Source organism: Lepisosteus oculatus, chromosome 1, assembly GCF_040954835.1.
Source record: "Lepisosteus oculatus isolate fLepOcu1 chromosome 1, fLepOcu1.hap2, whole genome shotgun sequence".
Classification (NCBI taxonomy): Eukaryota; Metazoa; Chordata; class Actinopteri; order Semionotiformes; family Lepisosteidae; genus Lepisosteus; species Lepisosteus oculatus.
This window is the reverse complement of record NC_090696.1, coordinates 72,583,844-72,654,289: the sequence shown is the minus strand read 5'-3', so window position 1 is coordinate 72,654,289 and position 70,446 is coordinate 72,583,844. Positions and strand designations below refer to the sequence as shown.

Genomic DNA, 70,446 nt, shown 5'->3' with positions numbered 1-70,446 from the left:
CAGGGTCGTGGGTTCGAGCCCCACGTTGGGCGTGCTTGTTTCCTTTTGATCCCCCCAGCCTGTTCACAGGACCGTGCAAGCAGGATGTGAGGTCGTACCGTGTGATCCCCACTACCTTACTGCCTTTGCGTAAAACAGCGTTTTTAACACTCTTGGTCTCGATTCAGATATTGCCACTTGCAGACAACTCTACGGAACGACTGAATAGAGCCTGAAGATACGGCAGCAGGAGCACTAGTGAGGAGTAGTACGTAGACACTTAAGCGTTTACTGTTTCTTTAGCTAATAAGCTGCTGCTTCTTTAGCTAAAACGTAGCGTTTTTGGAGCATGTATGGCATTGTAAATGCTGTGATTAAAAAAGCTTCAGTCACTTGACATGCTGGAGTTCACACAGTGCAAGATAGTCCTGCCTTTTAAAACTCTACGTGCCCGCTGAATACAGCTTAAAGCGAAGGCAGAAGGAGCAGTATTGATGGCAACAATGTGTTTGGTGCTCGGCATTTCTCATGTCTTATCAGAATAGCAGTGTCTGAATGCACCGCCCGGCATCAAAAGGATTTGCGGCTTCAAAACGTTTTTACCGAGTGCCCGTTGTTGAATTCATGCTGCTGCACTCTTTGGATTGCAGATTTTTTCGGCAAGATTTTATTCAGGCTTTTATTTTATTCGGACCTGCCTGCGTATTCGCAGTGGAATGCTTGTTGCAAATGACGCCTTTTTGGCATTGGGTTGTGAGGTTTGAGGGGTGCGTTGCAAATCGATGGGGCGAATATATCAAATGAAACCGGGAGTCTCTTTGTATGCGTACAAGAGATCCAAGAAGCATATAGCGATTTTAACAATGCAGTACACTGGCAAATTGCGTTGTGCTGCAGCTTTCTTCTGCTGCGTTTGTATTTCGGTCTTTGACATCTAAAAGCACATTTTAGCGCAAATCTGTCCTTGATTACAGGGAGCCCAAAGAGTTCTGAATGCAGAAAGCGAAGGCTGTCTAACTTTGTCTCTCTGCTAATCAACCTCCAGTGTTCACAAAGTGCCCTTCGAGTTGCTGCTGAGCGGTTTTTCCGTTCTCCTCCTATAGCCATTGGCAGCTTCAGAAAGGCAAAAAAGCACATCTGTCAGGAGCGGGATTTGAACCCACGCCTCCATTCGGAGACCAGAACACCCAAGCGGATTGGAAAGACACGAGTCCTTGAGTCTGGCGCCTTAGACCACTCGGCCATCCTGACGAGCTGTGAAGTAGGTCTTCCTGAAAGCCCCAGTAAGACACCAAACTGAGTGTAACCATTCAGAGCCACTCGGAACCATACAGAGTGTGCTTTACACAGTCTGGATTCCCTCCGAAGGAGTGACGTCAGTGTAAAACGGCTGTCCTTTTTGTGGAACAGTAGCTGTATTGCGTAATTTCCTATTCAATGATGAACGACGCAGGAGGCAAGAGTGGGAGTGTGATTGAGGAAACGCGCAGGGGGAAGTGACGCAGATGCCCGGCTAGCTCAGTCGGTAGAGCATGAGACTCTTAATCTCAGGGTCGTGGGTTCGAGCCCCACGTTGGGCGCATTACTTTTTATTCCTAGGATTTAATTGTAAGACCTTGTAAATCGGACGTGATATCATACCGTGTTCCCTCGTTCCCATTCTCTGCTTTACGCGAAAGAAGGGCCGGTTTTACCGCTTAGGGCGTCGATTCAGCTATTGTTGTGAAATCACGGACGAGCAACAGTTTTCCAAAATTTAAGGATGATCTATCACATCTTGAGCAAGTAATCATTTCAGCGTTTACAATTGAAAGACCGCATTTTGTTATAGTATTGTTCTTTCTTTTACGAATAAGTATCTTTTAAGGCATTCATCGTATTGAATATGCTGTTATTAAAAACATATTCAAATCCTGGATTTTATTCGGCGGAAAGATGTCCAGTGTACTCTAGTCCCTGTACGAGTTTATCCACATGGTAAGCACAAGTACTACTTATTTAGTATTGGCAACAACGTGGTTAGAGTTCAGCATTTCTCGTTTCTTATAGAGTCACTTTTTCGGAATGCACTGCCCGGAATAAACAAAGATTTGCAGCTTCAGAGCATTTTTACCAAGCGCTGTGTGTTTTTGTTAATGCTGGCTAAGCATTTTGAGTTGCAGACATTTTCTGCATGCGTTGTGTTTTCAGTTTTAATATTACTCACATCGGAGGCAGCACTAAAACGCTTACCTCGGGTTCTTGTATTGCATGGTGTTAACGATGTTTTTTAGTGGTATGCTCAAGAAGACATTCTGTATTTTTCTTGCGAAGTTTGAGGAATGTATCAGAAACATATGCAGAGGAACTTAGAAGTTTGTTAATAAGTGCGTGTTAACTGTTGGTTTTACGTTTGTTTTTCATAGGTGAATGCTTTTAATTTTGAATAAAAAACTGCGGAGAACGGGGTGGGGGTGTCATTAATTGGAAATGCCATCTAAATAAAAATATATATGTAGGAAAACTGTTGGAGGAAACAAAAGCAACTCTTGCTGCTATTTTGAACAGCGGTGGCAAAAAGCTCACCGACACGTGATTGGCTAAAGCCACAGCATTCCACTTGGCAGCATCGCGGGCTCCGATTGGACAAAACTAACAAGAATAAGAACAGAGACTGTGATTGGGCAATTGTTCGCAGTGACACGTGTTTGATTGGTTATCGTTGCCTTGAGTATATTTATGAGTTATGTGTTATAAACAGGGTGTAAGGCGAGTATAAAAATGAAACTAGAGTTAATACGAAAAATAATTAAATACATTTATTTAAACAATGCAGAGACATCACAGATTGTATTGCCTTGCATTCCTCTAAAGATGGTTTTATTTTTTTCCTTTTTATATTTGCTTACATTGCTACAATCCCGTTTCACTACAGCACAGGTCTTAACATACAGTTCTTAATCTTGATACCTATCTCTTTTACGTTTTTATTTACACTTCTGTGTTCAGGAAGCATTTTCTTGACCTTCCTGTTGTTGAGTCACAATTTCTTCGTTTTCCTCCGCCATTTCTTTGTCCGCTAACACAACAGGATGGTAACGGTTTAATCCCTGTGTAGATATCAAATAATAAAAATCAGATACCCCAAAACAGCTGATAACAGTGTCATTTATGCAGGTGAAGTGTGCTTCTTATATAGCAGAATTTATTTACTGGTTATCATGAGTTACGTCGTAAAAAACACGTTAAGTCTAGTAAAATACAGGAAAGATTTGTTAAATAGTGTATAATGCCGTTTTAAACATGTTGAGGCTTCTGTTTTTCACATAAGTTAACATTTGTCTTTAACTTTTAACATTTTTGGTTTACCTGTATAGTAGCATATTTTCCTACTTGTTTGGTCTGAATTGCCAAAATACTTTACATTGAAATGTATCACTTATTAGGACGACCAAATACATCCGTCAATTATAGAAAATGCAATATTTAAAAAGTAACATACGTGGTATTTTGGATGTTGTCCTGGAGGAAACACGTAGAGATATTTGTAAACATAGTGCCCGTCTTGGTACATCCGGCCTCTGTAGTACATCTGAAGAACAGTAAAAATGAAAAGGGACTGATTGATAAAAATAACAAAATGATAGAAAAGTGACATTGTTTTAAAAGTTGCAGGTCTCTTTCCTGTCTTTTCCTCATAGATAAACCATTTTTTAAAGAAAGTATAGAAATGTATTAACTTACAATTTCTATTACAAGTCCTTGATATTGAAGTGGAAACGTAAGATATTATAATATCTTCACAATACCATATATTTAAGTGGTAAAAAAGAATAATTACACTCAGTCCTTCAAAAACACTCAGTCTTCAAATAAGCATCCCACCGAAGCAATTTAATACATCTCTTTCAAATCAGTCTTAATTCTTTTAGATGTAAATTGTCTGATGTGGAGCTGGTGTCAAGCCTAGAACTACGTTGTTTTTACTTAGTAATGTTATTGAAAACATTATCACCGATACCGATGCCTAGCCATGACCAAAGAATGACTCAAATCTACTGAGAGGGTGCCTGTGCTCAAAATCCTCTGATTAATGAAACCCGGTCTTTTATGACATCTAAGCAGGTTATGAGCTACACCTGTTGCAGTGTAGGAGCAATCGCAGTCTGTCCTGGGTTATTGCTGAGTTGGTCAGTGTCAGTCACAATTGCTGTCTGTTTACACTGCTGGAATTCCAGTGATACAGTGAAGACTGCAGCGATGTATCTTTCTAATGTGGCTAAACCAGTGAACCTGTGTACAGTGTTTGTGCATTCAGACATCACCTTTGCACATGCAAATTCGCAGACAGGGTTTTTTTTAACAGTGGTGTTGTGAAATTGGCTTGAGCCCAGTAAGCACAATTAAATATCAAGAACTTTTTTTTACCCCTTGTTCTTCAAAGCATCTTGACCCAGGTCGGCGGAAGGGGTGGCGGAACATCTAATGAAATTTAAAAAGAAACAGGAAACAAATGGAATACATTTAGAGAGAGACAATTTTTACATTTAAACAGGTTTGGCCTTCCAAGCTTCTCTCTTATAGGAAACCTTCATCCTGTAGTAGGCATGACTTAAGTTGGTTATTGCCTAAGACGAAACAAATAGGTAATATCAAGTACTGAAAAGAAAACATTTGTCACAAACGTTATGGTCTATTCAATGTATTAATTTATGTACATCCCCTGTGATAAAACATTTTCTTGACTACATCTCCAATATCCTTTCAAACCTCTACTATAACATTTCAGTAGGATTTCGATCATCTGGATTCCACTTTTGGTTTGCAAATGTTTTCACTCTTATGTCAACGTGTAATACAGATGCTTGTAGATAGTTCAGTGAAAGAAGCAGAGCTATGGTTTCTTTTGAACTGAATAATAGATACAGTTGACTATGTCAAAAAATATCATTTTCCATAAGACAATTTTATTTCCCAAATACCCCTAAATACAGATAAAACCATTTAACAGGAAAACATTTATTTACCTAATATGTTTTTTCTTAAAGCTATAACATTTTATCTTAAGCTATAGAAAGAATGATAGCTTTTTCAAACCTAAATTAAATGTTATGAGGTCATATCTTGTATTTTATCATTATTTTAACAAAACACAGAGTATTTGTTTCTTTGATGGGAAAGCTTTGAATATATACTGTAGTAATTTAACATATTCCTTCTTAAATGTCTTAGAGACCATGGCTTAACACATTACTTTTTCCCTTAACAGCAATAGCAAAAACATTTAGGTGATTTTTAGAAGTATTCATACTAGAAGTAAATAGATTCTTTAACACATAGAAAAAGCTTTGGAAATCTTTTATTCTTCTTCAGTCTTTTGCAGTCACTGCGTTATCAGAAATGTGATAATGTGGTACTTCTCTTACTTTGTGGTTTAAAACATGCTATGCTGAGTGTCTTTTTTTAGGAAATATGACAGCATCCAGAAAGATAACTGTTGTGTATTTAAAATACAAATACCCATGTTTTAGTTCTAACATAAAGCTGAAAAGAGAAATTCTGAGTATTAAAAAATTCTGACTTCAGAATTTAATTGTTTTTGTATTTGTTTTTGTTTTTTGTTTTTGTAAAATGCATAAGTAATATTGCGTATTTAAATTGATTGTTCTTAAAGTCATGACTTTTGTGATTGTATAGGTTTTGATTATTATGAAATAAGTATTGCATGTCGCTGAAAATAATTTCTATAAATTGTGTCTTAAAGAAAACATCAGACTTACTATCATGGCAGAAGCTGCACTCACAAGGAAAAAGCAGATCAGTAAAGACTTCATGATGTTTGCCTAGGAAATAGATTATTGTTATAATGGGTTAAAAAAAAAACTTTTTAGTAAATTCATGAATGAATGCCAACATTTAGCATGCAAAAACAAAATCAAAAGTGTTTACTGAAATTGGCTTAAGACTACACCACTCAACAAATAATATGTATTCAATTTATTTTATTCAATAGAAAGGAAATATACTAATAATGTAATTGTCATTTAATACTTTTGAATAAAACTATCTCTAGATTGACAAAACGGATATTAATCACCAAGTGTTTAGTTAATTCATTTTAATCAGTTTTTGCAAAATCAAAGATTAAAGGCTCGAGCACAAGGCATATTAAGATCTTATCAGCATTACCAAACCTTTATTTGTGTTCTAATTACAGTAAGTAGACCATACTGTATGTCTTGTAATCAAAGTTGATATCAAATATAATATAATATATCAAATGTAATATTATAACAATATGACATTACCTTTCTGTAGCCTTGCAGAGAGAATGTATTGGCAACCCTTTGAGAATTCAGCTCAGATATTCTGACCCAGCCAGCACAGGAGCTCTTTTATAAGAGATCCAAGAAATATTCGATCTCAGAATTGCTATAATGTCAGTCATGTAATTTAACTCCCACATGTAATTTTCTGGGTGGGCAGCAGAGTTGTTGTTTGTTTCTGTAAGGGAATCAAGTGACTGACCAACTTTTGTTTCAAAATGAGCTAAAAAATGGAATGTTTCCTGATATAGCATTCCTTGCTGACATTAACAACTATTTATATCAAAATGTTTTTCAAGGAACATATTTTTATGACTTGTTATTGGCTGCTTTCTACCAATTTTCTTTCTATGGTGTTTATATTTAAAACTTAATTAATACCATAATGGTTTCAGTTTTTATTTTTCCAGGAAAAAATAACACAATTAGCTGTGCTTTTTAAATATTTAATGATCTTTATATAATAATCACATGGCATACTGGAAAAATAATATGTAGTTAAGAAAGTGAACATAAAACAGTTATACAGAAGCTGACCTTTTTTCTTAGATGTCAGTGTGTTAAAAATCTTTAAATATTTCTTCTGCATTCATTCTACCAACACATGCATCCTTTCTTAAGGACTGTTTGAATTTCTACCTGTATTGAGCTTTCTAGAGAAGTTCATAACTTGTAAGGCATGATTTATAACTTTATTTAGAAAGATCCTTCACCTCAGGGAGATATAGTTTTCGAGTATGATTTTTTCTTTCAAAACGCTTGAAAAACGTATAAAAGCTCTGAGGTCCAGTTTGTTTTGCCCTAACTGACATGAGCTGGAGCAAAGTGACGCAATAAAAACTATTTTGGGATACTATGTTAATTTAATCTACTTTTCTAGTCCTTTCATAACTATACTGTTTTTGTCCACTTGTGTTTTTAAATAACTTAACATGTTTTCCACTTAGAAAGACGTACTCTATATTAAGAATGTCAGATTTAATTTTTCAGATTTATTAGTGTATCTAAAACGTTATGAGGGTATAACCCTTTATTGATTGAACGAGTCACTCAGTTGTTAACTTCCAAAGGTTTTATGTACTCAAAAAGTACAGACTTCTAAAATGTAATAAAAGGACTCCCAACAAAATGAAGAGTTGAAAGCAAAGAGTTCAAGTTGACCATGAGATTAGTTCAGTTATTTTATTTTGATTAAGATAGGACTCTTAATTGACCTTAATATTTTAAATTAAGAATGTGATATTTCAATTAGGAGGTATATGAGAAGTCTTAACCTCCAGTGCTGAAGGGTTTCTGTCTCAAGATTGTCATAACAGCCAGGCATTCATAGACCCTGTTAAGATGGATATTGCCTTGACTGGAGCCTTAACAGCTTTCCCAGGTCTTCAGTCACTGCTGATTAAAAAAGGGACACGCAAAACATACTGAACTGCTTTGAAATAGAGCTGGGCAACTTGAAGTGGGGGATTAGTTATATAACTATTTCAAGTGGAGCTATATCCCGCAGATGGGTTCTGCCCTCAGAGAAAAAAGGAGAGAAATGTTTATCAAAAGCAATGCCAACTGTGTTTTGTGAACGAAATGACTGGGATGGTTTGAAGGAAGAGGGGGCCAAGTGCTTTGATATCAAAGGAAACCAAGGTGTAAAGCGATATAGAGGCATCTTGACCATGTCAGTGGGAAAATGTTCTAGTCAGGAAGGGTAATTCCACACTGAAAAGTAGAAAACAATATTTTAAAAAAAAGTTCACAAGGGTGACTTTGTCAAAGGCTTTTGGGAATTTAGATGTTTTAATTTGTTTTGTTTTTTTTTTTGCCTCAGATCTCATTCCAGTCTTCTCTGTTCAGGAGCAGGCAGATTCACTGTCCTAGACAGAGCACCTCTCTATGTTCCAGAGCAGCAGTATTTTATATGATGACCAATATTGTATACAATATTCCAAATAATGTTTTGATTAGTATATTGTACGATTTAATCTTAACATTTCTGTGTTTAAATCTTATGCTTTTAAACCTGTCTGTCAGGAGTGGGTTTTAAACCCACACCTCCAGAGAGACACCAGAGCACTCAGCTGATCTGGTAAGATAAGCATCCTGGACATTCCAACAATTCCAACACAGGATAAAACAACTTGGTAAGTCAAGAACATTGTAACTAATTTCTACTCAATATTTAGATCAGTTTGAAAATGTATATCTTGTTCGTCCTCTTCTTGTGCTCCATATTATTTTAACTTGCATCCTCTTACGTCTAGCCCCAATTCTGAGGCTCTTGTATGTATTGTTTTACAGACTGAACTTATACAGAAAATAAAGTAAACATGCTGGGACTTACAGTAGCAATGAATTGAATTGAGTCCCTTACTTACAATCTAGAACACAGGGAACCACCATAGCTCCTGGATAGTCGTAGCCCTGCAGGTCTTGTATATGAAACCTTAAATATGCTTTATTAACAGAGATCTGGGAAACCTGCAGCATTTACCCTAGCAAGCAACTGTTTTATTCAGAGCTGATCTGGAATGACAAGTTAAGAAATGTGGCTCTCCATTTACTGTGGCTGGTGTTGATCTAAAACATTTCTAAGGCATGTTTGGCAATTTCAGGCAAACCCCATCTCTCCTGAAGTGTATCTGCAGCGATATCCAAAATATGGTGTGTAACTTTGCATCACCTTGAATGCTTCAAGAAATATTTCGGTTTATTGCTTCTGAAAGAACAGCAGCGATAAATCACAAACACATTCTTTGTTGAATAAGAAGGAATGTTTTATTTTTTTTGAACATTCTGCAAAGGTCGCATAAATGGAAGTCCCATTTTACACTGAATCAATTGACGGCGTAACAAGAGGATGTATTATTTTCCACCTGAAGTTTTCAACTTGTCCAAACAGAACATGAGTCTAATGTTCACATCTCACTTTACACTTTATTTTTTCTTTTTTACAGTTAAACAAGAAAAAGAAAACCTTACGTATTTTCCTCATCAGTCCATAACTTACAGAAAGTAGCTGCTAGGCAATTGTTACCTGGAAGGTTTTGATTGTTTAGTTTTTTTTTTAATCTATCACTTTAATCGTCATGCACTATCGCAATGCCGCAGCTTTAGCGTCTATTGAAAGGAAGCTTTGATCATTTTTGCCCTTTTGTTTTTAGTTTTTGGCATCGCTCAGAACCTCATTTGGCTGCTTGCCGCCTTGACCCACTTCAGCCTTCTCAGCGATGTCAGCATCCCCGTTAGAATTCCCATCCTCTTCACTTTCGGGCTCTCGCTGGTCTTCATCACCCATGTAACGGCGCCCCTGTGTAAATGTTTAAGGCAAGGTCAGTCCATGCAGTCAGCTGTTCTGCCCGTTTTTCACGGTGTGAGGGCGAAGGAGAGTAACTCTTCCCCCGGGTGGTATGATTGGGCATGGCTGGGCTGAGCCCCAACAGTAGGGGGACCCCTCTCATGCATCCGGGTGCACTGGAGCGATCGGGTGAAAAGCGCTGGAGTCAACAGGGGGCGACTTGAACCCACAAATCTTTAGACAGTAGTCCAGTGTCAGAACACTGTGCTGCCCTTGTGTGAATATATAAACATATATGCTTTAATTGCCTTCTCAAATAAAATAGCAACAAACTGGAATGAAAACAATTGAATTCCTTCTAATGATATCAATATTACATGCATTCATTACAGGATTCTTAGGTATTTTGCTTATTGCTCCTCTGAAGATGGTTGTATGTTTTTTTTTTAATCGTGCAAGACAAGTGGCTTACTGGCCACAATTGGGCGACAGAGACAAACATACACACAAGAGAAAAATTACCCTCACATATCGCGGATGTCCTGGGGGGTAGACGTGGAAATACTTGAAAACATAGTATCCATTTTGTAACTTGTGAGTCCTGTAATACATCTGAAGAGAAAAAACAGAATCATCAGTGCATGTGCAAATCTTTCTTAACCCATGGGATTGTGTTCCTTTATAAATGTTATATCCTGGTATTGGGGGACTGTGGCAGCCCTATACATGTAAAACAATACAATGTGCAGTTTAAGGCATATGAATTGGCATCATGATCCAGGTCACATTGATCATATATCGTGTTGGTTATGACTAAAAAGTGGACACTGGGGAAGGCAGAGAGATGTGATGTGTGTGGTGCAAAATATCACGATCTATTCTATGACGAGGTTTGTCCCATTTTCCTGGCAAATTAGCATGTGGCAAATCAGTTGATGTCCCTTGTTGCTCTAACATATTTAATAAACTGCAATCACTCCTTGGTTTTAAAAAAGCACAGCTTTGGCCTGCGGATCTTTATAGACTGTGCCTTCAATTTATTCAGGAAAAAATAGTTCCCTTATTTCTGTCCATGCTTAAAAGCTGTTAATAGGTAATGAAGTTATGAAGAACAGGTTAGATTAGCTAAATCTGAGAAAACACACCGGAGCGAGAGAAATTCTGAAACACAGAAATTTGTACAGGGCTGCTAGCAGTTACAAATCCCAATCAGACTTGTATGAGATAAAAGCAAGTTTTGAAGTATGCCTTAGTTTTAAAAATTGAAATCAGCCAGCAATTAAGAATCCAGGACTTGACCAGTGGTTTAGAAATTAGTGCTTTAGAAAAAGCAGTGTTAGAGGTTTTGCAGATTTAGGTAACATAGAATAACAAGAGTAATGTCAACACTTTACCCCACGTTCATCGATGCAACCTGATGAAATTTGTCTTTTGTAGGGATAGTGAAATGCCTAAACAAAGAAACAAAACATTTTTAGCTTTTTGATCAAAACACACATTGCATTATTGTGTTGATTATAGCAAAATGCTACATGCTAAGAGAGTGGAGATGTATCTGTGATTTTCATAACCGTACTTACCTTCATAGCCAAAGCTACACTCACAAAGCAAAGTAGCAGAATCACTGACTTCATCTTCAGATCTTCAAAAGAACGAATACTTTAATCACAGCTTAACGTCCCGATTGTGTCTATAATGAAAGCACAGATAGCTTTGCCTTGAGAAACAGAAATAGCCAACTAGACCTATAAGAGTTCACTAGACTTACAATTCTGAATGTGAATGTTTCTGTTTAATATCTGTGTCTCTAACCATCTATGCCGAAACGCTTCGTGTTCATAAATATTGTTTTGCACAGAAAAGGTGTATTTGTAATGCATGTTTAGTTTTGTATTTAGCAAAACACTCGTCAAGAAAAATAACCATATCGGTAAGTGTTCAAAAACACCATATGTGGTTTAGACATTGAATAAAACCCGCCAATAGTTTCAAATGAAGAAAAACACTTTACCTCTCTCTTGGAAGGAATCGAGTCAATGGTTGTTGTTGTTGCCCCACACAGTAACTGAAACCTTAAAAAAGTTCACTTAATATACAAGATGTCCATTTATAAAATCTCAAAATACCTCCCCCTCCCACACATAATCACATAAGTGGACACAAAGAAAATGAAAAGCATTACGACAGTTGTCCTCTTTATTTAACGTATGACTGAATTCTGAGACAAAAATCTACTTATATTTATAGTGATTTAGGCAGGACACTAGTTTTATCTCAAAGAGAAATCACAGTGTTTTAAAATGTTTACAGCAGAAAATAGGCACAAAATGTGCTGTCACCTGCACTATTCTAAATAAACATGAGAGCAATTTATGCTACATAGAACATGTTTTTTTAACTTTAACATTTAACTTTTTTGTGCCTTAGCCATGGACTAGATGTTTAAAAGGTGTAACAGCAATTGCAGTAATAGTGTTATGCAAATAGAACTAGGGGAAAGAGGTGTTCCTACATTGACATTTGTTTTCAACTTCTAAAGGCAGGTACTGCGTCCAAAAAGGAACATTATAAAATTTCACAAATGCAATTTTATTATTTTTGAATTACGTTATTCTAATAGTGATGTCTTCATCCTCCCTCACAGTGAGAGGTCTTGTGAGGAAGAAATATCCCTCCAAAAGCATAATGGTTTGACAAAAACCAGCCCCTGCAAAAAGGTGCTGAAACACAGTAATGAAGAATTTACATGTTGTTACAGGCAGGGTGCTAAAAGATAACTACACATCACGTTAACACCCTTTAGCATCTATTTTCTGTCCTCTTCATCCAATACAGGCTCGTATAGGAGCTGCAACCTATTAAGTCATTGCTGAGTTCAGCATTTCAAGGTTATTTAAATATGTCTCAGTATGTACGCTGGGCTTATCCTTCCATTTGCATAAAATAATAGTATAAAAAGGTCTCCAGGAGGTGTGTTACATAGCAATTATTCAGTAAGTGCAGATAATATTGGTACTATATTTTTCAATGCTCTTGTCTAGGTTTTATCAAACATGGTCTCATCTTTGCATGGACTTTTGTGTGTGTAGGAAGAAATGATGTGAATGAGCAGGACGACCTAACATTATCATCAAATGAATTTGGAAAAATGACATGTATGAGGTAGTACAAAACTTTGGCTGTTCACTAAATTTCTGTGATTGTGAGTTTTGAAGATTGTAATTTCAGTATAACTTAGGCTAAATTATGGTTGCTCATAGTCTTAACATATATTAGAATTTTTAAAGTCATCTAAGTCATTTGCTGTTCACTTGGCAGCACGTCTTATTTCAACAGTCATGGCCTCACTCATTTCCTCATAATTGGTTGTAGGTGCCACCTGGTATGTGTTCTGCTGTTAAGGTTGCATAAACCTCTGCTATAGTTTCATTTGGTTCCCGAATTAAAATGAAGGCTGGATTGATATGAGATTACCTGATAAGACAAAATCACTTTGTGGGTAACATCAATAATTTATATAGCCCAATGATTTATTATTAAACTATTGGGGAATGTAGTCCCATGTACTGGAGGATAATCTGTAGCTTTATCTTTAAAATATGCCATTTAAGTGTAGTAAACAGTTTTTGAAATAAAAAACAATTACGTCGATCTGTTGTTTCCCTAACTGGTTTATAAGTTACAATTAAGTGAAGAGTTTCCTTTAAGTCATATGACTCTTCACACAAAAGTCATGGCTAAACTTTACCTAGCAACAGGCTGACCTGCATTGACTTTTTTTCTGCAAAAAGAACGCAATTTTCCTATTTTTTTTCATCAGCTACAGTACCTTGTTTCTGGGATCTACTTTGCATATATGTTCAGTCGGGAACAGCATAATTCCTTCAACATTTTTATAAAATAAGGAGCTCCACACTAGTAACAAAGTTTATACAGCATGGATTCATCTAATATATCAAATTCTGAAAATTGTGTAATTCTGGAAAATCAGTACATTCCAAAAAAGTAGAGCAAATTTATCATAATGGAAATATATCTTCACATACCCGGTAAAATTTCTCAGTTATTTCTTTCCACAATAAAGCACTTTGACATGCCTAAATGGGTGTATGTACTGTATTAAAATATATGTAACCTGTCTAATAATGTAAGTGAACTGTACATTTGGAGGATAACAGGATCACAGACCTAAATACACTTTTCTACGCTAAAAATGTTCACAGCTGCACAAACATTTTGGGTTTTTTATTGGCTATTTATCGGCTGATTCACACCTTCTAAAGACGCCTTCATATTTAAAAAAAATCTCCAAAAAATTAGAAAGCAAAAGGGTGATGTTTTAAAAAACGTTGCTTCAAAAATCTTTTTATGTGGTCCTGCAAAATGTTGCTACCTGCTCTTTGTATAATGAACGAGGTCAGGAGGGAACACTGGGTAAGCCTGTCCTTTTTCCAAGGGGCAAGAGGGTGTTGAAATTGGAATTGAGAGGAAAACTTCACATCTGCAGTAGAAACTTGCGCAATTAATTCCGTTCTGTGCTACTTTACAGTAGGTTTAACAGATCAAGTGGGAAAGTGAGATGCTGTGTTACTGATTAAATTAAAAGGGAAGAAAGGGAAGCTGAGGTACCTCGGACTGTGCAAGTTCTGAGTAGCATTTAGCTAGGACACTGAGAATGACACTCTCACTGTTTTGATTAGCCCAGGATCTCTGGTAGCTTAGACCTTCTTAACTAGAGTGAAGAGTGCCCCCTACCGGTTCTTCTGCACTACGTGTAGTAACAGCCTAGTTTGCTTTAGAGGTCTCTCATCCCTGTAGTCAAACGCTGAGATTTTTTTCAATATTTGAAACAAAAATAAACATCTATAATTCTCATATAATTTGCTTACAGTGTATAACTCTCTCTGAAGTACATTGAATTACATTCAAAAAGACCTGTAGCTTTCTCCCTTTACTGATGTTTCATTTCCTTGCTGCTAAAGCATCAGGTGACGAGTTTCTAAGCTGCGGGATAAAAAAGAGGTGGGGTGGGGTGGCTGGATTGAAAAGCTTTCTTGATCAGATCTTACTGAACTCGGTAAGGGAAACTCGGCTTCGTCAGGGTGGGGCGACAAAATGTTCTTGTGTATATAGATTTCATCAAAGATTTTCTCCATTTAACGGTTTTACAGGTTCATTAAGAAGAATAGTGCATTTCACTCCGTTCATTGAGTGGTTCATTTTAAGTTAGTGAAAAGGTTGAATGAAGGGGCAACTGAATGAAATGACAGACATACAATGTATGTCTCCTTTCTTATATTAGCATATTTGTGATTCTTAAGAATAATGCTATAGAAAGAAATGCTGGAAATTACATTAGTTATATTCTAACACTGTATTTTGAATATACACCTATCATACTTAGATATTTTTATAACTTTATGGTAACCTGAAGCAAAAGTACTGCAAAAAGGAATCATAAGCCAACAAACAGGTCGTATTCACGTTACACAAATGTTTGCTAATATCTGTTGTTCAATGCAAGTAAGCAGTGCTTTATTCATGTAAAACCCTGTGGATCTTTATTCAAATTACACATTGGGAAATTTGGTACAAACACAAACTGTATTAATAAAATAGGGCTTTCAATACAGAAAATGATAAACTTCATGTAAATTACATTGCAAGTAGAGTCAAAACTGATCGTTTTATGTATGTACAGTATTTATGCATTTTATACAAATGGTAAAAAATACCAATGTTTTGTCAGTCTTTACCCGAGATTCTGACCTCATGATTTTGTTCAGTCTTTAGTTACAGAAGTGACATAACTGTCCTGAAGCTGAGGTATTTATGGAAGAAAACAGTTTTGCAAAGAAATGTTGAAAATGTTTTTTTTTTTTGCTGAAGCAAAGCGTGTTTTGATTTATGTTGTGTTTGCTGTCACAATCGTACATATATTTTCCTTCCCGGGAAATCATGCAGGGATGCACAACTCCGTTTCGTCTCTCACCAACCTCCCATGTCAATGCTGTCGAAATCATATTGCTGGAATCTACATTTTTTCATCATTTTCTTCATGGATAAAAGTGCTGTTATTCATTCGTCATCTCCATTATTTTCGTGGCTTTTGTAATCCCCGTGTTCTTCAGATCCGTATTCCTCAGTTTGTTCGGAATTCTCTTTAATAGCATTTTCGTGCTGCCTCGTCTCGTAATATTCCTGCTCACTATCGCTGTTGTCTTCGCTGTCGTACTCTTCTTCAATGTCATTGTGATTGCTGTCATCTCCTGGGCCCTCTTCAGTATACATCGTGTGTTCTTCTCCCCCGTTATCAGACTCTTCCTCTGTGTCCCCATTCTCCTGTTCTTCGTTGTCTTCTTCATGATCAGAATCTCCACGTCCAGCATTGCCGGAGTCTTCACTGCCCTTTCCATCCCCGTTATCGCCAGTTTCTTCTCCCTCTTCTTCTTGCTCTTCTTCACCCTCTTCCTCATCGTCGCCTTCTCCTCCTTCCCCATTGCCTTCCTCGTTGTCCTCTCCCTCTCCTGCAGTGCCGGGGTCCGCGTCGCCTTCGTCTTCACCGTTTTCAGCGCCGTCATAGTCCACCGTTTCGGAGGTTTCGTCTTCATCGCCCTCGGCATCCTCCTCCTCCTCCTCCTCTCCCTCCTCCTCCTCCTCCTCTGCTTCTTCGTCCCCATCAGCTTCGGCTCCGTCTTCGCCGTTTTCAGCCCCTTCGCCATCCCCCTCTCCCTCTCCATTTCTGGTGATGCCATTTCCAGTCTCATCATAGCCATTGCAGCCACTGATCACATCTTCATCTTCCCCGTTGTCTTCATCTCCATTGTCGCCATCCTCATCTCCATTACCCTGTGAAGAAGTATAAAGAATGCAGAATTTTCATTCAGCAGAATATATTGTACAAGTATGTTTTGGAGCCTGTGAAACAGGACTTAATAAATATTAACTAGGAAGACCTCACACACAGCATCACCACCTCACTCTGCAAATACACTTTGTGGCAGCACCTTAGGGGTTGGATTTACAAATCCTTAGTAACCTGCAGTAGCTGAGTACATATTTAATGGAGCATTAATAACCCGATAGACACTAACTTCTGTTGATGGTAAAGTTATTAAACCAAAAACTCAGACTGTTTCATATCGAATTTCCTTTTTTAAAAATCTGATACTCAGGTGTTACTTTCTTCTGCATTTGGGACGTAGGATTTGCAGTTTCAGAACATGCTAAATTTGTTTTTTTTTCATAATTTTGAACATTTTATCATTCTAATTTCTATAGATTTACTACATATTGTGGAATTCAGTTATTCAGTTACTACTAGTTTGCAGTTCAATTCTGTCATTGTAGTGTTACATGCATCAAATATTATACTCTATAACTTGTAACACCTAATATATAGTCCAAGCATTCTGACACCATAAATGTAAATTATTGAGCAACTTTTTTTTTTTGTACTCACACAATTACTGTTGAAGTACTAATTGCTGTCTAAGAAACTGTCTAAGAAAAAATACCCAACAAAATGCTTTAGGTGTAACATGCTTTTCAGGTGTAACAGTTTTTCATGAATAAGTGTGTACTGTATGTCCATCATAATTTTATCTGTAAATAAAACAAAGGCCTTTCAATGTCCGTATTGCCTTTTCAGTGCCTGTAAAAAAAAGTGTGGTATTAGGACCAATCCAATTAGGCTAGCAAAATAGTGACCTTAAACTATAGTGAAAATTAATGTGGATTAATGGCACACTATGCAGCAGTGGAGTCAACATCCACATGATAACCAGTGTGGGTGGGAACAGTCACTATTAACATGAGAAAATGGTTGGAGAAAATTGACTTTAAATTATCATAGATTGTGATAATTTAAGACTACTAATTTATTTTTAATTTGAATATGATGAAATCCCACACAAAAAAAATTCCATTCAGTGGAGAGACACTCTCTTGCACAATATAAAGATGTATATACTGAAAGTTAATAAGCTGAAACATCAACAGAAGGCTCAGTTATTGTGTGGTAAACATATAAAATATGTTTTAAAATCATTTTCTCCATGCATACTGTTTTATCCTCTTAAAATCTTGTAATAGACTTCACATGCTTATCCTATTGTGTAAAATTCAGTGTTTTAAAATGTATGTAATCCAATAATGATAAATGCAATTTTCTGATTAAACTAATGTACTTACAGACAAACACAGAAAATTACACCCAAAAGTAAAACATATGTTAGACCAAATGTGCAAAACATTCAGCGTGTTTTTCTTTTCATGTAATGCATGTTGGTATAACTTTATAATAGCAATTGTGGTTAATAAAACACCTAGATTTGATCATAAAAATAAAGATAATTTGTTGAATCGGCACATTTCCAATTATTTTCATTTTAGCGGAGTGTAACGCGTACTGTAAATGTACACAGAAACATACATGTAAAATCCTAACCTGGGGTGTTGTTTGTGTGGAGTTATGTTCTCCCCATGTTCGTGTGGCTCTCTTCCAGGTTAACTGGCTTTTGGGAGAACTGGGCTAGTGCATGTCTGTGTCCATGTGTCTGCCCTGCGATGGACTAGTTTCCCACCCAGGGTGTACCCTGCCTTGCGCCTGCTGCTTGCCACGATAGGCTCCAGCTCCCCTGCCGCCCTGAACTTGGAAGGAGGCATGAGGAAATGGGTGGATGGCAGAATACAATGTAAAGGCCGAAACGGGCAGCAGAGCAGATAAATCCACATCCACTGAGATCACATTGTGGTCATTTGTATCTTAATGTTACCAATCATGGTTAATCCATCCGTGTCACTGGCGAGGTATTGTGCTAAACCATCATCCATTAGGTAGAGGCCCTACTGGAGACGGCACTAGCAGAAATTTTACCTTCACTCCACTCTTTTCAGAGACACCAGGCTCTTCTTCACCTTCCTCCCCATTGTTAGTTTCCGCACAGTCTTCTTCCCCATCTTCCTCTTCTTCGTCGTTGTCATCCTCTCCATCTTCTTCCTCCTCTTCCCCATTGTCGTCCTCCTCCTCCTCTTCTCCATTGTCCTCTCCTCGATCTTCCTCTTCCCCGTTGTCGTCCTCCCCCTCTTCCACTCCTCCATTGTCCTCGCCTCCATCTTCCTCTTCCCCATTGTCGTCCTCCTCCTCTTCCTCTCCTCCATTGTCCTCTCCTCCATCTTCCTCTTCCCCATTGTCGTCCTCCCCCTCTTCCTCTCCTCCATTGTCCTCTTCGTTTTCAGACTCCTCACTGGTGTCTCGGTCTTCATTGCTTGACTCGCTGGAGTCGCTCTGCAGAACAGGACACCAGAGCGAGAGAAGAAAATAACTTCTATCCTTGGGGAAACTGTACTTATTGTGTTGGTTTTTTTTAAGAGTTCAGGTTGCACTTATGAGCATAAGTTAAACTCAGTGGAATGGACATTTTAATTCCAGTAAAAGATTATTATCCTATTACGTTCAAGAGACTACACCAGTACTTTTAATCAACAAGTTATTAGTACTTTACACACCATGCAAAAAAGTAAAAGGTTAGGACTGTACATTTATAAAGTGGAAATTGGTTCCTTTTAATTAGAATAAAATACAGTAAAATAGCAATTTGAACTGTTGGTGACTCCCTGCATAAGCACATATTGTGATATATCTGTAACAAATGTATTTGTATCTGACATTGTAATTCTCATCACAATTATTGTTTCCTTTAATTAAAAAGTATAATTTTTTACCCCTCTTTCCTGTGAGCTGTCAGACCTGGCTACTCGTTTCCTTTGTACCTAAATAATAAAGAAGCAGATAAATATGCAGTTTATATTGGTGGACGATGTGTGTTTTAATATTAAAAACAGTTTCAAGTTACAGTATTAAAATATATATCTCAAGTTATTTAGTTTGCTATCAGTGCATAATATTGTCAAAGAATACAATATATTTTTTATCTCCAAAATATACTTACTGGTAAAGCAAGGGTTACTGCCAAGAAACATATGAACAACAGGGCAATCTTCATTTTACAAGACCTTTCTGGAAGGAAATTTAAAACAGATTTATTAAATTGTCTTACAGTGGTTGAAATACAGTTAAACTATAAGATTTTTTTAGAAATTAGAAGATTTGTTAAAAAGACAGCAAACTATAGAAACATATATATATAATGAAGTTTGAGAAGGGAGCTGCGTCAGCTGCAAAGGAACAGGTAAAGGTTTATTTCACGATGATAGGAAAAGAAGAGTGTTTCAGCTGTATAAGTGTGAAACGCTACTACTGCACAAAAAAAAACCCAACATTTCTTGTCACCACAAGAGGGCAGTAAAGTCCAGTCACATTGTAATTCAGGCATTGGTGTTCAGGAACCAGAGAAAAAAACGTTTGCATCATATCTGACCAAAAGGTTAAATAAGAAAACGAAATATACAGATGTATTATTAAAGAGCAAATCTAAGCATGCTAGCAAGATTGTTAACAAAAGATGCTTCTTATTTATATTACTATATAATAATGTTTTTGCCATTAACAGAACCACTTTGGCCAGTCCGAGTCTTTTTAAATCCTCTTTAAAGGGACTTAAACTTTACAGATTTTATCATATTTTATTTCTATAATAATTATGGAACAAAGGTACATAATCATTGTGGTGTGAAGGAGGCCTAAGAGTGCATTTAATATTAAGTGCATCCTTCCTATTATTCAAACATGAAATTTTCAGACACATTATTGAACAATAAATGTCATTTTTGTCTTTTGGAAAACACAGAAATCATTATTCTATGACTACTGCAATGAAAAATTACCCCACTTTTCCAGCCTTTTGAAAGAGCATACTATAACATATTTTATTTTTTATCTCTTACCTGAAAACAGTCTTCCTATAGATGACGATAAAAGAAAGTCAGAAAAATTCGGAAGCCTAAATGTCCTTCTGTCGTATTTGAGATTAATTTTGAAATTCCCCAAAAATTCCAATACTCAAAGGTGCAATTTAATTTAAATGGTGCCCAGGAGCTTTTCAACCAATCAGCACTCATCTTAAGAAGGCAAAGTGTCACCATAATTACGAGAGAATGGGACGCCTACACTATGGGAAACGCAAACAGAGGTATATTTAACACCAGATGGACGTTGTGGTTACAAGATGGCTAGACAACTGTTAGCTTAATTGACTGTCTTGAAAAAGGTTTGGGACTGCTTTCTAAATCTATTCTTTCCTTTTTCCTTCAAAATCTATTTTTACATTGTTTGTATACTGTATTTTTCTCGGCTCTAACACAAAAACCTGATAAGTCCCAGGAAAAGGGATACAATTTCCAGTATGTTTTTTTTTTCACTTCTATGATATCTAAGCATTATTTTAGAACTGTCTGAATACTTTTTCAGTCTTTGTGTTTATTTTTTAAAAGTAAAATGATGCTCCTCATATATCTGAAAGTCAATGATATAATAGTGATTTGCTGTATTAACTGAAGGTGCTTTACTGTAATTAGACTGTGTTCTTCCTTTCACATTTATGTGATATTGTAAACTCAAATACCCATGCAATCCACAAGAGCAATTTATACAGCCCAGTTATTCTTTTAAACTAAACTTTTTTCACCAGATATTTGGTTTTGGACAATGCAAGTTTCAGTCATACTGAAAGTCTGGGGAGACACTGGGAGAAGGACAAACTGCTGTTCCTGCAAATCATTACAGGCCTTTGAACCACGATTTCTCAGCATCCCCTCCACCACCCAAAGCTCCAGTATCAATCTAGGAGTCTTTTGATTTATCACAGGGGTGGGCTGACTTCCTTGTCCATATGGTTAGGCAGTCATCCCTCAGACTCAGTGGGTTGAAGTCAAACACATCAACAAATGCCCTTCGCAAACGCATTGTTGAGGTTGGTCTGAAAATGAAGTGTTTCTCAGGAATGTTTCACTTAATCTTGAGAATTGTGGCCACTCCTGCCCATTTGCAGTTCACCACCCAGTCAACCCCATTAACGGGGCATTTTCATGTTCATGACATATTGCAGTTTGCATTTTGCCTCTGGCGCCTCCCTTACTGTCACAATTGTATTTACTAACCAGATGAATGGTTCCACTTTTTCCGTCTTGCCAGGATGCAGACTTTCAAATCAAGAAAGCAGCAGGCCGAATGTGGGCCATGCTTTCCTACTCCGGACAGATCTTATTTTCTGCATCAGTTTTTACTGAGGGTTCCCCATTTCCTGGATAAAATATAGTGTTCCCTCATCTAACCTGCACAAAACTGATACTTTTTCAGGTTGAAAGACACCCACACATTGGTCACATTTATAGGGTTGACACCATTGCTGTTTCTCAGCCAAATGTATAAGCAATTGAATTCTATTTTATGTCCACACCAACTCTTCCTCCTCCACTGTATATTACAGACTATTGCACTGTGTTGGTTTTTTGTCTGGGTGCTGCTGGTATTTTGTATTATAAAAGGCAGGGCAGCTTGCAAATGTCATTAAGTCCTATAAAATGCAGTGACTTTTGTCAGTGACAAATATTAAGATAGTTCTGAGTGTGTTTTCCTTTTATTTATATTAATACATTTTGATATAGATTCCTGTTTTTAAGTCTTTAAAAGCCAACATTAACTAAAACCTGCATTGTAGACACAACTTTAAAGATTTCAAAATTAGTAATTTGAAATGATGGAAATGTGAAGCTTTTTGAATTGAAAAGTGGAACAGCTGTAAACTATATCAGTTGTACGTTTATCAGAGCCCAGAAAGTAAATTTGGATTGAATATGTCAATTTTTAAGTTAAAAACAGAGAAAGGCAGTTTTTTATTGTAATTTAATTTTGCTGCAGCTATCATATGTTTGTTGGTTAAGATAAATATGTATTTTGAAAATATTGTGTAAATTGCACAGTAGCAAATTGTGCTTTTATTAAGCACAGTGTTATTAGCACATCCTTTCAATAATAAAAACTTGATATTGCCAACAAAATAATATATTTTCAAGAATATTGTGCTCCCATATATTGCTACTTGGAATTTTTGCATCAATGAAGAGATCATCCTTTTATTAATATATACAAATATAAAACATGAAAAAGAACTTACATATTCTCTTGTTCTTCATTATAAAGGGACTACCAAACACTTTGTTAAGGGTTTCAGTCATTCAGCAAAAATCTATAAATAAAAAATGTCAGTGTTTAAGAGTCAAGCAGTGGATTCATTGTTTTGAGTCCTTCGATTAAAAAAGTAACAACATCAGCAGTCCTTACTGTTATGCCCAGTGGCCTGCTAACTCCTGTTTGTCCTAACAAACAGTTGTAGGTGAATCACATCAGACACTCTGTGTTTTGATGTTACACGTCTCATAATGGAAACACTAAAAGGACTGCACAGAGAAAAAAAGGTCCAGATTTCTTTTGTGTTGTTTTCAGTGTGAAAATGTAATCTTCCCATGTACGAGAGGCTTTTTACATAAACTGAACCTTAGCTCTTCTGCACGTAATATAAAATGCACTCTTTATGCCACTTCAAGTAAAATTAGACGCTACAAAAACATAGAATGTTCAATCAGTGTTGGCTGATAAGAAAAAGGCTTGAAACGCAAATATGAAGCCTTAGCCCCCTGCACTGCTGAATCTAGATTAAACGGACAAATTCTTGAATTGACGCTAACATCTTTTATCTAAAAGAAATGGCACAATACAATCCTTTCAGTGCTAGGACATGTCATAAAAACCTGTTAAATGCTTTATCCCCCAAGAACAACAACACCATGAACTTAAGCCTGAGACTGGTTAAGCTCCCCAATACATACTATTATTATTACTATTATTAAAAATACTTCTAATGCCTGTTGCCTTTTGCTAAGTCACCTGTCAAGGAGACAGGTGCGACTCCAAGAAACAGTCCTGAAACAATCTTCCCTTTGGACTTGAACTGCTCCAGGCAACCAGTTTTTTGGACCTGAATTCCACATTACATTGGTTCCGTGGTGTAGCATACTTTCCTGTTTGACTAAGCAGTCCATCAATTGACGCTCCGTCTCTCTTACTGGTCCCGTTCTGTAAATGTAAGCTGCAACATCCTGATTATCAAACACATAAAAGAAAGAAAAATGAGAGAACTGGCACCATGAAACGTTTTTCACAGAAGACACGCTGTTCTTCTAAAGGAGACACACCTATTTATAGCAGAGCTTTGAAGATGATTGAAGATGCAGCCATCGATGATGCCACTAATTATGGATTACTGGCGTGCCCCAGATAAAGAAGAGGTGAGGACCTTAGGGATTAACTCCTTCCTCTCCTCCTGCTCCAGAAATGTAATTGCAAGTGTTAAGACATTGTAAAATACAGTATTGTTGTCAATTTAAAAGAGGCGACCTGGATTTGTGTTTAATATTTCTAAGTATATTTTCATAGTAGTATAAGGACCAAAGGACATCCCATATAATAAACTGAGTAAAAATCACAAAGATACTTATGCATACATTTTAAAGCTAAACAGGGAAATAACAAGTAAGTAATAATTCTTTTCACCTGTTAATTTTTCTGGCTTCTTGTCTCTTGGCTTAACCTGTTAAGTTTTGTCCTGGTACTGACATTAAATAATTACATTTTTTTTATTGAATCCTTTGACACAGACCTCCAGAAGATGCTTAAGATATTGATTAAGATATAAACCAAAATGCATTACAGGAAACTCTCCACACGTTTATGTCTTTGTTTCATGCGTTACCTCAGCAGACAAACTGAAATTGTAATAATATGCAGGATTTACACTGGAATGTGTACTGGCAAATGACCTACATCACTGTCTCAAGAAATATATCCTATAAGTGACAGGTCAAGTGCAAGCACATTCACTATTTTACTGTTAGGACTATGTTGGATATATGGATTCTCAAAGATGATGCTTTAATGTTTAGTTGTTATGCTGTATTCATTTATCTGAGAAATTATATTTAGCCACCAACTTTTAATGAAAGTCTTGAAAATTGACAAATTAAACAGATTACAAAATGGTGTCGCTTATCCAACAAAATGCAGCTGGATTACTTGTAACATGAAGCCACGTGTGTTTATGTCTTACTAAAGGATTATGGTGGCAGCCAAGCAGACACAGCCTTGTTGAATCATGTCTTGAATCAAGATGCAAAGCAAAGCAAAATTACAGGACTGAACACATTTAAATAAGCACGAGTTCTGAATATTCTCTGAAACAAAAAAAAACGCTGCTGCTGTCTAACTCAAGTGTAAGTGTAATTCTAGAAAATAATTGCTCAAACTTAATGGAAGAATATTCTACAATAAAGGGAGTGTGCATAACTGTATATATATATCCATCCATTTTCTAACCGCTATATTCAATTCAGTGTTTTGGAGGAGGCAGAGCCTTTCCTGGCAAGCAACGGGCACAAGGCAGGATACACCCTGGATGCCAGTCCATTGCAGGACCCACATTCACATGCTGGATTTTCCCAGCAGCCATTTAACCTTCCCGCATGCCTTTGAACGATTGGAGGAAACCGGAGCACCCAGAGGAAACCCACACAAACGCTGGGGGACATGAAAACTCCATGCAGAGAGCACCCCAGGCCTGGAATTGAATTTAGGGCCTCACTGCTGCAAGACAGCATGGCTAACAACTGTGCCGCGTGCCACCCTTCATACATACATATGGTATAAAGTGACGGGAACATTATACTGTAAACAGGCGCCGTCCTTCGGATGAGATGTAAAACCGAGGTCCTGACTGTCTGTGATCATTCAAAATCCCAGGGCGTTTCTTGAAAAGAGTAGCGGTGTGACCCCGGCATCTTGGCCAAAAACTTCCCATTGGCCTGTCACGATTGCTAACCCCTCCTCTTAAGGGCGCTCCAGCTCTTCCTTGTTATGCCCCATTGTCTGCACCTGGTCCTTAATCCCGCTCCCCCTTAAAAGCCAGACGCGGACCTTACTCCTGGTTCCTCATTGATTTCCATATCGTGAGAGCCCGGGGGTCCTGCTGCGTCTGGCTCCGTTATGCTTTTAACTTTCGGTTCCTAGTTCCTGGTTCCCCTCGCCGGTTCCGACCCGGTTCCTGTTCCCCCCCCTCCGGATGGATCGCCTGGCTATGGACTTCAGCCCTTGTTTCTGATTTCCCGTTTGGATTTCCTACATGGATTGTTCGCCTGGACTCACTTCCCCTGGACACCTGCACTGCATGGACACGCCCCCCGTCTCCAGACCCTTCTCCTGCATGACCGTTTTTCCCCTTGTGTCTTCACTATTCTGGATTGTGTCGTCCGCATAGGGCCCGGAAAGAACTGTACGTGACATGGCCCTTACCAATCATGGCCTCCTAATAATCCCCCTCTATGAATTGGCTACATTACTCTGCTCTCCTCCCCACTGATAGCTGGTGTGTGGGGAGCCTACTGGCGCACTATGGCTGCCGTCGCATCATCCAGGTGGGGCTGCACATTGGTGGTGGTGGAGGGGATCCCCATTACCTGTAAAAGCGCTTTGAGTGGAGTATCCAGAAAAGCGCTATATAAGTGTAAGTAATTATAATTGTTATAATTAATTATAATAATAATATTATATATATACTGTATAATGGGTACTATGAAAAATTTAGTTTTTACATTTTTGAATTTCTAAAATTGTGTGTTTTCAACATTGTGATTTTCATAAAAAAGGAAAATTAAAATCTTTATCATTTTTAAGCTTGAGAGAACAATGACAACAAACACTGATTTCCCCCCTGTTTCTGAAAATATACACTAAGGACAGATTTGGGTTTGTTCCTGCGATCAAACTAGATTTCCTACTTTTTCAGAATCAAAGACATTTGTTTGAGGTGTCGAATCAATATTAACACTGCAACCGGGATAGGCAAAGCATGTTGTGAATTTATTCTTACTGTACCTGAAAGGGCCTAGTAATGAAAAAGACTTTATCAAAGATTGACCTAAAAATCAACTTTTAGTGTTGAATATATTGATCGATTAAGGACACTGAAAAGTAATTCTGGAATTCTTACCTCAGAGTTGTAGACAGAAGTGGATGATAGTGAGATGGTACTGTGATGCTACCCTTCATGCAGAAGAGACGTGTACTTTCATACAGGCTTGGAACCGAGAATTGTTTAACGTAATTGGGAGCGCATGCCTTTTAAAATATTAGCTGCTAGTTCCAAATCATTATATAAAACGTATCATTCACCAGAAAAAGAATTCAGCAAACACAATAATACTATCTAGACATATCAATATGTAATGTTATCAAGAACAGGAGACCCCTCTTTGCGTAACGCCTGTTGTTGAAGTTGATACCCTGGTTTCTTTCAGTCCTTGGATCAATAAATTGGTAAAGGCTAGATGGGCCAAATGACTCTGCTTGTTTGTAATCATATGTTCTAATGTAACCATTGGCTTTTTTTGTCTCATCTCTGCAGGCTCTTGTTTCATTGTCTTGTACGCTCTCTCACTTTAAAACTGTGATGAAACTGCAAAGTATTAGTATTAGTTGCTGGATTTGCACTTTGTGATAAATGACTGGTTTGCATTATTAGCTGGTTGGTAAAAATCTACAGTAGGTCCTCTATGTGCAGTGTATGGTGTACAAATGGCTAAAAATAAGACAGTGTTGCACTGGTTGCACTAGAAAAGAACTCGGAGAAAACACCACACATTTTCCTAATTACTGTTTAATTGTGACATCTCTGTTAAAATCCTGACTTTATTCTTATCTGATCCCTAACAATAGCCCATCCCTACAGTAAACCCATACCTTTGCCTAAACCTTATCCTAATGTTTAAATCGAACTTCACCCCAAAAACCCAATGTCCACATTGACAAAAGTGAAGAAAACTTGAGAATTGCAGCAGACAGAACTTTCCAAGAATAAAGCAAATTCTATGAATGAAAGGTTCTCAGAAAATAAATTAACCTGGGTTAACTACAGGGAAAAAAACAAAATAACAAATGAACTAACAAACTTCAGATGAAATGATATGTCTGTACCTGGAACTGGACTTGGCCGTTAATTTCTGAAACACCTCCTCTTTTACAACCAATTTTTTAAAGGCCTAGTTAGTAAACCAAAACTCCATAACTCCCAAACGCACTTATTACAACCTCAATTATATAATAACATTATATATATACATATTGTTTTTTATATTATTATAAATGAATAATGCTAATAAAATATTTGTATTATTATTTATATAATGAAAGAGTAGCTCAGGATGCTTATTTTTATTTTCATGGGAATAGACAATGGTGTTCACACTGCCATGAATAAGGATGTAGCTCCCCTCCCAACTACCAGATGGCGCTGTGATGCAAGATGTTTAAGGAACAGACCAGTTGGGTGTCCAGCCACTATTCCATTGCCTTTAAAAGTCACCTTTGACCTTGGCTAATGTTCTGGCTCTCTCTTGTGCTTCACTACCAACCTACATATGTAGATGTCTTTTCTCTTTGCTTCTCTCACCCAGACAATGGAAATCATCTAGCTGCAGGTAACCATGCTATTTTCGGTCGTATATTTAGTCTTAAACCACTGTTATATTACTTTGTAGGGCTGAAGTCATTCTGTTTACTTATGCTTCTGGGAAAGAATCTCATCCTGTCTTTGTATTTAGTGGGCAATCACAGCACTACCACACTGTTATCGTAGTGACAAACACTATGAATTGAAATTCCTGGACGAAAGCTATTTTTGGGTGGTCGGATGTATTACCTTTTCCGATTAAAAAATAGTGAATTTCTAGTTGACTGTGGAAGTTACCATGAAGTACCAAAGGCAAAAACAAATAAGCTTCATCAGTTGAATTAAGTGAAAGATTTGGGGAGCCCAGAATGCAGAGGTCTAGAGTGGAATTTAGGAAGGGCACCATAGTTAACACCAGTACTCTTATGAACACTAACTAATACTGCATATTCAGTGATTAAGCATTTAGAACCTCATTTTTAACTTCTCATCCGAAGAACTGACCATTGTTCATTACATTGTCTTCTATCATCACACTATTTTGTCCAGTTCATTGGTTGTTATGAATGTACCAGCTTGGAAAAAGGAGTTGGTAAAAATAATAACAACAATAATGCATTATATTTAAGTCAACAAAAATGCAATCAAACTACAAATAATACAAGAAACGTGACTTAATATTTGATGTTTATTTAACATACTATACTTAACAATTTTTACATATTCCACAAAATGGACATTGACAATGAACCATACATTATAATACAATATTTATACCTAAGCTCCTTTGCTCTCATAATCAATACCTCAATAAACCATAATACTACACAACCTTGTATCTAAATATTTCTATTTTGTGTCAAAAATAGTAAAAAACTAAATATCTTTGACAGCAATACTTAAATTACAAGATCTGTGATTGAAAGACCCATGTATTTCTTTTTTATTTCAATGATCCTTCAAGATTATGGTGTTTATTTCTTCTCCTGACTGCTACTGTTATGATCAGAGCCATTATCTGAGTGATTGGAGGTGTTGCATGAGTCACTGGAGTCTGAGGAGTCAGAGTCACTGGAGTCACTGGAGTCACTTGAGCCACATGAGTCACTGGAATCACTGGAATCACTGGAGTCACTGGAGTCACTGGAATCACTGGAGTCACTAGAGTCACTTGAGCTACACGAACTGGAATCACTGGAGTCACTAGAATCACTGGAGTCACTGGAGTCGCTTGAGCTACATGAAGAGCTGGAATCACTAGAGTCACTAGAATCACTGGAGTCACTTGAGCTACACGAACTAGAATCACTGGAATCACTGGAGTCACTTGAGCTACATGAAGAACTGGAATCACTAGAGTCACTAGAGTCACTTGAGCTACATGAGGAACTGGAATCACTAGAGTCACTAGAGTCACTGGAGTCACTTGAGCTACATGAAGAACTAGAATCACTGGAGTCACTGGAGTCACTAGAATCACTGGAGTCACTTGAGCTACACGAACTGGAATCACTAGAATCACTGGAGTCACTAGAGTCACTAGAATCACTGGAGTCACTTGAGCTACACGAACTGGAATCACTAGAATCACTGGAATCACTAGAGTCACTGGAATCACTGGAGTCACTTGAGCTACATGAAGAACTGGAATCACTAGAGTCACTGGAATCACTGGAGTCACTTGAGCTACATGAAGAACTGGAATCACTAGAGTCACTGGAATCACTGGAGTCACTTGAGCTACATGAAGAGCTGGAATCACTGGAGTCACTTGAGCTACATGAAGAACTAGAATCACTGGAGTCACTAGAATCACTGGACTTGCAAGAGTCACTGGTGTCTTTTGATTCTCTGGAACTTTTATTGGCACTAGTGTGAGATGAAGAACCACTGGGATCATCTCCCTGCATGCCTTCGTCGTCAAAGTCATAGTTGTCTATTGTTTCTTGGAAGGTGAATAGATCAGCAGCATTCTCTGCTTTATCATCGCTATGTCGTTTTTCATAGGGTGTCTTACTCATTTCACGTTCCCCAGGCTTTGCAAATAAGAGCACTTCATTATCTTGGGCTTCTACACTTTTCTGAACACTAAAATATTTAAGATTTCCATCTCTTGTATCTGCCCTAGTGCTTTCAAAACCACGTACTTCATTTGTGAGATTTCTAATGGCAGCCGTGTTCTGTACATTTCCCTCTATGACAGGAACTCTGATTTCATGATTTACTTTATCTTCACCATAGCTGTCATCACCACTGAAGTCTCTGAATATGTAACTGACATAAGTCGTTGTACCGTTTTCAAATAAACCAGCGTCTCTAATACTCAAAGTGTCTCCTGAACCACCATTGTCACCAGACTGCTCCTCAGAACTGCTGTCAGAATCCTCCTCTGAACTGCTTTTTGACTCAGAACTGCTTTTAGAATCCCCGTTTCCTCTCCCAGAAACATCTCTATCCAGGCTGAGAAGAGTGATATTCCCATTGAAGTGGAACTAAGTTGAAAACAAAATAATAGCAGACCTGTGTTAGTTTTAACTCATCATATATTCAATCATATCGCATATCCTTTATGCCCTATTCATTTAATGATTTCTATATATAAATCTAATTATACCTTTCCGGTTTTGGTATATTTGATGGTCAAGCGGTCTTCAAAATATATTTCACTGACAGTGAAAAATAAGGACTGTATTTTCAAATAATTATTTGAGCATGTAACAATCTAAATGTGTTCCGGCAAACCTAGGTTTTATATCACAGTTCTGATGTAATTATACAATGCTATGGGCACATGAAAACGATAGAACTCAATTTGTAATGTGCAAACCAGTGACCATCAAGTATACCTGACCTAGGGCTAAGTCAAGCCCATTAACCCCAGAAGTGATATATGTCTCCAAAAGGACTGTACCACTTAAAACTCTTTCAAAAGCCTGGAATCTGCAATGATAGAGCATGATGGTATAGAATGAACAGCAGATAGGGAATATTCTAAGTTCTGAATGGATGCTAATGGACTGGTGTACCCCTACAGGAAGAGAGCAGCCGTGTCTTCTCAGCTTAACCTGCCAGCCCTTACTTCTAGACTATGGGATAATCTCTCGTTTGCTACAGACCTCACTAGTTTAAGCTAGTTAACTAGTCACTAGTTCACATAGCAGCTATGGAATTCAGAATGGAGTGGTTGTCACTTCTAAACTGTAAATCGGCACATTGATATATATATATAGTAATATTTAAATGGGCACGATGGGTACACCAAAGAATGAAAACCTTGATTTACTGTTGTTTAAAGGACAATGCATAATGCATAAATGTGTGGTAATTAATTTGACCAATAATGCAATATCTACACAACATTCTTACCTCTTCTTCTATGGCACTGCTGTTTTTACCACTTGCCTGGGAGGAAACAAACAGAAAATAAAAAAACTACTATTGCAAAGAGCTGGAAAGCAAAGTATACAGGATGTCAATTACTGAATCCAACTGCAATCAAGATAAAACTGATACTGATGCATATGGAAGATTTACAGTCTGTTGTCAGAATATCAAACAGTTCCTCTCTATTTACTGCTACAGGAGAACATAAGAAAGATCACAAGGACACTTGACCAATCCAGAAAGCTCTGCAGCGATTAATTGATCCAAAGATCTAATTCGCCCTTTTCTTTAAAGAAGCCTTTGGTTTTGCTTAAACACAGTTTTACTACATTTTCACATGTACTTTTGTGTAGTTTCCACTTGTGCTCCATGGTTAATGTTTCCCTGTTCATTCTAAAGAAATCTGTACACAATAAATGGTCAACTTTCTCTTTTCTCAAAAATCCTCAAACTTTTTTGAGGACTTTGAATACTTGAATCAGGTGCCCTCATAGTCTTTGTTCAAGACTACAAAAAGTGGGTCTCCTTGAGCCTGTCAGTGTAAGATATTCCCTTAAGGCCCACAATGTATCTTGTGTAGATGGCTTCCAGCTCAGCAATATTTTTTCTCCACTGATGTGACTAAAACAATAAACAATATTCTAAATGAGGGACATACTAGTGTATTATAAAAATAGAACATACTGTAGAAATCCCTTTATTTAAATTCTGTGCTTTTACCTATAAGTCCTATCCTTTTGCCTGTTTAATTGCTTTCCCATATTTTCTAGATGGTGTGTCAACATAAACTACTAAGTCTTTTTTCATATGAAGTATATTCTAGATCAGATCCCATTTTGTATTTATAGTTTTTTACTACTTGCAATCAAAACCCTGCTCTGTTCTACATTAAATGTCATCTGCCAGGTGTTTTCAGTCTTGAATTTTATCTAATTTAAAAAAATAATAATTTTGCTGCTTCTACAGTGTTGGCTTGCCCTCCTTATTTATCATCTGCAAACTGGTTTATTAACTATACCAGAATTTAGATAATTGAAATAAATTAAGAAGAGCACTGGTCCTACAGCTGATCCCTGTGGTACTCCACTAATTATAATCGCTAAATTTATGCATTCACCCTTCGTCTGTACTGAAACTGGTTATTTAATAACCCGTCTTCAAGTCAAACACACATTTTTCTGAATGCTTACCACCACAAATTTAAGAATTAATCATTAATTCTTAAATTCTTAAAAAGCCTTCTGAAAATGTACTGTAAATATGCCACATCATATACTCTATATATAATGTTTATCCATTGCTGTTGTAGCTTGTTAAAAAACTCTAACAAGATAGTTAGGCAAGACTTAACTCTTCTTAATCTGTGTTGACTATTATGATATAATTTTCACAAAGGTGGTCTTATGGTGTATTTCTAATAATTATTTTCTTAATAGAAATCAGACTTATTGATCTATAATTACTTGATTCAGTTTTCTCGACCATTTCAATGATGGGTACTTTGTTAGTAATTTGCCAGTCTCTGGTACTACTTCTGTCTTAAATTAAGTGTTGGAAAAGTTGCATCAATGCCTTCTGAATAACAGAAACAGAAGGATTTTTGCAAAGACTTTTCAAGACTTAACATTATGAGTATTGTATTGCTATTTTCTGTGAGCTCTGTCAATGAATCCAGTCTGCCTTTGGCTCTATCATTGTTTAAAGTATATTAAATTTAATCTGACATTTATGATTATTTATAAACAACAAATAAAAGCATAGCATGTATATATGCTATACAAAAACCAATAGACTTTTTCAGCTAATCAAGCTATCTGTTTCCTGGATGTGGAGAAACTTTCCCAGTATAAATAGAATACATTTGAATACTGACAGATCTTAGCTGACCTATACTTGTAAGACTTGCTATTTCATTAAATTAATGATTTACTGTACTTACAAGAATGACATCTTCTTGGGGAATCTAGAAAATAAAAAGGCCATGAGATGCAATTAGATCTGAAATGTCTGCTTTTGAATTCTAAATTAAACAGGTATTATTACACTTAAGTACAGCGATAACTTACTGGAAGTGTGTAGCCCATCCCTAACAAGCAAAATAGAAGCAAAATGGTCTTCATGATCCTGCTCATTTCTGTGAAAATAGGTCATAGAGCACAGTATTAATAACAACACTCTTCCAACAAATATTGTTGATAAGATGAAAGCTATGTCTTTAAATCATTGAAATAGGTGACACACACCTGTGCTTTAAAAGGACACATGCAGTTCAGTGATGACATAGTTCTAACACAGTGCATTGTGAAGTACAGTACATATGAAGGAAAAAAAATGCTTTCAGGCATTTAAGACCCCATCAATGTTAACCTGCATCTGTATAAGGTAAAAATGCATGCAGTAAGTCCTGTTTGCTCTTTGAACTTGGTTTGGACTGATGGTAAATATTTTGCAAAATATGTAAAGCAAAACAGGTGACTGTGATGTTCTCTGCTCTCCTCTGCGCTGTTTGCTCTCCAGAAAATTGGAGGCAAATGTAATGATGAGAAGCAGATCAAAATGCAGTATTGCACGTAACAGAAATATCGAATTCAAGGCAGCCTTTCTCCTTACCTTACAGTTTTGCTTAGTGGCTATGGGCACTTCAGCTCTGAGAAAGCTGTTTCCAGGAGCAGGCAGGTCTCCTTCTATGGACTGCGAGCTCTTCTTGATTGGTGGTTTTTTAAAGGGCCTCAGGTAGAACACAACAAATCTCTACACCGTGACGAAAGCAAGGCTGTAAGGTGTGACTAACTTTCACTTGAGGGAGGGAAGATCCCACACACTCCTTTGTCTTAAGATATATTTACCCCCCCCAAAACAAGCTCCTATGACCAAATAATAGCTAAGGAGGTTTCTGCTTGATTGGGGGCCTTATCAAAGATTTATGTTTTGGGCTCTAAATGTATATAATTACCACAAAAAAGTACTGTAAGGAGAATATATATTAAACCAATTTCCACCTTCACAACTCCATTACTTACTCCATTACTGCAGTTCCTTTAGGAAAATATTTACATTAACAAGTAAGAAGCACATCCCTTCCCCCTTTCTCCTTTACCGTTTGAGTCAGGTGGCTCATAGCAGTTTATTTTAGGACGTGCACAAAAATGCACAAAAACAGTACTCCACATTTACTCCACATTTTCTTTTTCATATTTAGTTTCCATTGATGTGAAGTTTTGAGTATTTTCATTTAAGTACTGCTTACAGGGATTTGCATGTTGACTAAGGATTTAAAGATTTGAAAATAGTTGCTACGCATATATCATGAAATGGTTTTTAATTTGAAAAAATGGAGTGTAACATACAAAATATTCTTCAGTATGGTTTAAGCCTTGAGTTCAGAAATGCTTTTTAACTTAAAATTTGAAGTTCTATGTATACAGTTCTTGTAACACCTGAACAGCTAACCTTCAGAATGAACTTTTGTGGTGAGTCATAATTACATCTGGTCAGACTGTTAGGAACGTGCCTGTTGTAAATACAAAACAAGTGCTTAAACCTTTTATTGCTCTGAAGACACTGTGGTGTGTAATACAGTACCTATTCTTTACAAAATACATGTTTAGATGACTATTGTTGATAGCCACGTTTTCTCCCTACCAAAAGTTTATTTGCTGGCATAGATTAATCATAACAAAACAATTGTCATTAGTTGTACTTAACTTCATAAATATGTTGAATATGTTGAATGCCAAAAGGATCAAAGGGTAACTACATAATATTCTGCATAATGTTTACAGTTTTACATTTTAGAATGAAAAATTATCAGTAACGTTCAGAAGTTAAGGAAATTCCAGCAGTGAAAAGTGCCTTTAATACCTCTCTCTTATTCCTGATTGTGCACAGTAAATTGTTGTTACTTTCTAGCCCAAAAGAGTGATGAAGTGAGGTTATACAGTATAAGATCAAAGCTGGAACAACAAAACTGAGTAAATTACTTTGGATGTGGCAACACCAGAAAATAGAGGATTCTGGTATATCCTTTGTCATCATATGACATAGCGTGGCATGGCGGTGTTAGGGCCTCATAGCTCTTGGGTTCAGTTCTGGATTGGGTTCCTTCTGCATGGTGTCTGCACGTCTCCTCATACTAGGTGCTCCTGTTATCTCCCACCTTCCAAAGACGTGCAAAGATATGCAGCCTTGATTAATTGTTAGTTAACCTCTAAATCATTCCTTTGCGCTTAGGTTTGTTGGTGAGTGTGTGCCCTGTGACGGACTGTCCAGTCAAGTCTACTGTCTTACCTTGTGCCCAGAATAATATTCCAGTATATATTCCAGACTGCCACCACCCTTATCAGGATTAAGCGGTTTATTATATCTTATTGGACGATGGATCATGTTGATGTACATAGTTTTCATTGTTTTCACCAATACAATCCAGCTATATTTTGCCAGGCATAAATATAAATGTAGGAGCATATTAATGTGAAAGGATGCCTTTTACTTTCAATTAATGTCAAATCATGACAAAATTCCAAAATTACTAGACATTTCACTTTTTAGATGTAATAAAAAGGATGTACATAAAAAGTAATAACAGAAGACAGCCAACCATACCATGTTACTTACATTCCCTTATTAAAACCAATTTGAATTCTATTTAAAGATTAAATAAATAAACTATAATATTTTATTTGATGTGAAAATCCAAAACAAGTGGATATGAGCTTAATGTTAATTTATGTCATGCAAAATGGATTGTAATTGGCGGTGTCAGACAGTGTTTAGGTAAATGGGGTTCATAAAATAAAATAACTAATCTTTCGGGCAAGTAAACTAAAGGCTATAAAGCAGTTAACCAGATTGTTTAACAAACCCATTAATTTATAAGGAGAAAGAAAGCACTATATAAAACAATTAAAAAAGAACAACACATAAAAAATTATATTAGCAAATCCAAGCAAGAGATGGAAGAGAATATTGCAATGGAAGATAACAAATATTTTTTTTCGGTATTAGATCATCAATAAAAAAGCAAATGATGTTTAGGAAAAAGCAATGTATGATTTTAGTTGAATGAGAAAATGCAATGGCTAATACATTTAATGAATACTATCTAATTTTTTTCTGTTTCAATTTACATTCCATTAAATTGGCAAAGGCTTTTATTCACAGTATAGCATTGGATTAAGGATGCAAATAACAGCACCAGTATGCTAAGTATGTCTCATGTCTCAGGCGGAAGAAGTCCCCGAAGAAGGCTCCACAGTCGAAATGTTGTGTTTCTTTTCTTCTCTTTTTAGCATGGAATAAACCTTTACTTGTTCTTTTGCAGCCTACGCGTGCTGATGCAGCTACTTACTTGAATGGCTATTAGTATTAGTTAATTGAGGTTACAAGTTCTTGAAGCACTTAAGAAAAGCACTTAAAAATGTGATATCTGGTGTTATTTTATTTAAGGGAACAGGGTATATTTTTCAGAGACAGTTTCCAAAAATATTCCTGAAGCCACTCAAGAGTGGACTAATATACACTGACTGGCCAATGACACCAAAAGCCTTATTTGTATTTCACAAGAAGTATGGATATGATCATTTGAACAATCATTTATTTGGAAATAGGATTCAAAGGATAGTCAACATGGATGTATGAAACGTGAATCTTTCTCAGCTGTTTTTAAACAAGTATTATGGGGGTCTGGAACAAACTACCCTGCCATTTTGTTGAAGCTGATACCCTGTGTTCTTTCAAGAAATGTTTCAAAGAGATACAGTACTTTGACCACTTATAGTAGCTGCTCATAACCACATGAGCTAGATGGGCTCATCTAGGTGTTAGGTGTTACTATCTTTGTGGGAATATTTTCTCAGATTTTGTCCCCACATCGACAGCAATGTATGCCCATACACATGCAGTACATCTATAAATTAAACATTACTGCCTAACACAGATGGTATTGCTGCCTAGCTAAATTAACACAGCTATAGTTAACTGTTACTGTCCAAAGTGGAGAGAATCTGTTGAATGCAGTGTTCAATCATTCATCTAATAGTATGTTAATACGAACCCCTATGAAGAATATTAGTAATAAAACATAGACAATGTATGTTTTGTGTGCAATGGATTACAGTATGGCATGGTGACATAGTAGTTAACACAGATTTCCATGTTCTCTTCATTCTGTAAAATGGTTTTCAATCCACTTTTAAAGAAAGATGAAAAGGGCTGTGTTAGCTATAATGAAATTAGAATGATACAGTATTCCAAATTCTATTTGTTCCTATATCATAATTTCTTTATTACTCTTTGCATTGAATTACTGCTGTAATTCTAATTGTATTTCTTATAAAGCAGGGGTGTAGCAATTTAAAAGAATGTTTCATGTATTCTCTAGTTTCTGCTCTACTGAAAACCAGATCAGTTAAGGCTGCATATGAGGTGAGGTGTTACTGAGAATCTAAATGAGCTTTTTTTCCTGCTGTACATATCAGATTTACTTAATAAAGAATTAGCAATCATTGTTATTAAATGATTAAAAAACAGAAGGCAATAAAATTGTTGAAAACTTGTTTGCCACAGCATTCTGCAGAGTCAGCAAAGAAAATATTTTGTGTACATTACTCTCTTAATGTTCTTGTCAGCATTTTTAACACTGAGTACTGTCATTTAGAAATCACAATAAAATAAATCTATGTAATTTAATGCAAACTTGGCAATTTTCTCTGCAGGTTCATTCTTGTGATTTAGTTACAACTGTGTTATGAATCTATGAATGTACACTTTTGCACCTGTAGTTCACAATTATACAAAATATTATATTGAATGCTTTTGAAATACAGTATATATAGCACTAAGAAACAATGATAGAAACTGTGAGAATAATTTGAAACTATGAACATTTAATAATACTTTAGTTGATAACTGGTGTAGCCTTAGTGCTGAAGAAGTAGGAGTATACCTTTATTTGAGTATTATTTCAATTCACGGTTCAATGAGTTCAGTGAAAGACAATTCTCTTTGCATCCATTAGCAGAAAGATACTTATTCCTGGAAGGGGTAACCCAGAGCCTGTGCTGAATGCATAGGCCAAAACAGAACTACATCCTGGGTGCAGAAGCCAGTCAATCCAAGGACAAGCACACAATTTAGAGACACCCATTAATGGGTGGAAATCAAAGCACCTGGAGACAATTCATGCAGACAACATAATGGGACACGTGCCCAGGATCCAAGAGCTTTGAAACAGCAGCACTCACCACCACACAACCCTATCAGCAGGAAGCAATAGTTTAAAACAATTGAAAGAATTGCCCCTCTCTAGTGTTTAAACTTTTTGTTCTACCAAACAAGCTTGCATAGTGTTGCAGCAGTTTTCCTTTCAGAAACTCCTGAATGAGAGATGTAATTATCTAAATGGAGGCACGAAGGCTGAAATTGCTATGTAGTGAGTGCAACTATTATTTATAGTTTTCTTTTGTGCTTTCTCCTAAATGGTGACAGAGAACCAGCTTATGGATGCTTGAGATATTTTCATCCAAATGACAGCATGTGTCCAAAACATTGCATCATGTGTTGTTGTATCGGTTTAAAAAAATGTGCTGACTACAGGCTGAATGCTTCCCTTATTTTTTTTGCATGTGAAGACCCTGTTCATTGAATTTAAAAAAACATACGTTCAAATACTTTTTTTTTTAAAAGGAAGGAAGTTTATAGAACATATCTCTACCATTTCATTACACAAGCACATCACGGTGAAACAATTTAACAAGCTGGTGTATTTTCTGTACAAGACAGAACAGACAACATATCCCAAGCCTTTTATGAATAAAGTTTATAGTTAGAGTTTGTAAAACCTTGAAGAACAAGTATATTCCCTGGGGCTCTGTGTGTACAGCAAAACACCCACACATCCATTATCCCACATAGTCACTTGTCCTTGTGAGGGTCACAAAACGGGGCTTTGAAAAAAATCTAATATAACTAATATAATCTAATATATTTTCAATTCATACTCTGATAATTTGTATGTCTAGAAGGGCATGGATTTCTACTGGTCGTCCAAGACACCAGTCTAGTTTTCATTCCATCCATACTTTATTCAATACAGGGTCACAGAGGGGCTGGAGCCTATCCCAGCAAGCTACAAGTACAAGGCAGGATACATCCTGGACAGGATGCCAGTCTATCGCAGTAGAGAAACAGACACAGACACACTGGGGCCAATTTTCCCAGAAGGCAGCGAACCTACCAGTTTGTCTTTGGACTGTGGGAGGAAACCTGGGCTCCCACACAGACACAGGAAGAACATACAAACTCCAAGCAGATAGTAGCAACTGAGGAACTGAGGAATTGAACCCAGGGCCCCAGCACTGTGAGGCACCAATGCTAACCACTGTGCCATCAGACACCCATTTTAGTTCCTACTGAAAGCAATTTATGAGAAGTGAAAATAACAACAGCAATCAAAGTTTTAGTTATCAACATAGTTTCCTGGTTTATACATTTATAATTTGTTTTTTCAGATTCAGATTCAGATTTCAGATTCAGATTTCCTTTCCAGTTGAAAAATTAATCACAAAATCATTCAATGAGAAAAATAAATTATCCATCTACTTTCTACCTCCTTGGAGGAAAAAAAGCTTATTTTGTGTATCATTCCCATTTTGAGTTGCTGCGATAACCTATAGTTGAGTTTTGTACTGTTTGCACTACAATGTGTAAAGAGTTTATTTGTGTATTAATGTGACCGTGCTCTGGGATCCTTAAATATGATGAAAAAAACTTTCAAAACATCACATTTTTATTTCTTACTTTGGTAATTTATGAAGTAGAAAGTAAGAATAAACGTGTACAATGAAATATCTTTTTAAATTCAGTAGCTTTTAATAAATAAAGTTATCTGGGATCTTCAATAAATAAGTACAAACTTAAATACTGTGATATTATGAAAATATATATTCAAAAATATGAAAAGAAAAGATCAAACACAGAAATAAAAACAAAAGATTCAGATTTGCTTTAAATGAATAAAGACTTTACATTTTATAATTGATACTTTAAAGCACAGATTAATGATTTCTGTGACATATCCATTCCTGATTTTTTTTTATCTTACAGATATTCTAATAATAGCAATTAATTTCATTTCAGTCAAGAATTACATTTGCCTTGAGTACATTACATATATTTGGAGGTTAGTGTCTTTAATTCCATGTTAAACAGAACTATTATTATAATAATTACCTCCTGGACAAAATTACTTTTTAATATATAATTATATATTTTTTATTTATAAAACACTAAAATGTCACTTAAATAATAAGAAGAGTTCTCATTGTATAATACAACTATCTCTTTGAATATAAAGAGATTTCAATAAAAATATAACAATGTAAAGTAATAAGAGCAAAAGATATTTCCTTAAACATAATGCTGGCATTTATAAAGTCATTGTCTAAAGTTAATACAAAGCTCAGAAAACCTGCTCATACTATACTTCAGTTTCCACAATTTATACACCAGATGTGTAGCAAATCAAACATATTGTAGAAATGTTTTTGTTCAAAGTTCACTGTGATAATAAGTGTGAAACTGAAAAAAATCCATCGGTTTGTATTGCATTATGATTTCTTTGTGTGCATGATGTTCGAAAATTACCAGATTCAAAATTAACAGAAGGTATCTGCATATATTGCAAATTATTTATCAATATATTGATTGAACTCTATTGCCTTGATGTTGTGAATTTGAGTCTGGTGATTTTAAATTGAAAGGTAAAAATAGGAAAAGGAAAAATAAAATAAACATTTCTGAATATAAAGTGCACATTGTTGTGCTAATTTAGACAAAACAAAATTGACAATTTTTTTTGTTTCAGTCTTGGGATTGTAACAGCTATACAGGAATCCACTGACATAATGCATTTTTTTAATCCTTATATATCAAGTTTTGTTTTCCTTGCTTCACTATTTACCACACATCTATTGTGCACAGTTGTTTAAAAGACGTCAACCAGCTGACATTTTCCCTGAACTTAGAGTAAATATAAAATAAAAGGCTTTAGAAGAGAAAAGACAGTTGAAACAATCACCAGGAGTGCGCTTCGATTTGCCCATCGTCAAGCATGAGCAAATCATCATTTAGCTCATAGGTGTCGTCTCCGATGTCGCCGAAGGAATACTCGTCGCTTTCCTCGTCGCAGTCGTCGCTGTCCCCGTCTTTATCGCACTTTTCTCCTTTTTTGTAGCCGCCTTTGTCGGCGTTGCTGTCGTTACCGTCGCTTTCCGTGCTGTGGCCGTTCTCACTGTTATAATCCTCCCCATCTTTTTCCTCTTCCTCCTCGTTACCGTCTTCCCCGCTGATGTCTCTCCGGTCGCTCGTGTTGTGCTCCGTGCTGTGGCTGTAGGTGCTGTCTTCATCGCTTTTGAGTTTGATCTTAAAAACTCTTACCCTGTTCTGGTGATACAAAATTCCAAGACATTCCTTAAAATCAATACCACCTTCCAGTGAACAAAGTTTATCACAGAAATAAATGTTATTGTGTTTGTTCTGCAACCTCTGTAGGATGTGAATAGTACACATATGTTTTTAAAATAGTTATTTGAACATCAAGAATTAAAATATCAATTGAAGTGACTGTTTTTGTATTCCTATAGGACATGGCTTTGCCCCCTGTGCAGATTATTTGCATTTGATTTCGAGTTTTATTTGACAGTAATAAAACCATTTAGCTGAAGTACATGTAAAATACTTTCTAGTCGAGTCGAATTGAAGGGGATACGTTGTTGTTGGGTATAGTTATACACAAATAGGAAAGACTTTAAGAGAGCAAACGCCATACAGCATCATGACAGAAATGGAAAGGATATGGAAGTGCATTTAAAATTGAGAACGGGAGGGAGTTTCCTTTACACAAAGTCTTGAACAAGACACCCAGCCATGTACGCTGATACGTCCACTTTTTTCTTTCACATTTCAGTATGAGTTCCTTGGATCAACTGGCTACAAAGAATGAAACGACCTAAATGGGCTGATGATTCCTCTCATTTGCAGACCTTCTTATGCTCCCATGTTCTTTAATTTAGTGTAGTTCCTAATGAAATGAGGAAGAGGAAGAAAATAGACTTGTTTTTTAATTAAACGGACACATAATATACAGGAAATGAAACGTACCCTTCTGATAACCTCGTCGCTGTCTCGACTGTCATCTCTGGTATTTCCATTCTCATCACTCTGCAGATTCAAAGGAATAAAACGTGTTTTTTTAGTTACGTTTTCCAAATCTAATTAATTGCACTTCAGTAGCAAAGCACTTTACTTATGGGAGGTGACTCACTTCATATACAGTACCACTGATGTAAAGCACCCCCTGGCTGGAAAGCATCAGCTGTTATGCCTGTGCCAGCAGACCCACTACACAACTGATCAGGTGGGGAAGTGACAAACTGTTTTGCCAACTCAACAGAGGGGCTGCTTTAGGAAGGCCGATTGTGGAGGCCCAGAGTGGATTACAGCCTGGACAGAAGGGTTAACAGCCCTACGAACAATGCCAGGGGAATCTGTAATAATCAAACAGTCAGGATCTCAATCGAACATTTAATGTGTTCAATGGCAGCACCATCAGTATGGTGTCCCCAGTCACCACACTGAGGCCTAAGTTTGGAAATCATGGATCAGGGCAAAACGTATAGCTGATGGATCTATCAGCACAATTTATGGCAGCAACCTGATTTCCCATCCTAGTATTGACGACCAGGCCCAGCTTTGCTGAGATCGCTGAGATAAATGCTGAGATAAAAGCACAGCAGACATGCTTCAGAGTACATCTCTGCTCACAACTGTGCCTCTGCACATGGAGACTTTGATTATGCAGACATGCTCCTCCTATCCATCCACCCATACACTCCTAACACATTGCAAGCTCCATGGCGTCTGACAAGGGAGGTTAGTTTCTGATTGGACGAGACGGGAACCATTCGCTGATGTCATCACAGCCCTGCAGGACTCACATGGGTCACTGCTTGCCAGAGAGCAGAGAGAGCATTGCCACTTGTGGCAAACAGCCACTGCAGGCTGGGTCCCAGAGTTCAGCCTGTTCTCCATGTGGGCAATATTACTGGCTGAGCCAGCCAGAGGCCATTAAAAACATTGATGTCATGTGTTTCAAGAATTTAAGAAAGTTGATGCCTTACCCTGCTTTCAGATGTATCATAAATCTCTTCAGATGTCTGTAAAGATAAAGATGTCATTTAGACTGTAAGTGTCAATACTGCATTTACAATATTTTGATTCCTTGAAAAATGGGATTGAGATCCTGAATAAGGTACAGTATGTGAAGTCGAGTATGGGTTACCTTGTCACCAAAGAACCTGTCCCTTTCTTCAGAGGTCTGTGAAGATACACAGAATTTTTCAGTGTTGCTATGCAGACTATGCTATTTCCACAATTAAAATGGAAAAAAAGGCATGTTACTTATTTTTGATAAATCAATTTTTGTAAAAACTAACCTTGTCTTCTGATGTACTCTCGCTTGTTTCAGAAGTCTGTAATAATGAGGGTACAGAAGGGATTTGATCATTCAAATAAGTACGGATTATTTTTGTCCTGTAGAAAACATTTTGTATGTCATTTACCTGACATGAATATAATTAATTTCAGTAATACTTATTACTGGTAACATTTAAGCAAAATATAATGAGAGGCATTAAATATGTAGCATTGTGTATTGAGTACTAATTTGTTGAGTTTTTAATGCCACTCCACATACTGTATCACAGTTCATATAACAGTTGAAACATTTCAATTAGTCCAAAGTAGAGTTAAAACAATTTTTTTCTCACCCTGTCCAATGAGCTGTCTTCTTCAGACGTCTGCAAAATATGTAATGGGAAGGGTCATATTTAAGTTGTAAGATGTAAGAATTCTGTTTTTGTTCCATTATATAAGTGAATTAGTAACCTGATGAAACACGATTATCTGGTTTGTCAAAGCCATTGTTGGGAGTGACACACAGTAGGTTTTCTTACTTTGTTCTTGTTAATAATAGGACAGATGTTTCTGTACTCTTATGGATGTGCTTTCTATTATATTGGAATCAATGTCTTTGAAATATCTTATGAATGCTTATGTTTTTAATACAGTTCAGGAAACACACACCGTAGTGCATATTTTTTTAAAATTTCCATTCACTTTTTCCTAGTGATTGCATATTGTATGTATTTTTATCTTACTTTCTCCAAGCCTTAAAAAAACACTGCATTGTTGTGTTCTATTGTAAGGTCTTTCCATTGCCTCCAAACCAGCAACACTGCCATCTGATGGTAGACACCAGCAAATGTTTTCTTTTTTTTCACAAACTTTAATACTGCAACCACATTTTCAGTACATTGGAAAGGCAGTATAATATATTAGAAACTGAATGTTGAATGTTTTATGTGGCTTGTCACTTGTAAATCCTAGTTTTAGTAAACATACCTCAACTTAAAAGTGCAATTAACACATAAACAACAAAATAAGTCCCTAACAAGCTTTTCCCATTTGTGTCAAAGAATAAATGATCATCAAATTTACTTTCTATACAGCTGCACTTGAAAAGTTGAACAGCTAGGTTAGACTAAATTCTACTAATTATTAATGCGTGATTTCTTATACATTGATGTCCATAATTTATTTTAGAGTTGATTACACTTCATTATAAAAAAATTGTTTGATCTTTTTGTATCTCAAATAAATTAGACTTGGAAACATTTAAACTAGATAGCTGCACATTATTTTCATTATTTTCTCCGCATGGACTGCTAACTGTGGCTTAAAAATACTGTTATTGTTTGGCTGGGTCACTTTCTGTAAAGATATGTTCTCACTTACCAAATTAAACAGCCTGTTCACCTAACATAAAACTACCCCCATAATTAAAAAAATCCCAGAGTATTGTAGATAGAAGAGGGAACCTGCTTTGTCTACCTCTTGTCACCATCAGCCCCACTACACAGTAGAACAGATGCAAAATTGAGAAATTACTTCTCCAGCTGAGCTCAGGGAGACATTTAATGAAATCCAGATCCCAAGTGGAATTTAGCCAGGGCCACATTGTCGATGTCCCTGCTTTTAAGAACAGTGCCACAGGATTGTTAACAGCCAGATAATTGGAGGCCTGTTTTGATATCTGAAGGATTGCACCTTCTACAGCAAAGCATGCTTATAGTTTGGGAATTCTGGTCCTGAGGGGAGAGTGTCACCATTGGACCACTAACACCTTTTCCTGCAGCAACTACAGAAGCTTACATGCAGAACTTGCTTTTGATAATTCCTTCAGGGTGAAAATATAGTAAAGTGTTCATTGTGAAGTGGATTTTCATTTAACTATAATTACCATGTCTTCAGAAGTACTGTCTTCTTCAGAGGTCTGCAAGGGATAAAATCAGAAGACAATGACACCTCAGAAAGCTATTCCTAAACAATGGAAATTATGCACATCCACCTGTGAACTCTCAAAATTGTAAAACACAAACAGAGGAGACACTGGAAACTAAATTGAAGTAAAGTAGAAAACAGGAGGCAGTATTTTACATGGAGTATAGCGTTGTGGGAGTCGGGAACAAGCTGTTCAGCCATGTTTTTGAAGCTGATGCCATTTTTCTTTTCAAGTAAACAGCTGGGTGAGATGTTTACACCAATCAGTTGATTGGTTAAGCTAGACTGACTTTATGGCCTCCTTTTCTTATATTTGTTATGATTTTTAGATAGTTGTGTACTATACAAATTTGAAGTTATATATTTTGTCATTAGAGGAGCAGCATTACAAAGCCTTTGTGTAATTGTGTGTCAAAAGGTTAAAATGTCTTTTAAAAGAGCGAATCTTTTTTCTTGAAAAACAGTTTGAATATATCGGATTGGTACTATTACCGTGTCTTCCAGTGAACTGCTTTCTTCAGAAGACTGCAAAGAAAGGTAATAAATTATAACAAAGCTTAACTAAATCATCTCATATGACGTAAATAAGCGACACTGTAAATATTCTTCCCCTCTCAATAATATCACAATTTGTTTTATATTTTCAAAATAGCAATGATCAAACTTGTTACAGGTGAAAGATGCAGAATGTTAGCAAAACATGCTAAAAAGATATGCAAAGTCTAAGTCAAATTACTGATTGCATTAGTATTCATCCCCTATAGAAAGTCCTTTGTGAAAATGTTACAATAATTATCTTTTCTTTCAAACTAATTTCTCACATCTGAACTGATATTGTGTTATCGTAGCAAAGGGATTGATAATGTATGCAATTACAAATTGCACCTAATCTTCAAATTTTCATTAAAAATCTAGTTTGTGTAACTTAATTAGACAGGGGTGGGTTTTGCAGATTCTAAATATGAAGTCCTATTTGAAAATGCCATGACTGCAAACACAAACAGCAACAAAATGTGGAAAATGTGCAGTGGGTGAATACTTTTGCAAAACTCTATATTTACGTTTTACTTATTAGTACATAGTAGTACTTATAAGTAATTTATGAGATTAACAAATACTGATGAACAGAATGGCAATGGAATGCTTGATGTTTCTGCAATTATTTAATGTAAGTAAATTGCAAAGTAAAAGTAATTGGGGAATTTTATTTTTGTTTTCTTATCACCTTATATAATGCCTTGTATAATAATTTCCTTCATTATATACTATTAGAAAGACTAAGATAATTTGCTAGCACTGTGGCCTCATTTTTGTAGCCACGGGAAGTTCCTGTCAGGAAGAAATTGCTGGTGTTTTGGGAGGGGTGGAGGGATAATGGAAGGTAGTTTATGGCTGATAAGGAAATAACCACCTGCACAACACATGCTCTGCCTACTGCTTTGGCCTTAATTTAGGATACAGGAGAATGAGCTCATCAAAATATAGGAAGCTTTCATTATTGCCACTGTCTTTGAGATGTTAATCTACGTAGGCCCTTACTTTCAAATAAAATCTTTTTGTTTGTGAAATTACCGTGTCTTCTGATGTATTTTCTAAAGAGCTCTGCAACCAAAACAGATTGAAACATCAATGACAATGAGGTTTGATGTTTAACATCTTAAAAGTCTGACATGACAAATATTATGATCTATTTTAATTATCACAAGTAATAGGCTGTTCATGTAAATAATGTTTTTGAGCAATAAAAAACTTAATATTAGCATTAATATCTAAATTTAAAGGGTTTATTTACCTTGTCTTCTGAAGTATCACTTTCCTCAGATGTCTAGAAAGATAGAAGACAAAAAATGTTAAATTAAATCTGTGCTCTCAAATAAAACATTAAACCTCTAAAAACTACATTATTAATTTCTACCTGCAGAAAATATTCATGGTGATATTTAAAAAACATTTACCTGGTATGAAGATGAACTGTATGCAAGGGTCTGTGAAAATAAAATATATATACAGCAGAATGTCAAAAGTAATCCTACTTAAATATAGACAGGTTTTGTTCAGTTCAATTCAGTTGTTGCTTTTATAGTTTTGTATTATTAGCAGAGTTTTTTATTTTACAGGAATACAATGTGATCAATTTTAATGCAAGGGCTGATTTCCTCATCTCCAATTAGGGAGTAAAATTAATTTAGATAGATATTTCAAATTACCTTGTTTACCGACATATATGTTTCCATGGAAGTGCTGTTGGCAGCCTACAAATAGTGAGAAACAGAAAAAAAGTACACCAAATACCTATATTATGAAAAGTAAATTGATTCATTGTTGAATTCCCATTCCAGCTCAGTTTTTTAATTTAACTTTTTCAACTTTTGTCCTTCTTTTTGCAATGATTTAATTCATATAAATTTAATTTTAATTACAGTAATTGTGTTCTTTTCCTTAAAGGAGGTACAGTACACATCATATGCTCATTTCTTGCATTTGCTTATTGCACGCCTTACAGTGTTTTCCCCATGTTCCCATAGCTTGGAATGTTTTTCTTCCCTAAACACTTCCAAAACACATGGAAAAAAGTATAGGCCTATTGCTACTGTACATCAATTGCTGCTGCTGCATACTTTCTTTATATCCAAAGCATCAGCTAAATAATTACTGTAAATCAGTTGTGAGTCCCAGGTGAAACTAGACATACACCAGAAAAGAGAGAAAACATGTCAAATAATGCCAGTTTTATTCCTTAATATCTTTGAAATAATGAACTTTTTCTGCATGCTCTTTGGTATGTTAAGAGTTGTTGATAATGCCCTGCTACAACTTTATTGAAGGAGCCTTGCTCTATAGTACAACAGCAGTGCCTTCACCTATGATTTGAGCCCACAACCCTCAAATTATAAATCTAGATCCCTAACAACACTTCCACCAGGAGCTCATTTACCAACTGCAACCATATAAGCATACAAGCAGCCGAAATCGCATACCTCACCAAAACAAAAGTAAACTCAACTGAGCAGAGCCCACCAAAAGCGTTCCCAATAAACCCTTTTCCTGTGACTTTTCATGCAGATTCTGCACGAAAATCCCAGATTCTGCTTAAAAGGTCTGTATTTCCTGTCCCAGGAAAAAGGACATAAATATGGTGTGGATTCCCACAGACCAGAACTGTTTTTGTGTTTGACCAACACAATTTCACGAATTATTACCCCAGATTGGTATATGTCTTTGTACATGTATATATTGCCTATAGTTTATATTATCTCAAGTTTATATATTATTTATTTATTACAGATGTAATTTATCTCTATATAATATACTGTATATAAAGTGAAAATAATGAAAACATAATTGGCAAATTAACAAAAATAAAGCTTACATTAAAAAGACTGACAAGATACAGTGCTGTCATCAGTGTCAGAATGGCAGAATGACAAGCATGATAGGTTTTCCCTGACTAGTAACCTTTCTTGTGTCCTGACAGTTGAATTTGCCTGTGTTGTTGTGGCCATACAGTGACCAATGGGGAAAAAACTCCTGTAACCCATACACATTTTGGTAGAGTTACAACCCTTTCTGTCCCGGAATCTACTTTTACAGCCTAAAAAAACAACCCTCTGTTCAAGAGGAAATAATTATTTCATTAAGCTTCTCCATACCTACTTTATCTTTTGCTTGTGATTCACCTTTGAACATTTAATTGCTTTTAGAGAATCAAGGGGAATGCATCCAAGCATCCTGACATGTCAGTAAGTGGCTGTAACAGATACAAAGGTGGCAAGAAGGAATGACTCACCGAGTGGGTATCTGGGATGTTTTCTTCCATGTTATTATTTTTTAAAATCTGACACAGCAGAGGGGAAAAAAAAGCCAGTCATTATATATGTTAATATCAAAAGCAGTTTTGAAATGTTTCGATAGTCAAAATATATTTATTTTCTGAGTAAACATACTTACAGGGTTAGCAAAAGCTGCTGTCAGCAGGCAAACAATAATTATGGTAGCTGTCATTGTTACAGTCTGCTTCTGTCAAGAGAAAAAGTTGTCAAAATTAGCAGTTGCTTCAACGCTGCAAACCACTGAGTTATTGAAGAAGCAAATTATTGGAGAAGCTGCCTTCTCTGCTGTTTAATCAATGTATCGTTTGCTTGTAGAAATCATCATTTCTTCAGATCATCATCATGAATCGATAGACTAACACACAGATGTTCTCCTTATTATCTTGATTAATACAGTATATTGACAGATTATCAGGAAACATTTGAACTGAATTTAAAGATTCAATGCTCCCCCTGGCTTTTCATGATTTTCCAACAAATTTATTTCATGAACAAATCATAACTTGGGTGTCTTATAATGCCGAACAATTGATGCTCCTAGCTCATACATAAACATGTTGATAAAGTAAGTATGTTTTATTTCCTTTGAGTTCCTTAAAACAGAAGTATATTAGCAGAATTCTAACACTATAATTACAGCTTTCTAAGCTTTCCAAAATATAAAAGTAGTAGCAGAGTTCTGAGCTTCCGAATCTGTTAATCAAAATGCATAAATGAGCCAGTTTGTAGTCCACTTAAACACTTGAATATTATTGTCTTGTGTATATTCACTAAAAGTCAAGTCAAAAATCAAGCTTTTGAATAGATAGTATGACACCATATTGGGCTGCATGTTCTCCAGTAAAGAAATCCAATTGAAATCATTTCAACCATAGTACACATTAGAGTACATGCAATATGAATTCCTTGTTAACGCAGTAAAATGCAGAAATCAACAATAAGTAAAAGTTATAGAAGTAAATAAAAAAGCATAAACAAATTTACCTTACCTTTCCTGGGTGATAAAATGAGTTTTAAAACAATAGTTGCCAGATGATTTGACAAACGCAAGTATCCTTTGTATAGTATTTTAAATATTCGAAGTCAGAATTTAATCTCTGTATTGGTTACTTACCAGAATGCCAGAGCTATTTATCGGCAGCAGTACAAGGTGTGAGAGGCTTTTCCTTTTGGCCTACAAAACTCCTACACTTCCTTCTGTCACAGAGGTATGTTTATTCCGAAATCCTCTTGTGGTTTAAAGATGGTCACTCTCTTTCCTCTCCATTGACTGCTTTATCAAAGGTTTCTAAATTTAAACCATTATTATACAGTCTGCTGCCACTGAACACAGACTAAATGAAGAGTTTTCGCCCACATCATGTAGGGAAGATCATAATGAAAGCAGAGTATCTTCCGGTTAGGAAATATTTCTGCTTCTCCCCCAAAAAAGATTTAACACTTTCATACATTCTAAACTACACCATAGTAATATAGAAAACATAAAAACAGTGCTATCTGTGTCTTCCTATGTATGCATATCTGTACTGATTTTTATAAAGTCCGATTTCTATTTCTGAGTTTGATATCTATAGTCTATAACGTATAGAAGAATTTGTTGAGACCCAGAGGAGAGGTATATGAGACTGGGACTGTTTATATCAGAAACAGACTCTTGATTAATAAAGTAAACCGACCATTCTCATGTGTTAAATTTGAATATAGGAAGATTTATTACTTCCAGGGAGTGACAGTTCTAAAGCCATCAAACTGCATGTAAGGTACAGGTCACTCATTGCTTTGTGTGCTAAATTAACTCAAAACTAACTTTGAAATGAACATGTTTTTCATCTTCCCTCTTACTCACAGTTCATTATTGTCACTGATCATATATCCATTCATTGCTACTGCTTGTGGTTGAGAAAGATTGTCATCGATGAAGCCAATGGTGATGGATAAGAACAATCCGAGATCCACACACTCTCTGGTTCTGCAGATGTTATCTGGGATTCCCACACTCCTAATGCTCAGAATGGAGACTAGGAGTAACGTATGTTACAGTAAATTTTACCCAACTTTAAAGTGACTGAAAAAAAAAATATGTTTTTTTAAATGTCTATGAAGTAACCAGTCCCATGAACTCAGTATGGGGTTGGAACACCTATGCAAGCAGTTACATGTCTTCTTGGGTAAGTGTCTACCAGCTTTGCACGCTGATTTGGTACATTAATCTTGAAAGATTTGCTCAAGCTCTCTCTTAATTAGCTTTATGATCAGTTATTGAGAGGAGTTTTAAAGTCTGTCCAGATATCAGTTTCTCACCTGGATTCAAGTCATTCCAGCACATTGACTTCCTTGTTCTTAAACCACCCCAGCACTGGTTTGACCTTGTGCTTTGAAGCACTGTTCTGCTGGAAGGTTAAGTTTTATCCCAGGTTTGGGTCTGAAGCATGTGGCAGAATGTGGTGGTCCAAAATTTGTCAGTACTCTGCTCCTTCCACAATCCCATCAGTCTTGAAAAGCTTCCCAGTCCCTGCTGATGAGAAGCAGAACTATAACATGATGCTGCCACCACCTTGCTTGACAGAAGGGGATGGTGTTGATTGAGTGAGGCCCTGTTCTGGGATTCTATCAGATGTAACACTTTACATTTCTACTGAGATGTTCCAATTTCGTTTTGTCTGACCACGAAACCTATTGCCACGTGCTTTCAGTATATATTTCAATTTTGTTGCTTTAGGCGCTCTTTTTATTCCAGCATGAGGGATTCGAAATGTTATTTTTCAATCCTATACAAGCCCCTTTTGTGGAGTGACCTGTATATTATTAACCCACGGACATTTTCTCCCATCTCAGCCATTGACCTGTTTCAAAATTGCTGTTGGCCTAACAGTTGCATCTCTATCCAGTTTCCTGAGGGACGACCTGATCTAGGCAGTGCCTAGCTGCCTTCCATTTATTAATGATCAACTTCACTATGCTCAATGAGATAGGAAGGGTCTTTGAAGTGTTTTTATACCCATCTCTTGATCAGTGCTTTTCTATCACTTTACCCCTGACTTGCTCTGAAAGCTTCTTAGTCTCCATGGTTGAGTTTTGAAAACGAGTACTTAACCATGAAGCCTCACCAAAGACGATTGTTTTCATCCTGAAATCATGAAGAACATTATTATTTCACACAGATACAGGGCCTGATTGTTGAGTTGAAGCACTCAAGTAATTGTGGTTTGCTACCCTATTTATGTGCACTTAAAATTATTTAGGTTCGCCACTGCATTTTCATACTTCGGGCTTAGAAAGAATCAGCATTGATGAGTGCATTTCAAACTGCAATCAAAGTAAAATGTACACAGTAACTTAATTAAAATCTCCCATTTACGCCACAAAATATACGTATTTCCAGGTACGCTCAGCTCCATGTTCTGCGATTCGGAATGAGGCAACAAAACTTCCGGTGAAGTGTGCGGCCCTATGGCATTGTAAACAAGCAGGCTTGTTAACACATCTCTTTGAATCCAATACAAATATGGCTTTTGATTTTAACATGGTTTTGCCGTCACATTAATTTAGCTATTATGGAGACTAGTGAGGAGGCTGAATCATGTCGCTATTCGTGGGAACTCGAATGCGATTTTGTGACAACATGGCTATTTACAGTACTTTCACAAAGTTCATGATTTTGTGCTTTATACGAAATTTGAAATTTTCTATAACAACAATGAATTTATTTTGTTACCAAGATTTAGTAACTGATCTGAGAAAGGTCCCCTTTCAGAATTTGAATAATTATGCAATTGCAATTTTTCCATATTATCTTTTTACTTCTTGCTTTTTTTTTCATTTGAATGTGTGGAGTAGGTTGTGTATATAATACATTTATATTCACAAAAACTGTACACGAACATATGAGCTATTGTAAAAGACGTGAGCATAACAGTTACATTATGAGATTAAGCTTTTTAAAAGTGTTTTTCAGTAGTGTTTTTTAAAAATACAGGATCAAATATTGAATTACAAAACTGTCCTGGAACTGATAAACAGCATCATCATTTGAAGTTTTAATCAAATGATGCAGGGACACAGCATTATTAAAAAATAAAAACAACAAAATTACAAAAAATAATATTAAACACTGCTATCTATTGAATAACATAGGAATTATAGTAAAGGTTTAGTAAAAGAGTGCAAAATTTTAAAAATAAGCTTTTGTAAGTCAAACTCTTTTTGAACAGTAGCAGCCATTGTGTTTTGAACAACATGCTTTAATACCCATTTCTTGCAGTACTGATAGCTCAGTTGTGAAAATGTGCCAGGTCTCTCCAGCCTGATTTATGTGTTTGTTGTTGTTTGTTCTGTAAATAATGGCACTGTACTATTGTCCATTCCAAAATATTTTCTGGTGGTTATAGTGTCCTTTGTAAAACCCAGTGGCCCAAGCTCAAACTATAACAAATACACCCACACCATCTTTGCGCTTTCCACGCTGAAGAGCAGGGACAATAGACTGTAGATCTAAGTATTTAGTGAGACGACAACACACCCAGTAGACGCAGACACAACACTCTTCATCAGTAACAAACAATGAGTAGCAGCATTTCCTCACTCTACATAATGCATCACCATCGTTTCTATGTCCTGCTTTTTATTGTCCTGGAGTCACTGAAGCTGTCTCTGTGCATTCATGTATGATCACTGGCTCACAGGTAACTCCTTTGCTATGATTAACTTGCGTGGAAATCCCTTACCTACTGTACATCTGCATACTTACTAATCTTCGGCACTGATTCCTTAGTTTAAACCCAAGAATGTATCAGGACCTGTTCCAAAGCATCAACCACTTTTTTATAAATAGGTAACAAAAATTGTTTACAATATTCTAAATGAGGACTTACTAGTGCATTAAAACGACATCACATCTCTTGAATTACAAGAAATGCAGATATTGTCACTAGCTGACACTAGTGCTCTATTGTTTTTCACTTTTGTTGGCAAATGGTTTGGTTTAGTTTTGCATGTGATTCAATATACGTATCACCTGCGCTCATTATCAATATGTATTAAATGGTCACCAAGACTAAGAACAGTAACTTCCAATAAGTGGAAACACCTTCAGGATTTAGAATGTTTGAAAGGATCACAAAGGCCAGTAAGCAGGAGACAGTCTCCTGGTGGGACAATTAATTATAAGAACTGTAGGCTGGCAGAAAAGTTGTGCAACAGTGCTGAAAGAGCTTCTCAATCCAAAGACCAGAGTTATTAGGGCAGACTTATAAACAATTAAAAATGGGAAGACAGCAGAAGAAGCTAAAAAATGCTCCAAGACTACGAATAAGGCAGTGGGCAGAAAAGAAAGAACAAAGAAAGTGGAGTAAACAGGAACAACAGAAGTTGTCTCAATGGGTGTGGGACTCAAGGTTACTCATATCCTATAGACATAAGCACCTTTTTTTATCTCTTAGTCAACTATAGGAATGAGGTGGAGCCGTCTCCAAGCTCTGAGTGTGCTCCTCACTGCCTTGAAGACAAATGAACAGAGAGGAATGAAGGGCCTAAATAAGTGTTTTTAGATTATACAGTACATTGGATCTCTGATGGAAAGCAGTCTTAAGTAGTCAGCAGTTCATCCATGGTAAACGTCAGATCCACAGAGACAAGTGGATCTGATAAGTTTGAGAAAACCCAATTAACATTCACTTTAATAGCTCTAGGCCCTTTTTCGTACCTCGAGCTCGGGTGTCAGATCATTAACTGCAGACAAGTTGACATTGATTCTTGATTTCAAAGTGCGTTAAGTCTGAAGTTATTGTGTTTTTTGCCATGACCTATTTAAATGTTTGATTAATGCAAAATTAAGGTGCTGTTATTTAATTATATTTAATGCTTTGATCTGCTAGTTTCAAATCTCTGCCTTAAAAATGTTTCCTCATGAATTTAATCTTAGTCAAGAAAGATAATGTTAAAAAAGTGAGGTCTAAAATTGATTTAGTTACTTAACTATACATTTTATTACATGATGTGGTAAAACCAGGCTAACTCAATTTTGTGAATTTGATAATAATTTTAAGATAAAGTATTCAAACATTGTGTAGCATAAAAAAATGTGACACGTTCGGTCTTGTTACAATTACACTACGCAGGAAAAAGAAAATAATGTCCGCCTCTTCTGGTCTTTCCTTTGAGAGTATAATTATAAAGAATTTGAAGGCTAGATAACTAGTCTGCTTTACATCCTCTTTTTACTTTCACTTTGTAATGACCTCATCTTTGGCTTCCAGGATGCAACTTTTCAGATAAAATAGTCTTGACATTTAAGATTTAATAGCTAACAGGATATCACTTGGAATGGCATGATATGACATTATTTTGGTTTGTCAGAGGAAATACAAATATCCATGCAGAATAATGTAACAAAAAATATGATATACTGTATGACTCGAACAAGATAAAGGATGCAATGTTAGTGAATGATGACTCATTAAAAACGCCATTTCTAAAGAGAGGGAGAGGACTGACTGATGATACCAGTCAATCCTGATGAGTAGTAAGATGACTTTAGCTTACAGTATATTTAATGGTGTCTTTATGTATGGATGATAATTATTTTGCTTTTTAAGTAGCTTTTATTTAAAGGGGATTAAAACAGCTGAGCAACATTAAATAACCTTGGTCTTCGAGTGCCAGGTTCCAGCATGTTTAACCTTCCAATAAGTTATGAAGTTCTATGAACTTTATTGGCGTGACCAATAAATTACAGTGCAGCCAAAGCCATAACAACTAGTACAAATTACAATTTCTGATTAAGACCTGGAAAATAACAGCTGATTTGATTTCTTTCAATGTTTGAGTTAGGAAACACTGGGTAAATGCAACTAAAAGACTTCTGTTTGTCCAGAAATTAAACTGCATTTCCCATCTGAGAGGGAATGGTATTCAACATGATATGCTGTTAAGTGTCACAGAGAACCTTCTTGGTAAGGTTCATAAATGTCTACTTAATATTCGAAGTTTCTTTAGTAAAGCAGGTTTTGTTCACAGATGTTTTGTAGATTTTCTGTTTTCTGTCATGGTTGCAAATAAAACAGTTGAATTCAAAAGCCTCTCACTCGAAGTAAAAAGGAAATAGTATCATTCCAGTCTTTGTTTCCTTTTTATTAGCTTAAAAATAGAGCTCCAATGTGATCAGTGACCTGACAAACTATCCAGCCATGCTTTTGAAGCCGATAATCTGACTTCTTTTATGAAATGGCTGGATGAAATGTTGAGATCAATCGGTTACTAACAGCCAAATGGATTAAATGGGGCAAATGGCCTCCTCTTTCATAAGCTTTTTTGTGTGTATTACTGTATAATTCATTAATATGTTTGGTTTATAGGACTGGTATATGCACAGCGCACAGACATTCTGACATTCTATGAAATGTAGTCTGCACTGTTGTGTTTTTTATACACTAGTTGCCTAGTGTATACTAGTTCAGAAAAAGCCAGTGAGAAAAGAAACTTTTCTGACTCACAAAAACGTTCTCTAAGCATTTATTTTAATTCAGATTTGCATCAGTGATCTGAGGATTTATTGCATGAAGAATATGTCATTTCGGAGGAGGTCGTTGCATTTTCATTGCTGCTCTGCAATTTATTAAGTGTTAATGATGTGACAGACTCTACCAGTCACAATTTAAAAACAATCTGGACATGAGTAGTAAAACAAACTGTACAAAAAAGTGCAAGACATTTGCACTGGAGTTTTATTACATCATTCAAATAATGTGCTTTTAACAGCTCAGCTCAGATAAGTTGTCACTCAACAATCTGATAAAAACCTCATGTGTAATGGAACATTATTGAAAGTGTGCATGGTTAATTGTCTGAATTTGGGTACTGACCAGAAGACCATCATGGTTATAAAAGGGTGAAAAGTGATTTCTTCACAGGGACTAACTTGTGGTAGAGCTCTGAAGAGACGCTATCCCTTGAGAAAATCAAGAAGATCCAGTTGTGTCCCTAGTAGAGATGTCTCTTTGGAAGGTTTCCACTGTAGCTCCACTGAGAACATCTCCTTTGGCAGAGACCTTGAAGGAAACCCTAGAGACTATAACCCTTGACTGGCCTGGGAATGTTTTGTAATCCTCATGAAAAAGGTAGAATCACGTAAAGAATCTGGTCCTTCTTATTTAACGTTCTGAGGACCTAGCCAGTTCAAGTGGACTCAAAATGAATGGACAGAGACTGGTTCATTTTGACCAAAGACATTGTATTCTTTAGGTTTCACCTGAGCTCTGAATGGCAATACTGGACCACAAATTACATAACTGATTTATGTAAGTTAATGTTTGACATCTCTCTGCAACTTGACATCTGAAATCTACATGCAGAATGGCCTGTAGATGTGTAACTCTTGTGATCCAAAAGCACAGTCTGTTTTTTTGTTCAAGATCTTCACTCACATATTTGTAAACCCTATTAACAGTAACACTGTATAATATGTCCTTGATTATTTAAATGCTTTGGATGTAACATGCATCAAAATGATATACTGTACAGTTGTATCCAAAAGTTTAGGCACCCCTGGTCAAATTGCATGTTTCACCGAATCTCTAAGTGAAAAGAAATTAATACAACCTCTACAGGGTACAAACATAAACATGACATATTTCTGCACTATTTCATGCACAATCGCTATTAATTTGCTGAATTTAACAGACTGAAAACAATAAAACAGTTAATGTGGCATGTGCAAAAGCTTGGGTCAGTCAGTACTTAGCAACACCATCTTTGGCAGAAATCATAGCTTCCAAACGTTTCTTGTAGCCAGCTAAGAGTCTTTTTCTGCTTGCTTTAGGAATGATCATTTCACTCTTCCTTGCAGAACTCTTCTAGCTCAGAAATATTCTTAGGTCTTCGATTTGATTCGAGTCGAGTTGAGTCGAGCTGAGCCGAGTTTTATTGTATAATAATTTATTATTATTCCCGAGGGGAAATTCGTTTAATGGTACAGTCAAACACAACACAATGACAAATAAACATCACCAAAAGGGAAGAGAATACAGTAGTGTTACAGGAGATAAGAAACAAGAGACAAGGTAGTTACTTTGTATTGTTTAAGAGTGTAATTGCAGTGGGAATGAAAGATTTCCTGAGTCTGTTGGTTTTACACCTGGGGGCACAGAGGCATCTTCCAGATGGGAGAAGTGTGAATTCACAATGGAGGGGGTGAGACACACACTCCCTGATGCTTTTGGCTTTCTTAGTCACCCTGTTTGTAAAGGATACTTATGTTGATTTGATTATTCCAGATTCTTTTGCCACTTATTATTCACTAATTTACCCAGCCTATTACAATTACCGGTGAACTGCATGTTTGAGATCTCCACACAGCTTTTCAATGATCTTCACATCTGGGGACTGTGAAGGCCATTCCAAACCCTTAGTCTTTAATTCCTGCAAGAACTTCATGGTTGATTTTGAAGTATTTTTTGGACCATTGTCTTGCTGAAATATCAAATCTCTTTTCAGCTTCAACTACTTCACTGATTCAGGGACATTACTTTCTAGGATTTGTTGATAATTAGTTGAATCCATTCTTCCTTCCACCTGCACAATATTTTCTGTACCACTGGCTGCCACAGAAGTGTGTCTTTTGTGGTTGTGGCCAAAAAGTTCATTTTTTGTGAAGCTGCCTTTTGTGATGAGATCGCAAGAGAGGTTTCCTTCTAACAGCTCTTCCATGCACTTCATTTTTGTGTATGCAGCACCGTACTGTGGACCTGTGGACCACTACTCCGAGTGAGCTATGCCTTTGTGCAGGTCCTTTGCAGTGATATGTGGGTTGTGCTTTGCATATCTCACCAGTTTACGAGCAGGTCTATCAGATGTTTTTCTGGGTCTTCCAGATCTTTCCTTGACCTCAACAGTCTCCCTTACCTTCCATTTCTTAATGATGTTTCTGACAGTGGAAATTCCATTATCTTTATTTTCAAGTCCTCAGTCAGCTGCTTAGAGGAGCCCATGGTTGTTGACAGCAAGCACAGCATCCTGAAAGCTTAGAAGGGTCAGAGCATTTATTCAACTCTGGAATTGTTTCACCAATTTGAGTCCCTTTGAGTCTCTTCATCTCATTAGTGCCAAATCAAGCAATGAAATAAAGTGTTGGCCTATACCTTATGTTTATATAGTATAAAATGTTAGACAAAATAAAAGAAAGTAGAAAAAATTCCGTTAATCTACTACGTTCAAAAATCTAAAAAAAGAAATTCAATTTCAATTAATCTGTAAATGAAACAATAACTTTGATTCATTAAAAAAAATCAACCTTAACATTCAATAAGTACAACTAAAAGAAAATAAGATAAAAACCTAAATACTGCACACATGATTTTGTAATGTTACTTACAAGACTTTTAAATAAATGACATCAGACATCAGAAGGTGGTTGTTCAGTCCGGATGTGTCAGTGGGCACATGCCTCCTGCATTTTCCAGACTGTTCATCACTCACCACTAACAACAGTTTTCCCTTCACTTTTAACTTGAAAATTGAAAAATATTAACAAACATTTCATTTAAAATGACTTTTAGTACAACCATGTGAAACTCTTTACATGCATAAATATGTGTTATTGTTTTTTGAGAGTTCATCCCTCTAGCTGGGAGTGGTCCATACAATGTTCCGTCCTTTTACATATATTCTCATGGGAAATTTGTATCGTTCAGGAACGTATCTACTGTATATAATGACAACTACCTGTATTTGACTTGTTTCCCATTAGTGAGAAAAAGTCGTATTTGTTAGCCAACAAAACAAACTACTTGTTTCCTCGTCTAGAGATTTTGCTGAATTTACTCATAGGACCGCAGCAGAATCATTATTGCGACACTTCTTAACCTTTTCCTCTGTTTTGTTTAAAGTATTTAAGTAATGCATATCATCAATGGTTGTAAAAGTGCTTATTGGGCACCTCCTAGTGGAAAGGTTTAGTATGGCCACTCCACACATATATAGAATATTGCATTTACAGGTACTGTACATGCTTTACACATACTTGTGTGTCTCAATAAGGAGTATTACAAAATCACATCAAATTACATCATTGAAATGTTTAGGAGTTTTTAATACTGTGCATCCAAAGCTACCAAAAAACTAGATGAGACAAATTGCTCTTTTGTGACCGTTCTTTATTTTCACATCCATCTGCAACGTCTTGCCTGTATACTCCTGGACCGGTGAAAACAACGTCCCCGATGACGCAGATCTGAGTGAAGCTGGCTGGAGAAATGGATCCAGTTTTGTTCCCCATAAACGTTATTGGGTCGTAAAACAGTTAGTCATCAGACACGCTTTATTTCAGCAATTCCAAGCAAAAGGACGCTTTAATGTCATTGACATACAGTACCAATAGTGAAATGGATCAAAATCTAAAATATGTTGAACCTCAATAAAACTTTCTAAAAATGGTTTATAAAAATTGCATTCCTTGTTGTTGGTGTTTTGTTGTTTCAGTCAGCTGTTACAAATCAGCATAATTTTCTAGGGCACAATTGTAATAAATAAGGATGTGTAAATAAATGAATGAAGCTACAAAAAAGCTACAGGCTTCACAATGGCATTCTAAACAGTTTCTGCTCAACCAGCTTCTCTGTTGGGTAGGAGAGCCTGATATACTTAATGTCTAGTGTATATAGATAGTATCGAGGTGGTATAATGTGAATTCCACTTTTTAATGAAGATCAGGGTCTTTGAAATGTTCTCCTAATCTGTGCTTCTCTCATTGAAAAGATCATTGATCTTCATTGTTGGTCCAATTGCTATGTATGTTATGGAGTGAAATTTAACAGCTAACTTGAGAAATGCTCAATTAATTGACTCCAGTTGAACCATTGTAAGTGCACTTTAAGTACACAGACAATAGCAATACTTTTCTGTCATTTATATTAAACATTTTATCATTTGGCTGATGCTTCACTCCATCTGTTTATTTATAATATTAGCATAGAACAACGATAAAACCACAGACAACAGTAAGCGCAATGTTAATTACAGTAGGTGGTAGTGCTAGACAGACAAAAAAAGCAGCGACATAAGAGTATAGTAAGGGAAAGTAAGTGAGTATTAGTCACAGGTCTCTGAGGTTAGGAATACCTTAAAGAAAGGGGCTTTCTGTTCCTTCTGGAAGATGGTGAGTGAGTTCTGTAACAATGTGAGAGTGGGAGGAGCCAAACTGAACACTGTTAAAGGTTGACGCCTCGTTTGAGGGGGCGGATCAGTGTGAGGCTAGGAAACCCCCCCGAAAAAACAGAAAAAGAAAGAAAGCACACCGCTTTGCACAGTGGCATCCAGACTGGACTATCCCTATCTAACGATGTCCAGTCTGGAAAAAAAGAAACCGGTTGGGTACAGCCGAATGCAGTCTGGACTGTCCCTATTTAGCGGGGTCCAGACTGGAAGAAAAGGAGCAAGGCCAAAAAAAAAAAAAAAGAAAGAAAACTCAACCTGCCCTGGTGAGGATACATGGAGGGACAGGAGGAAAAAAAAAAAGAAAATAAAAAGAAGCAAAATACGTCTCCGGCGCTCTTTCCCCAGTCCCCTCTGGGACTGTCGCTGGAAGCCTCTCCCCTTGCGGGGGCCTGCTCGTCCCTACGGGAAGGTGTTCAGTGTGTCTTAAAGGGCCCCCACAGCTGCGGCCTGTCCTTAATTAGCCTTGACAGCTGTGGTTGCTAAGGCAATGCATCGCCCTTAATCAAGGGCTCCGCCTCCACACTGAACACGCCCCCATGTTACGCCACCGCCCCCAGCACTGGTCATTCCACCACGGGGGGCCCAGTTCAGAGAACAGTCTGGGACTTGCAGCCTGATTAAGCAGGGCCCAGTGGCCTAACTGGGACATGGGACCTTTGCAGTGGAGTGGAGACGAAGTAGAGAGATGACGAAGGGGAAATACACAGGAGGTGTGTTTTAGGGGGTTGAAGAGCAGGTGAACTGCAAAGTTCGGTAACAGCTTTGGCACTGATGAGTCCTGATGTAAGAGTAACATCTGACCTTGGCCGCCATCTTTTATAGCTACAGTATGAGAGATGGGACATAGAAGCATCAAACCTGGTCAAATGGTCAGAGAAAATAAATCTTCACATTCTGTTGTGGTCTGAGTTGTAAATGCACATATTTTATTCTTGAAAAAAAGTTAATTTTTGCTTCGCTTTAACATCATTTTTATTCAATTTTTTGTTTTTTTTTCACAACATGAAATGCCTTTTGCTAATATTGGTAACTGTTGTCAGGAATAAGTGGATTTTTAATAGTGGATGAGAGCAAATATTGTGATAAATCTTGGTGGTCCAACTCTTTCTTGAAGGCAGGTGTGACTGTAAGTTTCATTAAAACTTTCAATTAGCTCATTATTGGTCTAGTTGTAGCAATTTATTAACTTCTCCCAGTTCAGACTTAGTGAACCTGCAGATAAACTGGGCCTCAACTAAAAACGTTCCTCTTCATTTGGATTTTGACATTGACAGTTAAACATGCATACCATGAATTTTTTAACAGTACATGCTCATTATGCCAGAGAAAGTTATCATCTAATTCTGCATTGTACTGTTTTTGATGTGTCGCTACAGTGGTGGATTCTGGGACATGTAGTTTTTGTGCTCAGCATGACTGTTAGAGCTAAAGTTGTGACATTTCCTCCATTACCTGTGCCTTTAGCACACAAGTCAGAAAAGTTTGAAAAGTCTATGACCAACATACATTTCTACTATAGGTTTCTCCCAGTCGTTCTTACAAAATGTAATACTTTCAGTGGGATGTGTATTATTTAGCAGGGAATTTTCTGTATAACTATAGATTTTAAAGACTTAATATGATTATAAGTGGCTACTGTTTACTGTTTGCAATATTGGCAGCAGGAAGATTCTAGTACGAATGGTCTAGTCTGTAAGATGTAAACACCAATGTTATATTCAGCAACTTAGATCTTTATTAGAAATAACTTTAGAGTGCTTTTTACATAGAACACATTTTGAGTTATCACATAATCTGCATCATTACACATTTACTTCAAGAAGTTTCCATAACAGTCATGGTGAAGTTTGAAGTTACTGCAGTTTTGACAGTTGTAAGTTAGTTTCTTTTAACTTTGTATTTTTGTTTACAAGTCCATTTGTTGAGAATTAAGTACCAATGTTTCTTTTTTTATATCTCTTTAGCTACCTCAGAAAACTTTAACCTTGTAAATACTCTAGTCATGTTTTGGAGCATTAGTACATCATATTGGAACACTTTTTATATTTAGTTTCAAGCATTTGTACTACAGGGAAATATATCTATGTTTTTCATTTTCAATGATTTTTAAAACAAAATATATTTTTTCTTCTATGCTTTCCTTAACATCCCATAACATGTTTATATAATGTGTATATACCATTCTGGACAGGATTTTGTGTCACAGATAAATTAGAACAGTATATCCTTTTTTTGATTTACTTTCTTCCTCAGCTACTCTGGTCACTTGTATCGTCGCTGCCATTACTATTGTCATCGTCTTCAACGCTGTGTTGTTTTCTTTGGATAACTTGTTTACGAGGCTTGATCACCTTTTTAGTGTTTTGTTTGTCTGTAACAGGAACACTCTGAGTGCCCACATCATTGGTAGACTCTGAAATACTTGGTTCATTAGTACCATTATCTGGCTCAGCATTCTCTTCACCCTCCTCACTGCTGGAACTGGAGCTGGAGTCACTGCCTTTACTCTCCTCACTGCTGGAACTGGAGCTGGAGTCACTGCCCTTACCCTCCTCACTGCTGGAACTAGAGCTGGAGTCACTGCCCTTACCCTCCTCACTGCTAGAACTGGAGCTGGAGTCACTGCCCTTACCCTCCTCACTGCTGGAACTAGAGCTGGAGTCACTGCCCTTACCCTCCTCACTGCTGGAACTGGAGCTGGAGTCACTGCTAGAACTGGAGTCACTGCCCTTACCCTCCTCACTGCTGGAACTGGAACTGGATTCACTGCTGGAGCTGGAGCTGGAGTCACTGCTAGAACTGGAGTCACTGCTTTTACCCTCCTCACTGCTGGAACTGGAGCTGGAGCTGGAGCTGGAGCTGGAGTTACTGCTTTTACCCTCCTCACTGCTGGAACTGGAGCTGGATTCACTGCTAGAACTGGAGTCACTGCTTTTACCTTCCTCACTGCTAGAACTGGAGCTGGAGTCACTGCTAGAACTGGAGCTGGAGTCACTGCTTTTACCTTCCTCACTGCTGGAACTGGAGCTGGATTCACTGCTGGAGCTGGAGCTGGAGTCACTGCTAGAACTGGAGCTGGAGTCACTGCTTTTACCTTCCTCACTGCTAGAACTTGAACTGGAATCACTGCTTTTGTCTTCTTCACTGCTAGAACTGGAGTCACTGCCCTTACCCTCCTCACTGCTGGAACTAGAGCTGGAGTCACTGCCCTTACCCTCCTCACTGCTGGAACTGGAGCTGGAGTCACTGCCCTTACCCTCCTCACTGCTGGAACTGGAGCTGGAGTCACTGCCCTTACCCTCCTCACTGCTGGAACTGGAGCTGGAGTCACTGCCCTTACCCTCCTCACTGCTGGAACTGGAGCTGGAGTCACTGCCCTTACCCTCCTCACTGCTGGAACTGGAGCTGGAGTCACTGCCCTTACCCTCCTCACTGCTGGAACTGGAGCTGGAGTCACTGCCCTTACCCTCCTCACTGCTGGAACTGGAGCTGGAGTCACTGCCCTTACCCTCCTCACTGCTGGAACTGGAGCTGGAGTCACTGCCCTTACCCTCCTCACTGCTAGAACTTGAACTGGAATCACTGCTTTTGCCTTCTTCACTGCTGGAACTGGAGTCACTGCTTTTACTCTCCTCACTGCTGGAACTGGAACTGGAATGATCATTTTCTTGATTTTCATTTTTATTTCCATCAGATGCTTTTGGATCATCTCCTTGCATTCCATAGAATGCCATTGGATCATCACCATGTATTCCATAGAATGCCATTGGATCATCACCATGCAGTCCTTTATCATCAAATTCATAATTGGCACCATGACTCTGCAGTTCCTGTTTATCTCTTATCTCTGCATCACCAACCTCATAATCTTCAATGAGAATAGTGTTCCCAAAATCATTCACATTATTCTTTGTGGCACTTACAACAGCATGATTTACATTTTTTTGTTGAACTTTTACACTTCCACCAGTCATGCCATCTAGACCATTACTAGGTTGGACAGCATTAAGCCCATTTACTTTTGGGTCATTTCTTTCCACTTCTTTGTTATCACTGCCTTTTCCTGCTGTCACTCCAAATGCCCCATCAGTTCCAATTGGTGTGCCTCCATTCTCAATAGCGCCCTAAATTGACACATAGGAATCAAAGTATTAGCTTTTCCAATAGTATTGGTAGATATTTGCAACATAAATTCACAAAACATTATTACTTCCGTGAGATTTAATTCTATAAAAAACATTTAGATAATACACTTTTATTGTCATAACATTAAACTAATTCTGTAGAAATGAATACTGGTACTACCAATTATTATTAGAAGTATTTCTTTAAATACATACAGTACATCCCAAAGTGTGCATGCCATTTACAGTATTTGTTGTGTTATCACTGTGCTGTGAAGGATATCATAGACGTTTCCCTCTTCGTAAGTTTGAGCTGAATGTGATCGATTTCAAATGAGAGTCAGTGTGGAGTCTTCAATGAAATTGCAGATGTGACAGATATTCTATCATATTGTATCAGGGTTGCCAAACATCTTACTTAATGTGAAATAAAAAGTTAAGATTTCAAGGAGAGAATAGCTAGTATACCCCATGGATTTCTGAGTTGTCCTCCTGAGTACTGATTTTGTTTCGATACCAGAATGTCTAGGAAAAAGAAGAAGTACATATATTGAAAATCAATGCGCAAACAGCATGTTAAATAAGTGACCTTCATTACTGTGAGATAATCAAACTAAATTTCCATATAATCAGTACAAATAATTGAAACAGCAGAAAGGAATAACACTGGGGGGGTGTGTAACACGACAAGTACAAGCAATTCCATTGTTTTCTTTTGTAAATTAGTTGGAAAAACAATACATACGTATCCCAGTCTACTTACAGGCACAGCAGATGCCACAGCCAGAAGGAACGTTATTGAAATAAAGATCTTCATGGTGTCACGCAGTCACCTATGAAAAAGACGTAACAATTTGAAGTAATGAGAGGCTTGGAATTTCAGATATTTTACTGTTGCGGCCCACTTTAATGTTTTGACGGCAGATACCAGCATTTACAGGTGGGAGAAATGTTGAAAAACAGCAGGTTTCCATTATGCAATCTCAAAGTCTGCTGTTTGCTAAGAGAATCATGAATGTACAGTATGTACACCAGTAGAATAGCAAGAGCCTCGAAGTCACATAATTGTTTAGCAGAGTTTTAGGCTTATTTAAATAATAAATTAACTTTATTATTTTCGGGGAGCCCAATGCTAAAACAAGTCAAGAATTTATAAATGTTTTTGTAATTAGACTTCTTTGTGGCACAAATACAAAGGTACAGTAATCTTCCACTTCAGCCTGGATTTTGGTATCTATTATTACCTTTGCTGAATATTTCTCGGTTTTCTGCTTCTCCATACACACTTTATGTAATCTTATCCTCATTTCATTTGAATAAGCCTGTCAGATTAACTGCAGTCACAACATCTGGGCCATATCGTTAAAAGGATAGTACAGTATATAGGCTGTTATATGAAATATAAAACTACCTCAGAAAAAACATAAGATGAACTAAGGTTGAGGCAGCCGCATAATCTATGTTTCTGCAACCCTGTGCCAAGATAAATACCAAGGACACCACAAACTTAGAGCACTGTCTCGCTCCAAGATATGCATGACATGTGCGCATGTGTAGGGTAATTTACTGTAACTGCATGTAATGTTATTTTAAATTCTTCTTTATAATACAAAGAATATTTCATTACATTACTTATTGGAGTTTGTTGATATTTTTTTCATGAACACTTCCAACATTCTCAAACCACATTATTGTATATACTGTAAATGTACAGTATATATCATTTAGAAGTGGAAGTGGAAGTTATAGATAGCCGAATCCTTCATGGGCATCAGGTAGAAGAGACATGACCATACTCTGAGGAAGGTAAAACCATTGTTTTTGTAACTAGGTTTTAATTCAGTTCTTGAGACCTTATTTCATTGTTTCAAAGTTGTTGATGACACTGAAATGAAATGGAATTTAGAAGCCTTTACTTTTGACCCCATTTTTAAATTTAAATTAGATGTTAGAAATTCCATACGGATATTTCCCTTTCTCCTAGGTGACATCGCTTGGTTGAGACCTTATGCTGCCTTTCCAATAATGAAATACTGATGCATGCCTTTATTTAATCAAAAATTGACTTCTGTTGTGCCTTAGATATTGGGTTACCTTCTAAGGTACTTTTCTAAGGCTTCTTTATGAGGTTTCAGTATATCTAAATTTTGCAGCTTATGTGGGAAAAAGTATTAAAAATAGTAAAAGTATTTCTGCATCAGCACATAAGCCATCCTTAGTAAAGTAAAATTCAGAATTCCAAGGATTGTATGGTTCTTCATCTTACAAATAAGGCACTGAATGGTCTAGCTTGATAAGTTAAATCATATTGCATAACTACAGTCCAACTGTTAGTCCAGAATGTACTGATTCAGGCCCTAATTTTATCAGGAAAACCAGGGACAGTCTTCTAATGTCTATGGAACCGTTATGTACTCTGAGACTTTTGAAGATTTACATTTTTGAAATTAAGGTACTATTTATTTATTTTGTATTAATCTTGACACTAAAAGGGCACCACACACTTGTAGCACTGGTCCTCAACTTTGGCCCTGGGGGAACCCTGTGTCTCTCAGTTTTAGCTCCATCTGGACTGTTCATCACAGGTGTGGTGTGTTGAGATTTTCGTTTCCTATTTCTGCATTAAGTTCTTCATTTTCTCTAAAAAAAACTTCAAACATATTGCTCCAGCAATTCCAGCATTCATAATTTTATGCATACTCTCCTTAATGTGTTAATTAAGAGTTTGCTCACTTATTTTTCTGATAGTCAGTAATCGGTTGAGAGTTGATACCATTTCCATATCCCATTCAACATTTTAAGAACTGAAAGCAAATTTAAAATTGAATTTGAGGAACATTTAAAAATGTTCATCAAAGCAAAAAAACTGAAATCTAATTACCCAGTTAGGAGTTAAAAACTATATAAAGTATTGTTAAGTTAAATAGACATAGACATACAATATAGTTAAGTACAAAATAATTTTTAATATTATTTCTTAAACATTTCTTAATGATCACTGATACATACCTCTTCTAAGTCTATTGAACCTTCATTCTAACAAGATATAGCTGACATGTTAGTAAATGAACAAATTTCATGTACAAGATTTTAAACTATTTCTGCACACCTCCAGAAAAAAAGAATATGTGTTAAAACAGAAAACAATAATACTAAAAATCAAAATCCTTACCTGTTGCCAAGAAAGGTGCTCTCAGTGGTGTATGACTGTTTAACTTCTCACTGCTGCTGTTATGAACCTCTGTGTACGTGGTCAGTGTTTAGAGGTTTGGTATCTTGGAGTTACACTGTATTTGCTCACTGAAAAATAGTTTTATCTCTTGGCATTTAAACTCTCTTTAAGATTTCTGAAAACCAATCAGTGACCAGAAAACATTTTCTGATGTCACAAGGGTGATACCTTGACACTTCAACGCCTACATTTCCTTCTGTCATCAGGTATATTTTCAGGAAGTACCCAAGTGGTTTGAAAATGACTAGTTTTTGAGTCCATGTAATTAAATCTCATCAGAAAAACAAATAATGTTTAGGTTTCCAAATTTATACACTTCCATACATCCTGTTTCGACTGTATATAGTATATGCCACTACCAGATTTCCCACAGAATATCAACCCTTTCTTTCTTTTTAAGTACTCCTTGTGAGACACATGTCTGGGTTTTCATGGAGTTTTTATTCATGTTCAGTCACTATGATTGTTTTGCTACTTCAGAGAAATATACACAAAAGTATGATTTTTAATATTCCTTAATTGAAAATGAAGAAACGGTTATTTAAGCAAACTGGCACGCGGTGTTTATATACTACATTCATTCATTAACCACCAAAGTATGAATGAAACATGTTTTCTTTCTCAAGAATCATTGGTAGATGACATTATCACAGACAAATGCTTAACAATTTGAACAGAAATAAGATTCAATTATATGAAGAATATTGTATTAAATTTTATATCTTCACACTTTTCAGTGATATTGAGACATTCGTTTTCTTTCTTCCAAGATTATACGAACTATGACACTATGACACTAAACAACAATAGTATGTTTAATACTATTATTTCAAACTCTGAAAACTTTGTGTTGCCTTTTGTTTTAGAGCCCATATTTGTGCATAACTGAACATGACTTTTTCCCAGTATATTTTTACGTTGTATATAAAGTTAACCACACAAGTGAGTACTAAGATGATTAAAAATAGATTGGGGTGAAATGAGGCATTGATGTTTTTTCTTAACGGTTTACTTAATATCTCCATATTGCTGGTATTTGATACATAATGCGCTGTTCCATACAGAAACAGAAGGTAAAATAAATGTATGTGGAACATCTAGTTACTGCTTATAACTAGATCCAGTTCCATCCAGTGTTTTTGTCCAATAGGAAAGTGATAATACAAGGAGCGGAGACCCTTAGCCCTCAGAGGAATAAAGAAGTAACCCTAAAACCATAAAGAGGCTTCTGAAGTCCAATT

General features: G+C 36.6%; 5 protein-coding genes and 3 non-coding genes across 10 annotated transcripts in view; 2 read left to right on the top strand and 6 right to left on the bottom strand.

Annotated features, from left to right (window-relative positions):
- Positions 1 to 32, top strand: part of trnak-cuu (transfer RNA lysine (anticodon CUU)) — a 73-nt gene extending 41 nt beyond the window's left edge. The window contains exon 1 of the tRNA in view: positions 1 to 32. This exon is cut by the window's left edge and continues 41 nt beyond it. This is a non-coding gene — a tRNA (tRNA-Lys).
- A 1,085-nt stretch (positions 33 to 1,117) lies between these two features.
- On the bottom strand, positions 1,118 to 1,230 carry trnal-caa (transfer RNA leucine (anticodon CAA)). The gene is made up of 2 exons: positions 1,193 to 1,230; positions 1,118 to 1,163 (listed from the first exon to the last, which is right to left on the bottom strand). It is a non-coding gene; the product is annotated as a tRNA-Leu (tRNA).
- A 256-nt stretch (positions 1,231 to 1,486) lies between these two features.
- trnak-cuu (transfer RNA lysine (anticodon CUU)) lies at positions 1,487 to 1,559 on the top strand. Its single transcript has one exon. It is a non-coding gene; the product is annotated as a tRNA-Lys (tRNA).
- A 1,203-nt stretch (positions 1,560 to 2,762) lies between these two features.
- On the bottom strand, positions 2,763 to 6,369 carry LOC138241362 (uncharacterized). The gene is made up of 5 exons (XM_069194750.1): positions 6,267 to 6,369; positions 5,739 to 5,801; positions 4,387 to 4,440; positions 3,461 to 3,550; positions 2,763 to 3,068 (listed from the first exon to the last, which is right to left on the bottom strand). Exons 2-5 carry the CDS (start codon positions 5,790 to 5,792, stop codon positions 2,964 to 2,966), a joined length of 303 nt encoding a protein of 100 aa, XP_069050851.1. The 5' UTR covers positions 5,793 to 5,801; positions 6,267 to 6,369; the 3' UTR covers positions 2,763 to 2,963.
- A 2,658-nt stretch (positions 6,370 to 9,027) lies between these two features.
- Positions 9,028 to 11,680, bottom strand: LOC138241359 (uncharacterized). 3 transcript variants are annotated; one of them, XM_069194744.1, is made up of 5 exons: positions 11,585 to 11,680; positions 11,154 to 11,263; positions 10,968 to 11,024; positions 10,096 to 10,185; positions 9,028 to 9,585 (listed from the first exon to the last, which is right to left on the bottom strand). In XM_069194744.1, exons 2-5 carry the CDS (start codon positions 11,205 to 11,207, stop codon positions 9,436 to 9,438), a joined length of 351 nt encoding a protein of 116 aa, XP_069050845.1. In that variant the 5' UTR covers positions 11,208 to 11,263; positions 11,585 to 11,680; the 3' UTR covers positions 9,028 to 9,435. The 3 variants fall into 3 exon arrangements, with proteins under 3 accessions (XP_069050845.1, XP_069050849.1, XP_069050846.1); XM_069194748.1 differs by having other exon boundaries at positions 10,102 to 10,185; XM_069194745.1 differs by having other exon boundaries at positions 11,154 to 11,215; positions 11,585 to 11,639.
- Positions 11,681 to 15,065: 3,385 nt separating this feature from the next.
- Positions 15,066 to 20,533, bottom strand: LOC107077155 (uncharacterized). Its single transcript, XM_069192684.1, has 5 exons — positions 20,422 to 20,533; positions 19,527 to 19,594; positions 19,300 to 19,347; positions 18,452 to 18,862; positions 15,066 to 16,422 (listed from the first exon to the last, which is right to left on the bottom strand). The coding sequence occupies exons 2-5, from the start codon at positions 19,578 to 19,580 to the stop codon at positions 15,652 to 15,654; spliced, it is 1,284 nt and encodes a 427-aa protein (XP_069048785.1). The 5' UTR covers positions 19,581 to 19,594; positions 20,422 to 20,533; the 3' UTR covers positions 15,066 to 15,651.
- An 8,227-nt stretch (positions 20,534 to 28,760) lies between these two features.
- On the bottom strand, positions 28,761 to 34,100 carry scpp1 (secretory calcium-binding phosphoprotein 1). Its single transcript, XM_069192679.1, has 5 exons — positions 34,026 to 34,100; positions 33,482 to 33,549; positions 33,355 to 33,378; positions 31,398 to 31,433; positions 28,761 to 30,523 (listed from the first exon to the last, which is right to left on the bottom strand). Exons 2-5 carry the CDS (start codon positions 33,545 to 33,547, stop codon positions 29,006 to 29,008), a joined length of 1,644 nt encoding a protein of 547 aa, XP_069048780.1. The 5' UTR covers positions 33,548 to 33,549; positions 34,026 to 34,100; the 3' UTR covers positions 28,761 to 29,005.
- A 5,022-nt stretch (positions 34,101 to 39,122) lies between these two features.
- Positions 39,123 to 69,254, bottom strand: LOC107077159 (dentin sialophosphoprotein-like). The gene is made up of 19 exons (XM_069194288.1): positions 69,146 to 69,254; positions 66,737 to 66,806; positions 66,442 to 66,498; positions 64,102 to 65,973; positions 50,627 to 50,725; positions 49,761 to 49,829; positions 49,600 to 49,647; positions 48,020 to 48,064; positions 47,768 to 47,797; positions 47,605 to 47,637; positions 47,352 to 47,414; positions 46,305 to 46,337; positions 45,772 to 45,804; positions 44,240 to 44,269; positions 43,907 to 43,942; positions 43,753 to 43,788; positions 43,592 to 43,627; positions 42,573 to 42,632; positions 39,123 to 41,855 (listed from the first exon to the last, which is right to left on the bottom strand). Exons 2-19 carry the CDS (start codon positions 66,788 to 66,790, stop codon positions 41,487 to 41,489), a joined length of 3,003 nt encoding a protein of 1,000 aa, XP_069050389.1. The 5' UTR covers positions 66,791 to 66,806; positions 69,146 to 69,254; the 3' UTR covers positions 39,123 to 41,486.
- Between the last annotated feature and the right edge of the window lie 1,192 nt (positions 69,255 to 70,446).

What these genes read in the sequence shown, in the direction of transcription:
- LOC107077155 (XM_069192684.1), bottom strand. Translation starts at nt 19,580, where the DNA reads ATGAAGATTGCCCTGTTGTTCATATGTTTCTTGGCAGTAACCCTTGCT. An exon ending in CAGTAACCCTTGCTTTACCA is followed by an intron (nt 19,348 to 19,526) that starts GTAAGTATATTT and finishes TTTATTATTTAG; the next exon opens with GTACAAAGGAAACGAGTAGC. An exon ending in ACAGCTCACAGGAAAGAGGG is followed by an intron (nt 18,863 to 19,299) that starts GTAAAAAATTAT and finishes CCTGTTCTGCAG; the next exon opens with AGCGACTCCAGCGAGTCAAG.
- LOC107077159 (XM_069194288.1), bottom strand. Translation starts at nt 66,790, where the DNA reads ATGAAGATCTTTATTTCAATAACGTTCCTTCTGGCTGTGGCATCTGCT. An exon ending in TATCACCCAGGAAAGGTAAG is followed by an intron (nt 49,830 to 50,626) that starts GTAAATTTGTTT and finishes TTCTCTTGACAG; the next exon opens with AAGCAGACTGTAACAATGAC. An exon ending in CAGCAGCTTTTGCTAACCCT is followed by an intron (nt 49,648 to 49,760) that starts GTAAGTATGTTT and finishes CTGCTGTGTCAG; the next exon opens with ATTTTAAAAAATAATAACAT.
- LOC138241362 (XM_069194750.1), bottom strand. Translation starts at nt 5,792, where the DNA reads ATGAAGTCTTTACTGATCTGCTTTTTCCTTGTGAGTGCAGCTTCTGCC. An exon ending in GATGCTTTGAAGAACAAGGG is followed by an intron (nt 3,551 to 4,386) that starts GTAAAAAAAAGT and finishes ACTGTTCTTCAG; the next exon opens with ATGTACTACAGAGGCCGGAT. An exon ending in GACAACATCCAAAATACCAC is followed by an intron (nt 3,069 to 3,460) that starts GTATGTTACTTT and finishes ATATCTACACAG; the next exon opens with GGATTAAACCGTTACCATCC.
- scpp1 (XM_069192679.1), bottom strand. Translation starts at nt 33,547, where the DNA reads ATGAGCAGGATCATGAAGACCATTTTGCTTCTATTTTGCTTGTTAGGG. An exon ending in GGATGGGCTACACACTTCCA is followed by an intron (nt 33,379 to 33,481) that starts GTAAGTTATCGC and finishes TTTATTTTCTAG; the next exon opens with ATTCCCCAAGAAGATGTCAT. An exon ending in GCAGTGCCATAGAAGAAGAG is followed by an intron (nt 30,524 to 31,397) that starts GTAAGAATGTTG and finishes TTTTCAACTTAG; the next exon opens with TTCCACTTCAATGGGAATAT.
- LOC138241359 (XM_069194744.1), bottom strand. Translation starts at nt 11,207, where the DNA reads ATGAAGTCAGTGATTCTGCTACTTTGCTTTGTGAGTGTAGCTTTGGCT. An exon ending in GTTGCATCGATGAACGTGGG is followed by an intron (nt 10,186 to 10,967) that starts GTAAAGTGTTGA and finishes TTTTCTCTTCAG; the next exon opens with ATGTATTACAGGACTCACAA. An exon ending in GACATCCGCGATATGTGAGG is followed by an intron (nt 9,586 to 10,095) that starts GTAATTTTTCTC and finishes ACATTTACACAG; the next exon opens with GGGCGCCGTTACATGGGTGA.